The sequence below is a fragment of the Wolffia australiana genome, chromosome 7 (assembly GCF_029677425.1).
Source record: "Wolffia australiana isolate 7733 chromosome 7, ASM2967742v1".
NCBI lineage: Eukaryota > Viridiplantae > Streptophyta > Magnoliopsida > Alismatales > Araceae > Wolffia > Wolffia australiana.
Window position 1 is genome coordinate 14,146,364 of NC_135841.1, and position 72,089 is coordinate 14,218,452.

The 72,089-nt window shown below is 40.4% G+C and overlaps 2 protein-coding genes and 3 long non-coding RNA genes across 6 annotated transcripts; 2 read left to right on the plus strand and 3 right to left on the minus strand.

The window, feature by feature from the left end:
- Window positions 1–23,134: 23,134 nt before the first annotated feature.
- LOC144706132 (uncharacterized) lies at window positions 23,135–24,490 on the minus strand. Its single transcript, XR_013582179.1, has 2 exons — window positions 24,230–24,490; window positions 23,135–23,393 (listed from the first exon to the last, which is right to left on the minus strand). It is a non-coding gene; the product is annotated as an uncharacterized LOC144706132 (long non-coding RNA).
- Window positions 24,491–39,958: 15,468 nt separating this feature from the next.
- LOC144706053 (uncharacterized) lies at window positions 39,959–41,492 on the plus strand. Its single transcript, XR_013582165.1, has 2 exons — window positions 39,959–40,415; window positions 41,100–41,492. It is a non-coding gene; the product is annotated as an uncharacterized LOC144706053 (long non-coding RNA).
- A 4,595-nt stretch (window positions 41,493–46,087) lies between these two features.
- LOC144705637 (uncharacterized) lies at window positions 46,088–46,909 on the minus strand. The gene is made up of 2 exons (XR_013582069.1): window positions 46,396–46,909; window positions 46,088–46,319 (listed from the first exon to the last, which is right to left on the minus strand). It is a non-coding gene; the product is annotated as an uncharacterized LOC144705637 (long non-coding RNA).
- Window positions 46,910–60,754: 13,845 nt separating this feature from the next.
- LOC144706189 (Basic-leucine zipper (bZIP) transcription factor family protein) lies at window positions 60,755–64,478 on the plus strand. Its single transcript, XM_078579113.1, has 4 exons — window positions 60,755–61,741; window positions 63,600–63,732; window positions 63,840–63,924; window positions 64,009–64,478. The coding sequence occupies exons 1-4, from the start codon at window positions 61,074–61,076 to the stop codon at window positions 64,320–64,322; spliced, it is 1,200 nt and encodes a 399-aa protein (XP_078435239.1). The 5' UTR covers window positions 60,755–61,073; the 3' UTR covers window positions 64,323–64,478.
- Window positions 64,479–65,016: 538 nt separating this feature from the next.
- On the minus strand, window positions 65,017–70,444 carry LOC144706187 (GPI-anchored protein). 2 transcript variants are annotated; one of them, XM_078579111.1, is made up of 8 exons: window positions 70,233–70,444; window positions 68,329–68,502; window positions 67,300–68,154; window positions 66,319–66,564; window positions 66,207–66,221; window positions 65,979–66,119; window positions 65,774–65,821; window positions 65,017–65,688 (listed from the first exon to the last, which is right to left on the minus strand). In XM_078579111.1, the coding sequence occupies exons 2-8, from the start codon at window positions 68,360–68,362 to the stop codon at window positions 65,612–65,614; spliced, it is 1,416 nt and encodes a 471-aa protein (XP_078435237.1). In that variant the 5' UTR covers window positions 68,363–68,502; window positions 70,233–70,444; the 3' UTR covers window positions 65,017–65,611. The 2 variants fall into 2 exon arrangements, with proteins under 2 accessions (XP_078435237.1, XP_078435238.1); XM_078579112.1 differs by lacking the exon at window positions 70,233–70,444 and adding an exon at window positions 68,871–69,177.
- Window positions 70,445–72,089: the final 1,645 nt, after the last annotated feature.

Below are 72,089 nucleotides of genomic sequence, written 5' to 3' on the forward strand. Positions count from 1 at the left end.
AACCACTGGACACGAGAAAACAATATATACACCAGACAGCACCCTTACAAGACCAAGTTCTCAGTAACTTACACTCACCTGACATATAGTTCCAACATCATGTAATAATATGGAAAGTTGCTTTTATCCCAACAGTACATGAGGGTGAATGGATCTTTTTCCAACCACTTTTGCATGTAAGAAGCATGACCTGAAGCGTCTTCAAGAATATTATAATTTTTTGATGGGATAAATATTATCAACAAAGGAACCTAAGCTTTTTAGCTTTATTCAAGGACAATCTTGGATTTGATGGAATTTGGGATTTTGGTATTTACCTGTAGTAAATTAAACAAAATATGACAGCCTACATGGTTATATTATGACATATTTATATATGTTCACATCTATCTATTGAGGGACCTAATCATTACCTCATCTCAATATTGGATCAGATACCACATAAAGCGCTTTATAGCAGAGTGTAGAATTTTTGCCCCTCCACAAAAGTGCAAAAAATGCTAAAGTTTCAAAAATAAAAACAATGCATTTGATATGATCCCAGAGAAGAGGAATTCTGGTTAGATACCATGTGGCATACTTACCAGTGAAAATTATGCATTGGTGTGTTGTTAGCAGCATTTGACTATCAATGTATCTATCTTATAATGGTTCTAATGACAGTACATGGAACATCAATATAAATAAACATGAATACGGTATGGAATACAACTCACTTTAAATTCTAGGTGCGCTAGTCTATACTCAGCACACACTTTAGAATCACTTAAAGTGAGGTGTTCATCTCGTCACCCTATGGAGCTTTAATACACAACTATCTTAGTGCCACCTATGAAGACTATTTGTTCTTTATGGATTATCATTGCTACCAGAGTAGCCAAGATGTAATGAGGGGTAGCTAGTGATAACACTGATTCCTAGCATGGATTTTAAACATATTTTTGGTAATTATGTCCATGTGCGTGATTAAAAATTTTACGTTAAGCTATATTATATATACATACTGCATTTTTCATGTGTATAGATTGTATTTTGTATTTTTTATGTGATTTGAAAATAAATAGTAAATATTATGCATGAATTGAGTTTCAAAATGGCTGTGGATTTCCCCTGATTTATATATATCTAGATATATAATGGATAAATTTAAATTATTAATTTTATCTTAAGTTATAACTGATAAGGTTCTTGTTATGTCAGGTTCTGGGGGTTACCAAATCTGCATTTGTGATCATGTAGTATGTTTCATGGGTTTGCCAGTTTTATGGCGTCATAAAGTGGGTTGTGTGAGCCATTTTTTCGGATGAAGTGGGCCAAACACGGTAGATAAATGTGTGACCAAGATGTGAATGCTCCAGTTTCACTTAATGCACACTAACTGCATACTGGTTTCTTTCCAGCTCAGAATGGAACATAGTAAGTGCATGACATCACTGTTGAGCTCTCCAGAACATGAGATGCATTTTAGTACGATTATGTCCTCAAGTTAATTCATACATGAAAAAAAAATTATTTTCACTCTTCTTTCACGAATGATATATTTTAAACAATTGGAAATATGTGAAACATTATGAATTTAGAAAGCATGGTTTCAAAGTCACGCTAAGAATGAAATATGGGAACCTCTTCAGATGAGGACAATAGTAAAATTCATGAATGAGTAAAATGTTTTCCAACATGAAATTCATGACATGAAGCCAAAAATCAAGTTCACATAAGACCATTTATTTTTTTATTTCTATCTCACTTGAAATCAAATTAAAATGATATGTGAAGATTAAGCTTTAAGGACATTTTAGCACAATGGTTTAATGTGTGTTTTGATGAATGTTCAAAGTAATGCATGCCTCAATAAGATTTTGATCAAAGCACAATAGGTCCTCGGTGAACTAGTTGACTGATTTTAAGTGAAGATAAAATAGGAGACATAGTTACTAAAAGGCTACTTAGTTTGTCCATACGCTGAACAAGTCAAATCATGTATTTTGGACTTATATTTTCTATGACATGAAGACAAACATATTTTCTAACACTGGTCAGGTATTTCTGTGAACTTTTCTTCATTTAATTTATTGAATAAGTTATTAAAAATCCTATGTATTACCTTTGAGTATTTAAGGATAAATTTACGGATAAATTTTAATGAAAATTAATGAAATTAACATATTAGTATCCAATGGTGATATCTTTATGAAAATGATGTGGAAATATATCTAAAAGTTTAAGATTATTTTAATGCTCATAACAACTAGTTTGTGCTTTTAACTTTTGAAAGGTATTTTGAACTTATAAATATAAAATAATAAAAATTATAATTACTAATTTTTTATATTGCTTAATCATAGTAAATAGATGTTTATGTTGGACTTATAAAAATTACTTTAATGCCCTTTGGGATTTCTAAGTCCATATATACAGTTTTGGGTGCTAATTTCCAACTCTATTCTCCTTGCCTTTTGAAAATCACAGTCCAAAAGCTAGAGAGATCTCTTAATCCCTAGAACAACTTTCAAGCAGTTTACAAGAAATCTTTGAAGAGTTTGTTTGTGGCTAACATCAATTCAAGTCCATAAAACTTGGACTCATGGTTTTTGGTGCAGGTTGTTTGAAGATTTAAAGAAAATAAGGCTGGCCTCCAAACTTCACACATCCTCAACCTTGTGATAAGTTTACAATCTTTAGCATAACCTTTCTACTGATATTGAGCTTTTATTCAACATATGAATTATTTCAAACATCCACACAAAAACCAAAGAACATAGAATCACATGATTTTTTTACTTTTGAAAGATTTACAGGGGTTTACAGTTTGATATTGAGGAATTAGGTTGTAACTAAGGACATGGAAATATTGATCTCTAGAGATTTATCTAATTTGGTTTTGACCACTTTGTATGAGATAGGGGTTGTGAAAAATTGTGTTAAAAAATGTTTCCGGTTGGAATCATTGAATTTGGTGCAGGATTGAAAAATAAATTTGAGTTTTAAACACACACAAATCAAGGATTTCATCAAGGAAAAACATGGGGGCGAAGAGGAATGGAGAAAGAATGACAACAAACACAGAAGTATTACACAAGGGACGTCATAGTTATATTTATGAATTTTTGTCTCTAGACTAATAAAACTTTGAGTTAAAAGTGTTCTGTTGAAAACATAATACTGGTCATCGTTTTCCATACTACTTAAGTAATTGTCACTCTATGTCATGTTGAGGAGAAGACAATATTCAGAAATATACTGTTATAGCTAGATCTTTGTGATCACTCAGGTTAAGGCTTTGGGGGCCCTAAAAAGAAAGCTTTTGGGGATGATAACATGATTACAGCATGTATATTTCAATATATTTTAGATTTATTCATTTAGAATTCATCATGTTAGTATTTCACTTAAACAAGTATTTACGCATTAGTTAGAAATTCTAATTATTTCACATTATGGTTATTCTTCACTAACTTCCTTGACTTCTCTTAAGTCAAGAAGTTTGATTACTGATGAGTATTTTATAGTTCCAAATGTGCACAAATCTACAAGAATGAGAAGATACAATTCTTAGGAACTGGAGAATTTTGGGAGCTTAGTGATTCTGAAAGGGGCTTCAATGAATCAAGTGGAGTTTTGGACCTTGAATAGAGAAATCTGAGGAAGACGGACCACTACCTAAGCTTCCCATTGGGCTCTCAAAATTCTTACAAAAAAGAAGCTGAAGATCACAAGGGGAAACTCTCAGCCCATGGAGAAAAAGAGGAAAAATAAAAAAAATACAATAGAAAATGCCCAAATGGACATTTTAGTAATCCTTTCTATGTTTAAATACTCTTTTCTCCCTCATTTCCCCTCATTCTAGATGTGCTATATCAAGTGGCTAGCCTTCAGGACAAGGCATTTTTCATAATCCAGGCTGGTCAACCTGCTTAATGTAATTTTATTGAAGTTTTCTCGTAGTCCCATGTCTTGTTTGCATTGAAAAATGATTGATCCTAGGAAATATAACAATCCAGACTTAATAAGCATCTAGGGCTCAGTAAAATTGCATGGTGGGTTTAGGAACCTTTATTTACATTTTCTCCATCGTTATCCAACCATTTACCCTTAAAATCTGTCATTTTTCACTTTAAAAACTCGTTTTTCCTACATTCTCTCTATAATCGGTTCTTTCTCCTTCTAGTCGTTCATCAATATCCCTAGTTTATACACTAAAAAATCATAAAAAATCTCATTCCTTTGCACCTTCAAATTCAATCTCAAACACCTTCTACACTCTCTCTTCCTTTTCTTTCTATCTCTTCATTTTAATTATTTTTTCTCTCTATATCAATCTTATCTCTCTCCAAAATCTCTTCCTATCTCTTTTTAGATCCTCCCTCATTTACCTTCCCAAATCCCCAAAATAATTGCATTAAAAATCTATTTTGCCTTAAAAATGTTTGATATTCTGATGTCAGACATCGTCATTGGCATCGTCTGACGGGTGAATTCAGTAAGTGAAATGTAACTACGGGATGCGATAAGACCCTAGATGAGTGTACGTGCAGGCACCGACTCGAGGAGATTTGTCGAGCTCTAGGCGGGCAACCAATGACGATGATGGTGACCTTTTGAACCTCGTCGGACCGAGGACGGTGACTACGGCGCTGAGAAGAGTAATTACGTAGGGGCTTGCACGTAACGGACAGGCTCAACCCGTACCTAGGAATTTGCTCAAGCCGTAGTTTTCTCGATAATTTTATTTCACTAAACTAACCCGAGCGCGGTGGAGTGCAGTCAAAAATATACTATAGAAAGTAGTATACCAGACGAGCAAGAGGAACGACGTACCTCAGTGGTAGCGGTGTTTGTGTTCACAATCTTTGTCGGTGCACGGGCTGGTGCGGGCTGGTAGGCGGAGGAGAACTAGGGAAGGAACCGGAATAGCCTAACTGATGTAGAGGTGGTAGTGGACGGAGGTCCGAGGAGAAGAAATGAGTGTGGAGCGGCCGTGTGATAGCCGATGGTGCAGCTGCGTGGCACGAATGAGAGGCAACGAGGTCCTATCGGGACGTAGTGTGCAGCAAATCGACAACACGTCGGCTAGGCTTCAGCGGTTGAACGGTAGTGGCGAGTGACACACTAACAGGTGTGGTGGCTGATCGACATAGGGTACAGTGTGTCGAGCTAGACGGTTGCTCGCGTAGGTCATGGTTGCACAGTCAGTGACGGGGCGATGGTACGTAACGGGCAAGGGGCACAGGTGTACCACATGTTCAGGTTGACACAACGGTGCTTCGTAGGTCGGACATGTGGTACCCGAACAATCGAGTGGCAATTGTTGAGGCGATGCTGCACACTCGATCTGGTCCATGGAGAATGCGCTGGTTTATGGCCCGGGCTGAACTTTATAGCATCGGCACTATTGTTTGCTGTCACCAACGGCGTAGCGCACAGGGCAACGTCACCGCCAGCATGGACTAGTCGTCACGCAAGGGAACAATGCAAATGTTAACCGCCTGACCGGTTGTAGTTCTACTGTGACGCTACCCTGAAACTATGACTCAATGCGATCTCCCTTGCATTGACCGTCTGTAGAAGAAATCACGTGAGAGGGAGTGCAATCATCGAGCGCATAGGGGAGTGGTTCATCAGCTCTTGCTCGGTGGGTTCGTACCATGCCTGTTGACGGTCCAGGAGTCATCAAAGGTGTCACTATATTTCCCTAGCAAAGTGGCAAAGTGCGGGAGTGCCAGGCATTCATGGAGACGAACTGCGTTGTGCCAACGATGCAAGGCGGCCGTGAATGGGAAGAAACATTTGTAGCACGGCTGAGGCCAAGAGAACAGCGATGGCTGATCCTGGGATGCGCCCTTACTCTCCACCTTCTTCTTCTTATCTTCTCCTTCTTCCTCCTTTCTTCTTCTTGGTGAAACCTGGACGATGGTTACTGCCAAAACAAAAAAATGTAGATCTGAACAAGGACATGGCACATCATGGCTTTATATAGGGCCATGATGTAGCCAATACACAGTACACATAGGGGACCAATAAGGGACCCCTTTTACAACACTAAAAATGAAAAAGAAACATGGAGAAATATTAAAATGACTTGAAATAAAACGATGGGTGAAATGCAATGATACACACGCGTCAGGACGAGTACGTTGAGCTCTTCATGACAAACACGAACATGAAATCATACAAATAAAACAAGTAAATTTAAAATGCAAACGTGTGCACGGTCATTCTCTACCCAGGGTATTTAAACTCGGGCATCTTCACGGTGGCTTTGGCTTGCCGGTCTAGCAGGACACAGACTGGTGGTGATGCTGAGGATGGCCAAGATGGCTCTGATGATGATCTGTTGATGTCGTTCGGGTGCGCTCCATCATTTTCTCCCATCACCACTACTACAATGCAGTGGTGTGTGATGCATGGTAGTGCCAAGGGCGGCGAGAGTGCCCTCTGCTCGTTGGTCACGCACGTGCACAACACTGTTGATGGCGAGGATGCCAACATATCATCGACGAACGCGTCACCACGGTGAACCAGAGTCAACAGGCCTGCTATGGACCACGGTCAACTAGAGTCAACTGAAGTCAACCCGCCACGGTCAACCGGAGTCAACACTAAAGCCGACACACCACAACCGCCAACTAGCATGTCTCCACCCGCGCACGTCTCTACACGCGTCATGACACGACGCCAAAGGCAGATCCACAACTGCCCTTTGGCGTGACACGACGCACGTCTTTACTTTCTCGTCAATTTCTCTTTCCTCAAAGGCCTATATAAAGGCCATTGTTTTCAAGAAACTCTTAGATAGTCATAATTTCAAGAATTGAGTTTTGTTTAACTCTTCTTGGAGGACTGCCCAACCTCCCTACCCCTCTGAACCCTAGCCTTCACCGCTGCCGCCGCCTCGCGACGTCGGCCTCCCGTCCCCTCTCCTTCCTCTTTCGCCATCCTCTCTCCCTCTCCTATTCTCTTTCTTTCCCCTCTTTCTCTCTTTCCCAGGCCGCCCAGCCAAGCCGCCCCAACCGAGGCCGCCCCGTCAGGACACCCAGAAAGCCCCAACCGAGGCCACCCAGGCCGCCCCAGCCAAGGCCGCCCAGACCTCCCGTCGGGGATGCCCAGGCCGCCACAGCCCAGGCACCCTAGGCCGCCCCGCCAGGACGCCCAGGCCACCCCAGCCAAGGGTGCCCAGACCTCCCGCTAGGGACGCCCAGGCTGCCCCAGCCCAGGCCGCCCCAGCCAAGGCCGCCCAGGTAGCCCCGCCTGGACTTCCCAGAATGCCCCAGCCAAGGCCACCCAGGCCGCCCAGCCAGGACGCCCAGGCCGCCCCTGCCAGGGCCGCCCAGACCTCCCGCCAGGGACGCCCAGGCTGCCCCAGCCTAGGCTGCCCAGGCAGCCCTGCTAGGACGCCCAGGCCGCCCCAGCCAAGGCTGCCCAGGTAGCCCTGCTTGGACCGCCCAGAACGCCCCAGCCGAGGCCACCCAGGCCGCCCCGCCAGGACGCCCAGGCCGCTCCAGCCAGGGCTGCCCATACCTCCCGCCAGGGATGCCCAGACCGCCCCAGCCAAGGCCGCCCAGGCAACCCCGCCAGGACGCCTTGGCTGTTCTCCCGAAGGCCGTTCAAGCCACGTCCTAGGCCGCCACCCATAGCATCCCAGGCCGCCGGTCGTTGTCGACGCCATCCGACGCTCCAAGCCGCGCGCGCCCGAGTGCGCTCCCGCACGCGCCGCGCCGGCGCTCAAGACTCCCGCACTCCTATGCGCGCGCGCGGGTGTTCGCCTATGCTTGACTTTGCGACCACAACATCTGCACTCAGCTAGGGCCGTTCAATGCCTGGAACGCCCAGCATCATCCTCGTCCAGTGGGCCGCTCAACGCCCAGATTCGCCCAGCCTCGTCACGATCAGAATTTCTCGCATCCTCTTCATGCACTACGGTGCCGAGGTACGCCTGAACTCTTTGGTGTCAAAAGTGCTCTCCGTCCAGTGTTTTCTCGAGAAGTTTCCACCGCCATCAGAATTAGTTTTGGTTTGGATTTCCACCATTTCTCTCTCTCTTTCTCGAGTGTTTCTTCAAGAGGCGAATTTGGGTATTGATTTTGGTGCTTAGGCATCGTCGCGGTGGGGGAAGACAGTACTCCCGCCCTCGATAAGGGTCAGAGCTGCACCACCAGATCTTCATTGGTTTTAAAGTCTGAATCTGACCGTGCGAATTTCTGTGGATTGTTTTATCCCTCCCTACAGACCCATTTCCCATCATCAACCCATCCATCTCCTTAGTCGCCCTTTTCCTTTGTCGTCCTACGTCAACTGCAATCACTGGGCAGAAGGGGCGCTCCTTCAAGACTTGGCCAATTTTTTGGCTAAGTCTCGAATCACCCCGAACCGCCTTGACCCAGTTCGAACCGTGTCAAACCGGATTTATTAAAAATAATTTAATATATATTTTTGGTTGGTCCAGCCCAACCAAGATAGTGTCACTGACTTAAGCCATTTCACAGACTTGATTCAGGTCATCGACTTAGAGGCCTAGACAATACAGTGTCAATGCCACTGACTGTAGCGGCACAAGCCAGGGAAAGTAAGTTTTGTGTTTTTGGATTTTCAAAGTAATAAAAAATTTATAAGAAATCAGGAAAAATCAGCAAAAACTATTTTGGCGTTTAAAAACTCTCAAAAATCAGGAAACATCCCTAAAATTAATATAATCAACTTCTAGTGGTTTAAACATATTTATACTGGTTTCTTAATCTCATTTTTAATATTTATACTGGTTCTCGGTGTAAATTAAATTCCTAAAAATTCTTAAAAATATTTTTGTGATTTCTGGTGTTATTTAAAATTAGTAAAATTAGTTTAAAATATGTTTTTCTTTTTCTTGTATTATGGCTTCAAGTGAAATCATATGAAATCAAATAAATTATTTGAAAATCCCAAAAATCTCAGAAATTATATTGCTTACTTTAAACTCATTTTCTTCACTCCAAGCTTGAGTAAATTTCTGAAATTAAATTTCTTCATCTCTGTGGATCAACCTCTTTGTGTCACACCATTGGGAGTGGAGGGATGATTAGACATGCTACAACATAAGTTGATGTAGGCGTAATGCAACCAATGAAAATATATGTTAGAAGCCTCTGACCTAGGGTGCAAGGCTTGATAAACGACACAAGTAATCTAGGGTAGCGGATATGCTCCCAATGACCCTAGGACCAGCTCGATGGCCAAGGGTTGGAGGAAAATTAGTGTCTACAAGTGTCCACGATTGTTGCAGAGAGCGGCACAAATGCAACACCACAAATGAATTTCACTATCTCTCAATTCAGTGGCTAAACTACAACTCAAAAATTCTGGCAAAGAGCAAGCGAGGACGACACTAACGAAGGTAATAATACTGAAAATAAAGGTGAAGAAATCGATGTGACCTGGACACTTGAGGCAGTTTGTAACCGCCACAGGTGAAGTTAGTCGGCTGACGTCCCCAAAAGTGATCACAACACTACAAGCAGGGGCTGGCAACAGTGGACGACAGGTGGTCTCACACCACGAGGTCGAGAATCACGATGGTAACGGATGTAAGCGGTAGTTTGGGAGATGTCTGCACGAAATCGCGGGAGGAACCACGATCAACCCAGGTCAACCAACTGAGGTCAGCCAAGGGTTGGGCGGTAGTGGCCTAGAGCACCAACGATGGTTGACCTACGAAGGAGGCGCACGCCGTAGCGTGAGGGGCAACAGAGGCTGGACGTGGATGGCCATGTCAGCGACCAAAAATAACGGGGAAGGACTGGCCACAGTTGTCCACAAGGTGGGTGCCCCTCAATATCGTGCAGTCCATTCACGCAAGCTGCATAACGTAAAACAACAGTTGACTATAAGGAGACCGGAATTCCTTCTGAGGGAATCAGCCTTCTAAGTATGGCTGAATTGGGCATTGATAGAGTTGACCAGCTTTGGTTAGTTGACACAGCTTTATAACTTGATATCATGTGGACATTGCTCGATATTTATTATCACTAGATAATTGACAACCACCGAATCCGAACAAAAGAAACATCACCAGCAGTTCATGCTAGGAGGGAGAGAAGAGTACATGTGTGCTCCGAGGGAAGAGTCCTCACCAGTATGAATAGCGCTAACGAGTCCAAAAGGGGAAAAGGGAACCAGGGATGCTAGATTAAAAGAGAGAAGAATGCTAGAGAAGAAAACTAGAAATGTTCCACAAAAATTGTCCCCCTTCATGCCCGTTTCTGGGGCTATTAAAAGGAAACATATGGACACACTGAACAGTGTTTTTTAACATAAATAAGCATGGGTCTTACCTACTGGTTAGGCCCCACGTGGAAATTTACTCCATCCGGCGGCAAACATACGCAGTAAGTCAACTCCCACGGGGTTTAGAAGATTCAACTCCATTGAATCAAGGGAGAACTGCAGCGTTGTCTGTCCACTAAACCTTCTAAAGCATTCACTCCATGAGCCACCCGTTGCCACTGCCCTCAGCGGGGTGGGGGGGGGCTGTTCCTGGAATATTATTGACGACAGGATCATCTCTGAATGACTAAGCCGCATTCATGCGTACTTAGCCAATCATCCCCTTATGAGGAGTGTCTAGAACCCTAGAGAGGAATGGTTGTAAGTGTGTGAGTATACGGTGTGTACTTTCGTCAACTAGTGCTTGTTGGCGAGGCGTCCAAGTAGGAAGTTGGATGGTGCATGACCAAAGTAGAGGATCCGACTGAGCCCCGGGCTGTCGAAGTCCGAATCAGAACTAATGAGGAGAACATCGTCATTCGGATGTGGACTGGGACATGCCGGATGGTGGTGTTGGTGACTCCAGCGTACCTGCAAAATACTCTCCCCACAAGTAGGGAGCTAGCGTTAAAATATGGGTTAGGGAAATCCACGTGGCCTTTGAGGTGGGTAGATCCTGCCATCTCCGAGGAAATCCACTGGACCAACACATCGATGGAAGATCGTTCCTCAGATTTAAGTCTCGTTGCTAAAATCTTCATGGACTGATGAGTGTTTGTCATTGGGCTTGGTGGCAAGTCAGTGGCCGTCCTTGTGGGGTGCAAGAAAGGACCCTGATCCATTGGATCTAGTGGAATTGTTGGCTCGCCGTGATAACGGGTAAGGTCTGAGATGTTGAATGTGGAGCTAATATTCCACTATGAGGGTATATCTAGCACATAGATGTTAGGACCCAGCTTCTTGATAATTCTAAATGGCCCCGTGCTTCTTTTCTGTAATTTGTTGTGTGCCGAAGAAAGTCGAGCTGGGTGTGTACGGACCATAACTTGATCTCCTTCTTGGAATTCAATGGGACAACAATGGGCGTCATCCAGTGTCTTTTACATCTGATTGGACAGAGCAATCTTGCGTGCAACCTCGTTGTGGAGAGAATGGATGCTTGTTGGTAATGATTCTGCGGTAAATGATGACCTGTCAAGTTGTTCAAGAGTAGGTAAGTCATTAAGTTTGCAAGGTTGGTGACCATAGACTATCATGAATGTATGCCTACCGGTGGATCTATTTCTGGTGCTATTGAAAGAAAATTCTGCATGAGGTAATAAATTCTGCATGGGGACAAAAGCATCGATCACAAGACATCGTAATAAATTGCCTAGACTTCCGTTAACAACCTCAGTTTGTCCATCGGTCTGAGGATGAAATGCTGATGAAATTGTAATTTTCTGCCCATGTGATGTCGTCAAGTTTTCCAACAATAACTCATGAATTTTGGGTCCCGATCTGAGACAATTGTCTAAGGAACCCCGTGAAGTCTGGCGATTTTGCCAAAAAAGAGTTTGGCTATATGAGAAACATCTGATGTTTTCTGCCAAGCCAAGAAGTGCGCCATTTTTTAAAACCAATCCACGACTTGCAAATAGAATCTGATTTATTGCATGTTAGAGGAAGCCCCTGGACAAAGTCCATACTGACACCCTCCAACGGTCATGCAGGCATTGGCAATGGTTGGTACAGACCTTAATTAGTTCTGACAGATTTGCCTTCAACACAAGTGTGAGACCTTTCAAGAGTTTTGTTGATGTGGCTTCCCATTCCAGGTCAATAGAACCGCTCTAGGATAGCTTCATAAGTCTTGGTTCTCTTGGCATGTCTCGAGAATCCTCCTTGATGCACCTCCCAAATAATGAAATCTCGCACAGACATACATGGAATGCATAAATGCTGGTCTTTGAGGAGAAAACCTTTAGTAATGTTGAATGGGTCCGCATTATATGCTGGGTTTGCATAGAGATCTGCATAGATTTTAGAGAAATCTGGATTTTTGTGGTAGAGGGTGGGAATACCATCAAATCCCACAAGCTCGGTGAAGATCACACATAATAAATGTCAACAATGGCTGAGAGCGCCTACAACTCAATTTTTGAGCCCCGGCTTGTGTTTGAGACAGAATTGAAAGGATTGAAGGTATTCCACCCATTTAGCATGCTTCAAGTGAAGCTTGCATTGAGTGTGAAGATATTTCAAGGCTTCACGGTCAGAAAATAACAGAAATTCCCGCAAGATGAGATAATGTTGCCAATGTTTCAGGACTTGTACTACGGCATAGAGCTCCTTCTCGTAAGTAGAGTATTTTTGTCTGGATTTGTTAAGATTTTCAGTGTGGAAGGTGACACAATGTCCCCCTTGACTGAGGATGCCGCCAAGTCCAGTGCCTGACGCGTTACATGCAACCTCAAAGAGAACATCAAAGTCAAGGAGTCTTAAAATAGGAGCGCTGGCCATCGTCCTTTTAATCTGATTAGAAGCTGCTTGAGCCCCCGCATTCTAGGAGAACTCTCCTTTGCAGAGATAATTGGTGACAGGGGTCATGATAGTGCTGAAATTCTTGATGAAGCATGGTAAAATATGTCCAACCCATGAAAGCTACGAACATCATGAATATTCATAGGGACAGGCCAGTCGATGATGGCACGTACCTTTTTAGTGTCGATAGAGATCCCTTCTGCCAAAATGATGAATCGTAAGAAGAGAACTCGATCGTGAAAGAATCTGCACTTTTTAATGTTCGCCATAAATTGGTGTGCTTGTAAAATATGACAGATAATACGGAGATGCTCGAGACAATCATTGACAGTTGGACTATATATGAGGATGTCATCGAAGTAGACAACCACAAACTTTCCCAACTGCTCTCAGAATGTATGAGTCTTAATTGTCATGAAAGTGCTGGGTGCATTTGAGAGGCCAAAAGGCATCATGAAAGATGTCCTTCAAGGGCTACGTGGTGAATCTTCAACTTCTGATTTTTGGTACTTTCACACTAGTGCGACGTCTATCATTCCAGATAACAATTTTTTGTCGGTGATGTTGATTCTGCTAAAAATGGAATAGTGAGATTTGGAGATGGTTTAGTAATTTGATATAAGTTAAAGGAAAAATCAACTTACAATGTGCAAATGGAGATATATTTAGCCTAGAGAATGTGCTTTATACTTTGACGCTGAAAGTGAATATACTCAGTCTTGGGCAGTTTGATGACAATGGGTGTCAAGTGAGCATGAAGAATCGCACCCTTCTGGCTTGCAATGCCTCGAGAACACTCCTTACCAAGGTAAAAAAATCAGCAATGATGCTTTACATGATTAAATTGAATGTTGTCAAAACATGTTATTGGATTAGTGAACTTGACAAGTTAGCATGGATGTCGCATAAATGTTTCTGTCATCTAAGTTTTTATACTCTGAACTTGATGTCAGAAGATGAAAGGGTAGATGGATTGCATTTTATTTATGTGACTCATAACTCTTGCAATAGTTGCATCATGGGATAACAGATCAGAAAGTCATTTCTATCTCAGGCAATACAATCAAATGGAAGCCTTTTGAGTTCATTTATGTTGATCTATGTGGTTCAATATCTCCAACTTTTTTTGGAGATAATGAGTTTTTTCTGCTAATTTGTGATGATTTTTTAAAGCTCATGAGGGTTTCCATATTGAAAGCCAAGTCAGAAGCTTTTATTGCTTCAAAAGATTTGAAGTGTTAGAAGGAAATGAGAAAGACTTGAAAATAAAGTGTCTCAGAGCCAATAGAGGAGGAGAATGATTGTTAGAAGAATTCAAGTATTTCTGTGACACAAGTGGAATCAAGAGACAGTTAACTGCTTCATATACTCAGAACAATGGAGTAATACAAAGAAGAAATCAGGCTGTTATGTCTTTAGTGTGGAGCATCAAGAAGAAGATCTTGCACTGGGAATTATGGGCAGAAGCTATAAATACGTGTGAATTATACTGACTAAATCCTCTACTTTGAGTTTCAAAGGTATGCACCATATGAAAAACGGACAGTACGAAGGCCCAGCATAGAGCAGTTGAGTGTGTTCGGAGCACTCTGATATGTAAAGAATGTGAGTGGTCACCTAAAGAAGTGGGATGTCAGAAGTTATATCATGATGTTTATTGGATATGAAATTGGAAGCAAAGCATATGGATGCGATGATCCCATCACAAAGAGAATAATTTTGAGGAGGGATGTTGCATTTCAAGAAGAGATCACTCGGAACTGGAATAATAAGGATGCTATAGGGAAAAGTGATGAGTTGTTGCTGCCAAACTCATCAGAAATGGTTATCTTTAGAGAAGAATCTGAGTTTTCGGAGACACTTGAAGTTTTTCACAAAATTCTTTCAATATTGATCTTAGTCAACATTCTTTAGAGTCTATCTCTGAAAGACCTAAAAGAAGGAGATCTCGACAAGAATTTTATGACAAAACAAGTCATGTAATTGCATCAGCTGAATATTCTCTTTTGGTATGTGAAGATCCAGTTACATACAATGAAGCGCAAGATGAAGATGTTTAGATGAACTTCATGGTGGAATAAATGGATGCAAATGTAAAAAATGATACATGGGAGTTGGTAATCCCATGAAAACACTACAAACCCATTATGTTAAAATGGGTAAAGAAGATAAGCAGTGGAGAAGTCATAAGGCATAAAGCACGACTGGTGGTTAAGGGTTATTCTCAGAATGCTGGCATTAATTTTGATGAGATTTTTGCTCCAGTTTCACAACTTGAGGTGATTCAATTATTTATTGCTTTAGCTGCTGACGAAATTTAAAACATAAACTATCTAGGTGTAAATGATGTCTTCTTGAATGGAGAAATCAAGGAGGAGATCCATATGAAGCAACCTGAAGGTTTTGTCACAAGGATAAATTAAGATCATGTTCTAAAGTTAAAAAAGGCACAATATGGGCTTAATAAAGCTCCTTGAGCCTATACTTCAGGCTGGACATAGCTTAAAGTCATTTGGTTTTAATAAAAGCAAAATATAACCTGGAGTGTATCGAAGCATGAAAAAAAGTTCTATTTACTTGTGGGTGTACATGTGGATGATTTGATCATCACTAGGTAAGGTCAAGACAAAATGGAATTTTTTAAAGGCAAATGATGAAGGAATTTCAGAAGAGTGATCTGAGATTTTTGTCATCATATCTTGGTACTGAACTCACCGAACAACCCATCTGGATCACCTTAAAGCATATCAGGTATGCATTAGAAGCTCTTGAAATCTTCAATATGCAAGATTGTAATTCCTCAAAAACACCAATGAAAGGTTCTCCTTCAAGAATCATCAAGGATCAGAAGTAGACTCAACCAGATTCGGGAGAATCTTTGGAAGCTTGAGATAACACTCATACTCATCTTGATCTCATGAACAATGTGGGATATCTGAGCAGATTTATGGAAAAACTGACTACAAGTCACATGATGGCAGTAAAATGGATCATGAGGTATGTAAAAAGCTACCTTATGGTCTTATCCATGTTAGATGGCAAAAGTTAGTAAAACAGATTGGTTATAGTGATAGTGATTTTGATGCTGATGTCAACGATCAGAAAAGTACATCAGGTCAAATTTCTTTCTAGGTTCAATGGCTATTATCTAGGGAAGTTGTAAACATATGGTAGTGATGGAGCGCACCAGTTTGCTCCATCAGAGACGTCTTCAGAGCTGCCATACTCATCATCATTGGCCCCGCCATTTTGCGTCCAGACTGACCGGCACTCCAAGGTGCAACTGAAGACACCCAGGTTTAAATACCCCAGGTAAAGCACATCCCCCCAATTCTAACAATTTGCTTTTCGCGACCCGTGCTTTTCCTGTTTGTCATTCCATTGAATTTGCGATCGTCTTGTCTATGTTTGCATTTGTCGTGCATCGCGTCTTTTTTGTTCCGCGTCAAGTGTTTCTTTTTTCTTTTATTTTCTGTTCTATTTTCTTAAAAGGGGCCCCTATGTTTAAGGGGCCCATGTTGGACTCTCCCATGTTTGACCCCTTCATAAAGTTGGGATGGGAGCCCTCAGGAGACTAGCCTCGTCTTTTTTTATTGTGAAGCAGTTACATATTCTTGATCATGGTTCACCCTAGAAGGAGAGGAGAGGAGAAATAAGAGAGGGAGAGGAAGAAATAAGAGAAGAGGGAAGAAGACAACAGGAGGAAGGGAGAAGCCGATAGCGTCACCAGCCCAGTCATGTTATCATCGTTATGTCGCCAGGATGTGCAACCCGCCTGTCATCAATCAGTCCTCTGGTGTATCAGTCTCACCACGAGATGCCTGAAACTGTTGGTGTCGCCATCATCCCGTGGATAGAGCTGCACGGCGTGTGGAACTCCCTAAACACCGATCTGTCACCACTTTTGCATGCGTTCTTCCTTCCCACGGTGGATCCGCGATGGGAACGCTTTTGTTGACCATGGATCAGCGCAGGCCACAAAAGTCGACATCAGCTGCGGATCATAGAGTCGCCGTTTAACGCGTTACACCATCGTTGGTCAATGCAGTGACGGTTCACTCCGCACTATGCTTAAGCGTTCACGTGGGTGCCTCCGCGTGAAGAGTGAAGTCTGAGTGGTGTCTGAATACCCCGCATGCACCACCATAACGTGATCGCGAGGCTGTCTCCCAGCGCCGCCATCGACCTGCTGCTTAGCCATGGGACTGGAGACGAGCTGTATCCATCAATCTTCCTTCAACATGCTATCCAGGCCACCGTCAATCAAGCCACCTCACCAATGCTCGACACCGCGAGCATTGCCCACGCACAGAGATCTGCCACCCGATCTGTCGTGCAACTTCTTGACCGAACCACACCATGGCTGTTGCTTGTGACCGCAACAACTATTGTTGTCGCCCGCGCCCACGTCATTGCTGTACCTGGTGTTGTTGTCGACGTTGCTGTAGGCGTCCACAGCCAAACTTACGCGGCAATTTTACTCTCACCGTCAAGTTTTGGTGGATCTGGCACGTCCCGATTGCGCCGATCCACCGGTAGGGTCGCACCCGTCAAGTTTCGGTCATTCGCTTGCGCCTCTTCATCACTGCATCTCTCTCTTCAACTCTGACCTCCATCATTAGCGGTCCAACGCCATGACACCATCGCCAGTTGAGCCAAGTCATGTCCGTCAACAGCATGCCCCTTCCTACTAGCCCACACCGGTCTGTGGACAAATGGCTACATCAATGATGAATGCCGCCACCGACGAGATACGTCGTTCCCCTGAGCATCAGTCATATTACTTTTTAGAGTATATCTTTCGACTGCACTCCATCGCACATAGGTTAGTTTAGGTGAGAGATTATATCGATAAATCAACGAGTCAAATAATTTCTTAGGTCCGGGTCGAGCCCGTCCATCACGTGTGAGCGTCAATGGAATTACTCTGTTCAACACCGTAGTCACCGTCGTCACTCCAACAAGGGTCAGAAGGTCGTTGTCACCTTCTCCGGTCGTCTACCCAGGTCTCGGAGCTCGATGAATCCCCACGAGTCAATGCCTGCATGTACATCCGCCAAGGGTTCACGTCAACACGTAGTTACATATCCTTAGGGATTTACCCCTTCTAACAATGTCATTGACAATGTCCGACATCAGGTAGCCGCATTGTCTTTTTGTGAGGTTGAATACATTGTGCTTATGTCAGCCACATGTGAAGAAATGTGGTTGAGCATGTTGCTTGGGGAACTCATAGAATAATTTCCCAAATCGGTTTATATTTGTGTTGATAATAAATCAGCAACTGAATTAAACAGGAATGCAATACATGACAACCACACAGAACACATGACACAACATATCATTTTATTTGGAACTTTTCAGACGAAGGCATCATAGTATTGAAATATGTAAGAATAGAAAACCAAATTGTTGATGTGTTCACAAAAGGTCTTGGAAGACAAAATTTTAACTAGGCCTGTGAGAAGATGTGTCTTATAGATCTAGATAGGAATGATCAGAATCAAGGAGGAGACTGAAGGCGCCATTGATCCTGATGATCGGCAGATCAACCAAAAGAAAGATCATCAAAAATACCAAATTAAACGACTGCAGTTTTTAATTTCTTTTTTCAGGAATAAAATGGATCATTAGATCAAGGAGAACAGTTGTGAACTGCTTGATGGATGGAATTAGGTTCACCTCAATTTGGCCATGTGGAATGACAATCAAAGAAGGTTTTTCTTTGTAACAATCATATGGGTTCATAAATATGCCATAACTGTTTGTTGCAATGTATGTGAGAATGTAGAAATGTTCACGGAGGAGTTTAATTTTGTTCATTCAGTATTTGATCTCTCTATCTCTCTCTTTCTACTTGGGTAGTTTTAGAATCATCCATTGATTCTTGTGGACTCTTGTGGAGCTGACAACCAGAAGGATTGATGCATGTTTTATTCATATTAACTCTATATACTTTGCAACTTGATGATAGAAATTTAGATGAAATGTGGTGATTTTAGTTTGAAAGATAATGGATGATATCTTTGAGCTACTATGGATGAACAATTAACTTATATATTTTGACATTATTTAAATATGGGTTTATAAATTAAATTTATTTGATTGTGTTTTGAACATCAAGATAAATCTTTTGGCATTACTTCTGTCAAAATTTCAGATTCATGGTATTGTCAACTAGAAAACTCAAATATGTGGGAGGTATCGCCACATGATAAATTGGGAGGAAATCACTCAATTTTGTTTGCTCAGTGCTCATCCATTTTTAATGATGTACAATCAGGAAGCTTAGAATAAGGAGGATTTTAATTGCAGAGTATGAGGCTTTGGCAAGGAAATCTTCTTGGTCCCTGTCTTTTTGAGCCAAAACCGCGTAGTTCTCTGGTTGGAGGAAGACTTCCATTACACTGATACTAAATCTTGCATCCCCTACCAGCCACTTACAAAATTACAAACTTCAAATCCAAAATGTGTGTATATATTTACACCTTCCCTGTGGTTATGTATTGTTCTCAAAAGGGCGCGAGTAGATGGATGCATTCCTGATTATTTGGATTTTTTGCCGCCATAATTTTAGCTTTTATGATATGGGGTATAATTTACTCTTGTGCAAGTTGTGGGACCTGTAGTGGATAGGTTGGTGTATGTGGTAGCGTGGTTGACAGTGGTGGTAGCGTTGGTGCTGGCTTATTATGTGGCTTTTGACTAAAGTAAACAATTCTTCATAATCCTAACTTGTGATTTTGTTAACTCTCTACCAGCGTGGGGGGAGATTGTTTTGCCAACGCTGGCATCGTTTGTCAATAAGTTTTTCATGTGAGATTGAGAAACCACAAATGTATTGGCATCAATCCTCAGCACCTTAGAGCATCAATATCTTTATACATAAAAGTTTATTGTTTTTTCGTGTTTACTATGATGAGGTTACCAATTAGAGATTAAAAAGTTCATTGGAAGACATAGAATTTGGTTGAATCGTATGTTTACATTCATAAAATGGTGGTTTTGTTTTCCTACTTGGAGAGTGTTTATGATGCAGGACAACAAGAGGAACGGGGAACAGACAACTAAGGAGATGGGATGGACGACGATGGGTGTGGAATGCTGGAATGGTTTAGGATAGGTGGGATAAAGCAGACGACAAAATCCACACGATCAGTTTCAAAAACTTAAAATCGATGAAATAATGGGGGTGCAGCCCCTTTCCTCGTCGAGGGCGGGAGTACTATCTTCGACCACCGCGACGATGCCAAAGCATCAAATTCAATACTTTCGACTTCGCGTTCACGGGAAAACTCACGAAAAGACCTAATCCACTAATCATTGAAATTCCAAGAAACTCAAAGCAAATCCGATGGCAGTGGAAGAATTCTCGTGGAGTACTGGATGGAGAACACACGACACCAAAGAGTTCAGGCGTACCTTGGCGCCTGAGTGCGTGATGAGGCTGCGGGAAATTCTGGTTGTAAAGTGGCTCGGCGATCCGGGCGTTGTATGGCCCACTAGACAATATAGCTGGACGTTTCGGGCATTGAGCGGCCCTGGCGAAGGATGAGGCTACCAAGCGAGGACAGTTACCAGACAAGTGATGAATGAGGTTGGTCTAGTGGCCTGCGCCGCCGAGGAGGGCACGGGCGCCAGTTAGGCTGGTTGCGCGGGTGGCCAAGGTGTGGGTGAGCGAAGTCGGTTGCTTGCACGGGCGGCCTTAGCGTGGGCGCCTGGCGGCAGCCTGCGCGGCCGAGAGGGGCACGGGTGCTGGCTAGGCTGCCTGCGTGGGCACTCAAGGCGCGGGCGGCCAGGGTCGATTGCCCGTGCGGCGGCCTTAGCGTGGGCGGCTGGCCACAACCTGCACAACTGAGAGGAGTGCGGGTGGGCGGTCGGCGGTAGTCTACGCGGGCGCTGCTAGAGCGGGCGATTGGTTGGCTGCCTGCGCAGGTGGTGTGGGCACCTGCGCAAGCGGCCGGTTGGCTGTCTGTGCGTGTGGCCGTGGGCGCGGTCGGCCGACAGTGGCCTGCGCGGGCGCTGCGGCCAGCTAGCTGCTTGCGGGGGTGGCCAGCTGGCTGCTTGCGCACGTGGCCAGCTGGCTGCCTGCGCGAGCTGCGTGGGCCCATGTGCAAGCAGCTGGTTGGTGGCCTATGGGGGCGCCCCTGTGTGGACGGCCGGCGCTAGGGCTCCTGGTGGGGGCAGCCTTGGTGGGTGGCTGGCGCTAGGGCGCAAGATGGCTTGAAGCGTGGGCGAATGACAACTTGTAGAGGGAAGATGGAGAGGACAAGAGAGGATGGCGGTCGGCGGCGGTGGCAGCGTCGACGGCGGTGATCCAGAGAAGAAGGAGAGGGAGTTAGGGCAAGTCCTCCAAGAAGAGAAAAAAACTCAATTCTTGAAATAAACTTTGCCTAAAGGTTTCTTATAGCTTTGGCCTTCATATAGGCTTTGGAGGAAAGAGAAAATATGGGAAATCATGTAAAAATAAAATGCGGGAGACGTGTAATCATGTCACATCAATGGGAAGTTCTGGATCTATCATTGACGACGTGTCATGATGCGGGACGTCTCAAGAGGTGGTGGTGGCACGCCCGAAGAGTGGCGGTTATTTGGTTGATGTCGTTGACAATTCTGCCTGCCCGGCGTGTCGGATGATGTTGGTGGCGCGTTCGGTGTCGATGCGGTGACATCGTCACCACCAGTTTAGTATAGATTACCATTCACTGGAAATTGGGTGGAAATGTTGACTCGGCACCCGATATTAAAGAATAGAGATAAATAAGACACAATTTGGAAAAGGAGAATATTTAAATATATTAATGAGGATTCCCAAAAAACCCTCAAACTGTATTTCATGAAGTCCACATAAAATGAAAGAAAAATATTAACCAGTTGAAATTTTTTACTTGCATATTAGTAGGGTTCAACATTTTTGATCGAAGACCAGTTTGACCAGACTGAAATCGGATGGTAAGTCCTCCATTTGAGGGTGGGCCGGTTGATTTGGCAAGCTTAGATCAAAGGGCCAAACCAGACCGGAACCTGAATTAAATTATTCAAATTATATTTAATATTTTTAAAATTCTAAGAAATGTAAAATCCAACTCGTTGGAGAGGTTTCAATTGAGCTTAGTGTAGCTATCATATATTTGACCATATGTTGGCATCTACTAGATGTACACGAGTTCTTATTGGAAGACAAGGTACCAGATCCATTAAAATGAATTTCTCTATTGAATGCTTCTTCCATCAGTTCACCCCGATAGTTCTCAATGACGAAAAGGAGGTGTGGAGGGAGAAATATGATCAGAGAGAGATTGAGAGGGGGGAAATAACACAAGGGAGGAAAAGTGGCATTCATTATCAGCGATTCTAAAGCTTCTTATGTGGATATTCTACATAACCATCAAGATAATTTTTTTACTTTTTTGCATGGACTAGTCAACTGGACCAGACCGAGATCAGTCCAAATTGAACGAGGACCGAGCAAAATTGGACAACATAATCAAACTTTTAGTAAGTTTATTGTATGTGCTGCTTGTAGAGCACCCATGCAATAAGGAAGTTTGTGTATGATATAAATGGATAAAATATTTTATGCTTTATAAATTAAATAAATATTTATTATGTGTAGCAATTCTTACATCTTCGGCAAGAGGTGGGGTTACAACAAATTTTGGTTTGTTGCATTTGCAGGTAAAAGAGTAATTGAATGAACATTGAATAAGACAGTACCTGACGGTTCAATAGATGCTGAGTATTTATTTGAGAAGAGTTATATCATCTCCACAGTTTATTTCCCTCGATCATTTTTTTATTTGTTTTCATTCATTAATAAATGGTATTAGAGAAGCAATGCAAATCGTCTTTTGGATATCAAACTATATACCTATAGTTTAGGGCTTTTATGGCAAAATCCTAGTTAGTGTAAGTAGGGAAGGCCCTAGATAAAAAAATTTAAGGCCAGAATTTTTTAGGCACCACACCCTTCTTCTCTCTTCTACCATTGTTCCTCTTTATTGATGGGTCAACTTTCCAAGTGGCGAACTTTATATATTTGTATATCCACTACAGCTAACATTTCCATGATTACCTAAATCTCTTTATTTTAACAGATTTGATTATAAATAAATAATTTAAAGCTTGACATTGGTTTTCATTCACGAAAAATGGTCATAGCCTATCTGTAATTTTTTAACTGAGCTTTCAGTAAGCCATTCATGACACTTTTATATCAATGGCATTTTAAGGTCTCCAAAACAACATTTGGAATTAATATTTGTAAGAAATTCAATATGCAACAATATCACATAATGTAAGCTAAAGTAGCCTTCATACTGGTTGAATTTGTTGGGTCTTTTAGTCATCTTTTTCAAAAGGCTTCTAGAAGATCTGAAAAACAAAACTAATTTTCATCCATATAGACCCTCCGATCCACAATAAACAAAGTGATGTATTGAGTACACAAAGCTTTTTGAAGCATGGACCAAGACTATTATTCTCAGAACACTCGGTAACGGGTTATTGGGCCAGAAGTACAGGCTTGAAACGATGATAGAGTAACTTGCGAAACCCTGTGAGTTGGAACCTTGATTCCTTAACAACGCCCTCCAGAAACAAATGTGTCATATTTCTATGTAGGAATTATTTACCTGAGGGAAAAAAATGATGTTTCCTTTAACGGGTACATTTTATATCGAATGAACTTCATTTACTAAATCCAGTAATCAATAAACGAACAAAGAACATGCAATCAAAAACTAGAAACAAAAGACTCTTTCTGAGTTTTATACGCATGTAAAAAAAATGAACTGATCAACACTTTTCTTTCATTCCTCGTGCATTTCATAAATAAGATATCGGGATTTCTTAAGAGTCCTTATTAATATTTTTAAATCTTGAGTTTTCCCCGGCTCCACCTTATCTATTTCTATTCTCTCCTTTCTGACTACTTTCCTCTTGAATAAGCGAGACAGAGAGCAAGTGAAGGAGAACAAGAGAGACAGAGAGCAAGTAAGAGAGAACAAGAGAGATAGAGAACAATTGAGAGAGAACAAGAGCGACAGAGAGCAAGTGAGAGAGAACAAGAGCGAAAGAGAGCAAGTGAGAGAGAACAAGAGAGACGGAGAACAAGTGAGAGAGAACAAGAGAGACAGAGAGCAAGTGAGAGAGAACAAGAGCGACAGAGAGCGAGCAAAGAGAGTGACAGAGACAGGAAGTGAGGGAGAAAGAAAGAGAGAGATAATGGGGGAGAACGAGTAAGAGAGAGAGAGAACGAATGAAATACAGAGAGCTAGGGAGCATGCGAGGGAGTTGTTCTTTTCTCCAACTGTTCGACTTCGTTTGAGCAGTCTGAAATTCGATCGAGTTCGATTTTCCAAATCGAATCTATGGGAAAATCTATATCAAACTCAACCGAAAACATTTTTCGACTGAAAGAACGACTCGATTACAACGCCCAATCCCTCCTAGTTCAGAAGCCACGTACCTAGCCACCGCCGCCGCCACCACAACCGCCACCACCGCCGCCACAACCGCCCCCGCCACCATCGCCGCCAATGTCACCGCCTCCGCCACCACCGCCACCAGATACACCGGCCCTTCCTCTGCCGGACCTACCATTCGCCCAAGAGTAGATTACACTCACGAAGGCTATCGCTACAGCAATGGAAACAAACGCGATCCAAATAATCAGGAACGTATCCATCTAGTTACACCCCTTTTGAGACCACTACACAAAGCCACAACGCCGGCGTACATATGCATACTTCTCCTCGGAAATATCTGAATCCGTAAGTGACCAGGGAACGCGGCGTCTGATCGCTGTCAGTGTAACGTAAGTCTTCCTCCTACCACATAGTACGCGCTTACGGCATACAGAGTCAACGGCAGAGTAGATTTCCTCTAGAACTCCCCGATCAAATCGTGCAGTCAATGAAACTATATTAGTCTCTTAAACCTCGTCATTTTAAGCTTCAAGAGCTTACATGGACTAAAAATGCATTAGGATTGACGGGGCGAACTCGAGTGATTTCCATACGGTTTTGCAACTTGACGACACCTTCCTTTGTTCGCACGGAATACGGAAATTTTGTGATTTCTAGTTGACCACCCAATCAATCTGAAATTTCGAAGCAAGTAATGCGAAAAGATTGATCTAAGATGTCGTAAAAGCAGGTAAATAAGAATTGTTATGACCCGAGTGAAAAAACCTCGTCAGATATTATATAATTGTACGTCCTTGGTAAGCACGAAAGTACGAATTATTGTCTTCCGTCTACGGCCACCCTACTTAACGTAATTTTATCTGAGATTGTGCGTCCTTGGTTTGACATTACACAAATTGTCACAGGTCACAGGCATCCACATATCTGAGATATGCAGCAGATTTCCATGCATATATTGCACAGGTTTTTTAGCACCATGTGATGTGCACAGTTCGAAACAAATTTTACATTATGGTGCACTACAAGAAACGACTCTCACATCCATGGCCCCAACCAACAATTGAACCAACTTTAGCCCAGCACAATTGCAACATTTGGCAAGTCAAAATTAGTACGAAATAAACTTCTTAAATTCTACAAAGGCCATTTAAAATCCATAAAACTATTTCTGAATAAAAAATATTTTCATGACGTGGATGATATTAAAATAACTATATCACTATAAAAATATATTAATTGTTGGAAGTTAAATATCATCGAATATATCTTTATGTTTTAAATCCAAAATTATTTGAAGTAAATGATATTTCAAAAAAATATGCATCTTATCACACCTCAATTTTATAGTCTCTTGGAAAAAAGATGGTCGTGATACTCAGGTTACATGAGAAAAAATAATTACATGCACAGAAAGATAAGATTTATAGGAACTAGTATGCTCTGAAGAATTAATATACCTATGATGTCCAAAAACCCTACCGAAGTTTGAGACAAGCATAAAAATATCTCGATTAGATACCCAATTACTAAAGAAAATAGTATATCAGTTTACCTATGATGTAAACAACCTTTCTGATTTCGAATTCCTATAAAGCACATTGAATACTCAAATAAGAGGTTAGATAACAGCTCCTCCTACATGCATAGAATGAAAATGTACCCTATCAGTTACAAAGGAGGCAAGAGGTCAGAGGGACTTTACCTAACAGAAAATACACATGGATTTTATCATCTCTCTTTTACTATTTATCAATTTTCCATGTATAATTTTATGATTTATATTCTCATTTCTTATGAATATATAACACTAAGATATTTCAATAAATTCTATTCAATAGTATATTAATTTAAAAAGATAAAAGGAATGGAAGACAGATGAAATTAAATTAAACAATTTTAAAAAATTTATGCCCAATGCACATATTTGTGTTGATTCTCAAGGATGGCAAACATACTGCTAACACTATAGATTGTGTATATGGAAGGACACGGTCTGAACTAAGTTGGGTCAGACAAAACCAAACTAGACCATTGGTCAGCCTTTTTAGGGTGAATAAAAGTTTCGGTTTATATCTGGCTCCCTCATCGAACTGGACCAAAGAATTTCCCTCTCCCTCTCCCCATCTATCCCTCTGTTTTTCTCTCCCTCTCACTCTCTCTTACGCTCTTACTCTCTCCCTCTCTCAATCTCTTCCTCTCTCTCTCTCACCCTCACTTACTCTCTTCCCCTTTCCCTCTCATTCTCTCCCTCTGCTCTCTCTCTCTCTCGCCCTTTCTTACGCTCTTCCTCTTTCCCTCTCGTTCCATCTCCCTCTGTCTCTCGCCCTCTTTCACTCTCTTTTTCTTTCCCTCTCGTTCTCTTCCCCTCCCCTCTCTCTCTCCCTCTTTCCCTCTATTTATCTCTCCCTCTCTATCTCTCACTCTCCCTCTCTCCTGTTCTCACTCTCTCTCTCTCTCTCTCTCTCTCTCTCTCTCTCTCTCTCTCTCTCTCTCTCTCTCTCTCTCTCTCTCTCTCTCTCTCTCTCTCTCTCTCTCTCTCTCTCTCCCTCTCTCTCTCTCTCTCTCTCCCTCTCTCTCTCTCCCTCTCTCTCCATCTCTCTCTCTCCATCTCTTTCTCTCCCTCTCTCCTATACTTAATTCCCTGGATGGCCTACGCATTAACGATTACTATTAAAGGAATATACCAAATGGACAGATAAGGATGCACCACATGCTTCGGTCGGTGTTAGGAGTCAAGAGTAGTTGAATGAGTAACGAACGTTGATTTTAAAAATATTGAATTCATCATCATTTCTCAAGGTTCATTTATTGTAAACAAGGACATTTTTTTCATTGGCCCAGGTAGGCCCTAGTGCTTTTTGGTTTAAATATAATCGAATGAGTTGTTCTCCCCCCACTGTGTACCCTGACAGAATAAAGAAAACCAGTCATTAATTTGATATTGATCATCACGATCTCGCAACTCACAAGGAAGAAAATGTGTCTCTCTACGATTGGAAGAACTTGTCATTGGATAAAAATTTTGGTAATTCACTATCATACATGGTATTTATGTTCATTAACTAATCACCATACATTAAATGACACATAACTGAACGTTTAATTCAGGAAAATAGAAAGAAAGCATTTAATATATTTTTTTGACTAAAATATCTTTTTTATTGAATCTCTATTTGAAAAGCTTCCGACATTCAGTAAAAGCTTTAGTGATTCAAAATGTTTTCTGGCTTGTAAAATAAGTATCAAGATGAATCAATCATTACCAAATTCATTAAAAATACCAAACATTGGTTATAAAACATAAAATCACTCAGAAGTATATATTAACTGATTTAAACCATAATCACATGCAACAATGGACATTTTGATGAAGAAATTTCTTTCATATGCATTATATTATTGTACTAATGTGATTGTTTGTAGTTCTTTAGTTGGTCTATAAAGGATATTTTATACATACCAGTGGGATCAAACTATAGATGCAAATTAGTCGTCTGATATAGGAAAGATAATGATGCAACACTTTAATTTGGTCTTCCAACTTGTTCAGATTGTTAGATTTTAAACTTGGAAATGAAACAAATCAAGACCATTGATATGAATGTCTTATAAATCCATGTCTATTGTATTATATTATTTAACTTATGGAACTGACATTTTTATTTTGGCTCTCCCGCTTCTTAAATTTTATTATTGGAAATTGTGGTTTCATTTCAACCCAATGTTTCTATTGCTTCACCTTAGGCATTGGCATATGCATTTGAAATTTCAGAACCAATTCATCTCAGTTACAGCTCAAGTTATTGGCACTCCAATGACACCCTAATTGATTCATGAAAAAAATTTCTTTGCTAATTTAATGCCATAACTTCTTGGTACAACCACCAAAAATGTAAAATTTTAGTTTATAAGTTTAAAGGTTATGTCATTATTAAATGTTCAATTATGATGCATATCTCTTGTTATTTGATTAATAATTCATTTTCCTGAAATAATTTACGTAGTATATGAATTTATAAGTTTTTCCTGATTTTTTGAAGAATTATGCATGAAGGATATATTTACTACAACCTCAATCTTTCAAGTGGATTATAAATGGAACCATTTCTTATTTAAAAAAAATTGTTTTTTTTGTTTTATATGAACTTTAGTTTACAAGTATTAATAGAGAATAAGACTATAAAAAAAGGTTTTTGAAGTAGCCACGCAAGCCGAAGAGAAGCTGCACAGGCTGCATCTCAAGGGTAGCTGCAGTCACCCTCCCCCAGGAACATTGCAGCCATAACTGCACGCCACATTTACTCCTAAAGTCGTAGGACAGCCGCAGTGATGCAAAATACAACTTCATAATTTGAGGATGCAATGTGATGTAGCAGCAGCATCACAGTGCAGCCAAAGGCGTGCATCATAGCCTAAAGAGGTCAACATAGTGCCAAGGGTTTGTCTTTTTGAATTCAAAAGATTTGCCATTTGTCTTCTTCAGCCAAAATGTGGGTCACAAGGAAGACACAAAGGAAAGCTAATAATGGCACACAGGACATGGTGTGAGCAGAAAAAAAAGAACCTAATATGTGGGGTTCTACCAAAACTGTTTCAAAGCCCACATTCAAGCGGGATTTTGTTAAAAACCTTGATTTAATCTTGACATTCCAATCATTTAAAGAATATTGGATGGCCAATATCAGAGCCTTTCTCGAGTAGTATTTTTCTTAATGTTTTAGGCGCATAATTGGTGATGAAACCTTCCCAATAGACAAATTAAAATACAAGATCAGACAATGGGGGCTCATGGAACAATACTGTTGAGGATTGCGGACCATTGTTACTTAAGAGGGTTCATGATTGAAATATAATAACAATTGTTGAATCCTCTTAAATGGAAATCTCATGGCCAGAGGAGAAGGCATCTCTTTCTCCTCGTGGCCATCATCTCTATTGCCAGAGAGCCATTTCTGAACGTGGAAAGGCAGAACTCCACCTCGTGGACACCAAAAGAACCTCCAGAATGAATCAACTCAAAGGTTGTCCCCATATTTACTATCTATAATCTTAGGTTGACCCCATATTGTTAAACTCAAAGGTTGTCATCTCATTAAGGGGATCTTGATTGCCATAAACTAAACATTTTCTTGAACCTTGAACAAAGGGAGACCTTCCTCTTATTTTTTGTTCAATTTTAACCATTTGTTTGATGGCGTAACAACTCCTAGCTCCTAAACAAAGGCCAAGGAACAAGTGAGACAGGTGAGAGACTGGAATATGAATCTGAAGGAGGATGTGCACGAATTTAACATATGATGTTGCTGTTGGCTTCGGACCTCCCTTGTTAAATATAAAGCTATTATCTAAACATAATATCACAATTATTGTTTATCTTTCAGGCATTTCATTTGAACAGTTTGATATTCCTTTCTGGTTATTTGTCAATATTTTCGTTGCATTTCTATCTCAACATCTTAATCATTATATGTGTAATTTAATCAACTTAATACCTCATGTTTTTCATCGTTAGTCCATGATTGAATATTAAAAATTCAATATTGGCATTACAATAAAACTAAAGGGGTGGTAAGAGAAATATACGAGACCTGAAAGAATTTAATGTCACGCAAAATCATGTGACAATGAGAAATGGATCAAAAAGTACAGAACTTGGGAGTATGGTATCTGATAATGTGTTATCATGACTCGTATTAATGGCATATTATAACCAATTTTAATTTTTAATTCACACGAGTTTGACCCAGGTTAACATATATTTTGATCATTTCAGCAATCATCTCAGTTCCTCACTCGTTTGCTCTTTTGTGTGAATATAACCTTAATATGATGTGATTTACATGTTTGGCCATTCTCAAAGTGAAACCTTGGTGAATTAATCATTTCTTTTGAGTTCTATGATGTATAGAAGCAAGGTTAATAGAATTCAGGGCTATCAGCTGTTGCACGTCAAGCGCAGGCAGCATTTCACAACCAGGACACCTACTTTGGTACCGTCTATGAATGTTTGAATCTCTTTTAATTGAAATGCAAGATGGATGAATTTAAAGCTCTCTAAAGATAGAAGAGTTGGGTGAATATTTACCCAATTCAGAACAGCCAATAGATAGATGTGATTACACAAAATCATGCAAAGAACTAATATTAGGTCTATTTCCTTATGTATTTTTTAGGCCTTTGTCTTGTGATTTATTGATGATTTTAATAAATCGTGAAAAAAGAAAAATATAAAAAACTTGTTATTTTTGGTGCCACGTGGTAGGTACGACCGTACATGTTGCACCCGCATGTTGAGCTGATGTAGAGTCAGGTCTGCCACGCAGGGGCCTACATAGCACTAAGGGACACCTAGGTGTCCCACACATGGTCCCCGCATGGGCGCCTGTAGTGTGCCCACATGGCGCACGTGTAGCACGTATGACAGAGGAGTAAGATTTTTTGAATGACTTGGTTATTAGAGCCTTTTATAGACAATTTTCTTCCTAATATTTTCCATGTTGGTCTAATTAACCTTTTTTTTCAGATGATGTAGCTACTTCTTTGGGCAATGATTAAGGCAAATGATTATGATCATTGGATTGGATGGCCTCGGTCCACCCGATGACTTATGTGAAGTGGGTACATGGCGCTCAATGATTGGATGGCGACTAGAGATGTTTGCGGTGTGGCGCGCAATGTGCAGTAAGCGTACATGGCACCATCCGATCTTCACAGAGATGATCTGATGGAGCAGGGCATTGGACAATGTGTGCGCTGCAATGCACACAGGCGAGGAGGGATTTTCAATCTTTTTTTGCACCTTTTCTTCTCACTCCTCTCTTGGGATCGCGATCATCCATACGGTGTATCTCCCCTATCTCACGCCCACTATATGGCCAATTTTATGGGCCAAGTGTGTTCTCTCTCCTCTCTTTCTCATGGAGTGACAATGACTCATCCTGGTCAAATGCCCATTTAAGGGCGATTGGACAGCCAAGAGAGGGCTGACAATCTCAATTATGGGTTGTAACTTCTCATTTGTAATTGAGATTATTTAAAATATATAAACCAGTACTTATTTAGAATAGTTAGCTAGTGATGAGTAGGGATCGTCTCCATAGGGAATGATGATTAAGGATTAACATTCTTACGATAGTGATAATCGATATGAGAAAAACAATGACTAGAAAATAATAGGCGAGATAGTGATATCCAGTCAAAGGTTGTAGATAGTCATAATTCAAACATGAAATTAGTAAAGAAAAGACAAAATGATAAAGAATGATGTGAAATGTACGTGAGTGAGGTAGAGAATGTGTCAGTTATGATAATGATCGAGTGCATGAATGATATAATGATAGAGAGATGAGATTATGGGGTCAGAAAGAGGTATTGTGACAATGAAAAGATGATAGTAGAACTAAATTATGCTATCTACAGTCTCGAGAAAGAACAACATAAGGTGAAGATGCTTGCCATAAATTCTTGTATTCCGCCATGATCACAGTGATTTACAAGTGCCAGTAAGCTCCCCCTTTTCTCTAATGCTTCTTTCCCCCTCATCTCTAAGGCACCAAGAACACTCTTGATGGATCTCAAAAACTCACTAAATTTCATTCAGCCCACATGAGTAGGAAGAAATTGGAATGATGAATTTCACAATGATCCAGGCCTCTATTTATAAATAAGATGGTATCGATGAAAAGAGAATGGGGCAACGAAACAACCCTGAAAATTTCAGCTCAATCATACCTGTGGATCGTCAAATATCTCGATTTGAATGTGGAGCAATCCTAGCCCTTCATTTTTTCTCTGTCCTTGTCATCGGCGGTGATGCTTCTTCTTCTCGCATTTCCGTTGAACTGACAATTCATTGACCTGGTTTATCTTACGTGCTCACGCCTTTCAAAGCCACGATGTGTACCTACAAAGGAAAAAGATAAAAGTCACTTGTTATTTCCTAATTAATTATTCCATGATGTGTCATCGTTTTGTCGCACCACGTCACGGAGTATTCACTTTTTTTTGTTTTAAGTGAATGGTGCACTAGCGTACACCATTCACGTTAGAAAAAAATGTGAAGATTTCCTATCGGTCTCTGACATGGCACGTATTTCCGCGTGCCGCGTCAGTATTTATTTAGTCTTTTTCCTCTTTTTTTAATGACATGCAGTGGTACACATGCGTGCCACATGTACCACCGCACTATTTGATTTGTCTTTTATCATTATTTATATTTTAGTTTTCTCAACTCTCATCAGTATTTATTGCAAAAAATAGCTCCTTTTTTCATTGGTGCACATCGCCCCCTTACGAAAAAAACATGTCATCTTGTCAATTGATATTGGCACATTATGGCATTGCGATCCACGATGCCACAATTGTGCCATTCGTAACAAATAGTGTAGCTAATCATTGCGGAAGGGTATGACAGGCCGCCATTCGACGAATCAAATGGCAACACATGGCTGTCGTGTTTTAAATCAGAAAAAAATCAATAAATTATTTTTAAACAAACTCTAAGTCACAAAAATATAATTAATATGTATTTTAAACTATAAAAATTTTATCTCTCTGAATATACAACCAAAACATTATTAAAAATATATTCTGCATCATTAAATAAAATTCTTTCAGAAAATGATGTCGGAAAAATCATAAACAAATTCACTTAAATCCACAAAAATCTGAATATCAATCTTAAATTAGATTTAAGTCTCTTAAGCTTGATAACACAAAGACTTAATTATTTTAGTGCATGAAAACATGTAAATATCATAGAATTACACTCGTAATTTGCGTGTCATGAAGGGGCCCTTACTGTGATGGGCCCAATACTTCAATCATTTGAAATTATCTTCCACTACTATGATGGGGGACCATCTCGCCAATACTGTGATGTCGACAAACGAACAGAAGGAAAATTGCATTTGCATTCATGTTCGGTTCATTTGTGTTCATTTGCAAATGAACACGAATGAGATGTGAATTTGGAAACTTAATTTTTTATGAAAATGACAAAAGAAACTTAGTATTTAAATGTAAATTTAAATTTGGTGTAACTGAATATCACTCTAAATTTGGTGGTCTATCTTAGTAGTATATTTTAGGCTAGAGGACCAAAGTTAATGAGACACCAAATTTGAAATAAAGTTGTCACTTTAAATTTGGTGATCTAACTGAATATTACATCTCATTACAGGAATATCAATAATGTAGCTGAACTTTAGTCTCAATAATCTAGTTCACGATAATAATCAGTATGTTTCAAATTTTTTTAAGCTTGTGTATGATTTTATCATTTTTAATGGCAGGTTTTTTTTCGACATTAGTCAATAGATGATTATTTCAGGGAAATATTTAGTGGATGTGAAATCACTAGATGCCTTGTAATTATCTTTCTTGGAAGTAATAGATATGTAGAAAACATTTTCAAAGTATTTATGTAATATGTAGATATATAATTAAATCTAAAGTTCACAAGCATTAATCTATACTTAATGATTCAATCATTACAAAGATTCTTAGAGTACAAACTATGTAACATGTGTTTATTGGCTAAATTTCAAAGCCCAGTGCATTAAAAAGTAAATAGACTGTTTTGACAACGGAGTTTCAAAAACATCAAAAGAGTGGATTACTCGATGAGCCATATGTTGCCGCCCCTACAGATTAATTTGACAAGTTCTGGAGAGGCGACGTGATTGACATTATGCTGCACAGAAGGAACCATTGCTGGAGTGAAGTTGTTATGCTCCCAAAATATGTTGTCATTCCATTGAGTGTTGACTACTTCTCTTCCACGTCTTGTGAGGTTGTGGGGCTCAAACATGACGTATGTTGGCATGAGAGAAAGGATCTCTGTAAGGATGAGTTTGGTACTTAGCCCAATTAATATGTTTTGGACTACAAAGAATGGCTCTACATCTCCTCTAGTGGCATCGTTCATGTCTTTGACACTTTCATCACCGTCTGATTCATAGTCTGAGTTGACGATGATAACAATAGAGTCTCAGGGTTGCATTGCTAGTCTCTATTCGAGAAGTCATACACTCTGCCGTGGTATGCGCCTTTGTTCTGCTCCTACTTCCTCCACCATCTCGTTAAGGCCATCAACATTGAGCGAGTCTTGGAATCTGAGGGCATCATAATCCATGGTACCTATTTCTCCACGATTCACATACAAATGTCCAAGGCAGTAAAAAAATGTTCAGAATGAATTTTTTTTAAACCGATGACATCCAAATGTCGCGTATACCAAATTTTTTAACGCATCTTTTGATGATATTTATTCCACAACTAGCCCTTACAGTATTTGGGAAGACAATCAATAGTAAATAATCAATGTTTTCATTCTTGTACTGCAAAGAAATAAAAAAATGCATCATATAAATTACATATTCCTGGAGATTTCAGGCTACCATCATTCCCCTACAGTTTCTTCGTTGAAATCCCTTCCGCTAATTTGACCTCTTCAATCTCAGGCAATGACTCTGTTATGTTGCTTTCTGGATGTTGTTGCCTCAACCAACATTTTAGGTCACCAGTACTGACATGCTCTCCGCCGAAAGCCTTGAACATTTATACGTGCAAATTCCACAGCCAGTAGAGAAGAAGCATTTGACTCATGCACAAGAAGCACATACAGGAAGAAAATCTTGTGCCAAAACAGATAGCTTAGGGAATCTCGTGTAACCGTCGCCTTGCCACCATAAGAGAGCATTAGTCGACACATGGGACATTTGTAGGTAACTCTGTAACTTGTCGTCCATTGATGGGGTCACATATTCTTGTCATGGGAACACATGTGCAAGCCTCGTCTTGATGGATGATATGTAGCTCTCATCCATCCCGGCTTCGTCGTCATCATTCATACATTGTTGTTGACTCACTCTATCGCCTCCAATGTTGTGGTCATTTGTCAAATTTGGGACTTCCTCCTCGCTAACGTCGTTCAGGAGCCTTTGCATATATGCCACCAAGGTGTCACAATCCTCTAGAGCGATGGAGTCTAATTTAATATGTGGGTCTGCAACTGATGCAGCCAAGAAGGCAGCATTTCCCCAAACGTGAACCTCGTAATTGGACAGTTTTTTCTCTCATGGCTCTACATATGCTTTAGAAGGAGACTCGTTGTTCCACTATGAGGACAACACTGTTTGGGAAAAGGCGTCCTTGGTCTATGGCATCAATCTATTCATGAAGGTGTTCATCAAGGACTTGGAGCAATGATATAATTGTTGCAACCTTTTCCCAAACATTTAAAGCTGCAAACAATATGTGATGCTTCACGGAAAGGCTTTAAAATTTGAGCAAAATATGCCACCATTTGCCACTCATGGTCATCAATCACAAAGTTTTTCCCCGATGTACAACACCTTTCTCTTCTGGTATGCTACCTGCAACATTTCATGAGTGGAGTTCCATCTAGTCTTCACATCCAACACCAATTTACTGTTATTAGGCATCTTTAATTGAATACACCATTGAACTTAGCTCCTCCTTCTATCATCCGAATAACGAATGGCTGCAACGATTTGACGCACTCATGTAACCAAGTCTCCCAATGAGGTAGATCACCTTTGTGCTTCTTCGGACTCCCCATTCACTAGCACCGTGCCTCGTCGGGTGTAAGTGGCGGTGGAATTCCCAGTGCCTTCAACTCATCCTGCACTGCAAGGTTTATGACATGCACAATACAAGGCATGCGTCAATTTCGATCGAAGTTGGGGTTCACTTTTCTTACTGCATTTGTCAATGATGTAATGATCGATCTTTTGTTACTTGTGTAGTCTGTCTTAATAGCGGTTACTTTTCTCCCTAGGCCAATGTCGAACAACACCTCTAGGAGAAGTTGGCCGATATAACTCCCACTATGTGGTCCATCAATTTTCTCTACCGCCAAGGCACGTTCTCAAAGTCTCCATTCTTTTGTGCCCCAAGGCACAGTGATTCCCAATAAGGAATCATATTTTCACTTGTCCATGCATCAACTATTAGGCAAACACTTCTGACATTTGATAGTGAGTGTACCGGCTTTTGCTTCTCTCGCCTGAAGAAGGCATTTGCATATTCATGAATAGTCTTTGAGCATTGTATTCTAATCTTATCTTGTGCACAATAAAGCAATACCTCTATGAAACTTTTGTCATGAACGATGGTCCACACTTGGTCAATGAGACATATAAAATTGGTGAATCTCCTTTGGTCTCTCAAATGTGATATCCAATAAGAAGGTATTCTGCCCTATTGGCAAACCCAACATTCCAACAATAAATTATTGACCACCAGAACTCGGCTCCTCCTCTAACCCTTGGACTTGTTTACCTTTCATCCGATCATGCAGCTCCTTATGGCTCTTCTACAAGTGACTCGAAAACATAGTTGTCGTCCCGTCTTTGTTTCTCTCAATAGTTTTAATTCTTTAAGGGTTTTTCTCCTTGCACACAATACATTCAGACTGGTTTGGGTCAAACTCTTCAAAATATTACATGGCCTCCGATTCTCTCCCATGACGCTTTCTCTTCGAGGTTACCATAGTAGTCATGCATGTTTCTCATCTGCGGGTACAGTCTTGTGCCATTTCAACATTTTCATCCATCTGATTTGAATTTCTGCCCATCTGAGCTTTGTCAATGCTCAAAGATCATAAGCCTTTCCAAGACGTCTCCTTTCAGAATTAATAAGAATGCAACTATTCATGTGTTGTATCACTTCTCATTATCAATATGCAACTAGTCATAGATACATAAATTGATATATATAGACATACCTAAAAGCAATTTTAGATATGACCATTCGTTACACGCACACCTGAAAGATCAAACATGTTGATGTTGCTTCATATGACCATTCATTACAATCAACCAATCAAGAATTGAGTGTTTCATTCGGAATATGCACTAAAATCAAAACAAAAACACATAGCAAAACAAAGAAATACATAACTCATACAGTAAATTAGAATCAAAACATGTGTGCAATCTAGTACCTCCGTGTCATTAGCCAGATGGGATGTCTTGCCAAAGGGTGTGAATGTAGACGATGAGCTGTCGATAGGAGCTTGTCGGAGGCAAGAATGATAGAACGAGAGATGGAGGGGATGCCTTGCCGGAGTTGGGGACGATGCTGGCAGAGTTGTCGGAGTTGCAAGCGGCAGTCTGACGTGGGAGGGATAAGGGGAGAAAGGAGAGGCAAGAGTTGGGGATGATGCAACGAGAGAAGAGAGCTGGCGGGAGAGCGAGAAAGGCATGCAGGTTTGCATATTCGTGAATGAATGAAATGTTTCTTCCCAACCCAAGTAAAGCTTTGTCATTCTCTACCCTCGAACTCTTCCACAGAGCGACCATGCCTGACCTTCATTGACTCGGCCTCCAAAAGTATTATCTTCTTCATCCCCTTAAGCCTACACCTAACTGACCCCCAAAGTCTTCCATGCCGTAACAATGCTTGATCTTCTTCAACTCTCCCCCCCCCCCAAAGCCTTCTAGTCTTCAGCCCCAAAGCCATCACCCAATTCACCCCAAAGTCAACTAACATACACATAAAGCTTTTATATTTGGTTAATTCATATCCTCATAAAAATACAGATAATTTCAATCAAATAATTTTCCAAATATATTCAATAAGATATTTTCACTGAGTGTATTTCAATTGTAAATATTTTGAATGTTCAAGATGGTTTAATTTACCTTGCATTTGCCTATCTCGTGCCTCTCTTCATCTATTCTCATTGTCTCTATCTTCTCTTTCATGTTTATGCATTTCAATCTAAGCCTTCTAAGGATAACACTCACCATTAGTAAAAGGTAAATGGAAATCAATATTCGTCATTTGAAATCTCATTAAAGCACTTGTAGATGTTTCCTTGCCTGGTCGGTAAAGTTCAGAATACTGCATAGACAACTATGAATAAACAATCAACAAAATAAGGAGAACCTAAAGAATAATTATGAGTTGATTTCATGATCATACTATGAGTGAATCTTCCATAAAGTGATGGAGGACCATCCAGTCGCCACATCCAGACTCTTCATCAGCCACATTGTGGAGCCCGAGCCGACGTGAGGGACCTCATTCACGTCATTTTGTTACGTGTCGTGTCTTCTTTTGGTTTTATGGAGGCCCTCCGTGTGCACAGGCCCCATCCTCGCGTCATTTTGGTTGTATTTTCTTGTTCCTTCTGACTGTAGGGAGGTCCCTCCTACGCGTGTATGGACCTCCCCATTTATGTTTTTGTGTTTCATGTTGTTTTGTTCATACCTTTAGGGGGGAAAGTCTATGCCTGGCTTCTTCCTCCTAAAGGGATCCTTTAGGGGAGAAGCCCACTTAGCCTCTCCCCCTAAGGGGGAACATTAGGGCACCCACAAGGCCCCCCCCCCTTTTTATTTTTACTATAAAAGGAAACGGGGAGGGCTAACATCGGTTAGAGCCTTTTTAAGAAGAAAAAAACCAACTGTCTTTTAATGATGAAGAATAGAGGTAGTGTTTCTTACTTTCCATCATAGGGTTTCCTCTCCACCTTCCCCTCGTCACGTCACGTGTGGGCACGCCCTTGCGTAGTTTCTTTGTTTGGTGCCATAGGCGTCCTCATCTCTCCGGACGAGGCTCGAGAGGTCTACCCTTCCACCACTGGGTGACTCCGTCAAGCCCGGAGGTCGGTATTCCTTGTTAGTCGGCACTTGCATGTACCAAACTCATCGCATCTTGCATTGCATCGTAGCCTGTCTTCCGTTTATGATTCCCGGTCGGACGACGTCACCGTCATAGTCCGATACCATTATCATTCATCGGCGACAACGTCCCCGACAACATCCAGCATCACCCCCCTCCTTTTTCCCTCGTAAACGAGCTGCCCCTAACGCACCAGGCTAGTCAACGAACCCCAGTAGTATTCGCCCATCCTTGTACCCGTGGAGACACCACCCCAGCCACTCGACTCCCGCTGGTTCCCCCACCGATGGCTACATCCCTTGCTCGCCTCCAGGCTGTCAGTACATCTCGATCGATTGATGGTGGCGGACCTCACGCCAACCAATGGCGGGTTGACATTGTGTCCGTTCGAGGCCGACCATGTCATCATCCAATGGGCGCACTCACGCAGGTCTACACTCGGGTTCCCATCATGATTCGTGAAAGTGCCCTGCAGCCTTGTCATACATCTTTCGACACGGGCATCTTAGACCACTCTTGGCGATTTACCATCAAACGTTGTTGGTATATGATAACACCCTAATTTTGGTCTATATTTCATGTTATTAGCATGATTTATGCATTTAAAAGGCTTAAATTTGGGTTGTTATCATATATTTACACAAAAATAATGCTTCCAAGTAATTTCTGATTTTTCCCTAATTTTCTGTTAATTATATGAATTTTTAAGGATTTATTGAAGCTCGAAATAATTATTTTTGGATGAAAACGGAACATTAAAAAGTTTATTTTGACATTTATCAACATGGGATTTAATCAGGGAATTTTCTAGAATTTTCTAGAATTTTCTAGAATTTTTTACAAATTTTTAGGAATTTTCTGGGATTTATTTCAAGAAGAAATGCATTTATTCTATGAAAAAAGGGCATATTTATAAGAGAAAAAATGTATTTATGCAATTTCTAGACTTTTCGGGGCCTTTTTGCAACGTTTCGTTGCAAAAAGACCCTGAAAACAGCTCTCAGTCGCCACGGCAGGCGTAAAGATCCTATTTAAAATCATTCAGGGTTTTATTGCAATTTTTAATATATATTTTTAATGTTTTAGGAGAAATCGGAGGAGAGAGAGTGCGCCAAGGGCATATACGCAATTACTTTTGGGCGGCGTCCAAAAGCAATTCCAGGCTTTTTAAGGCCTTTTCTGCAAAAAGGAGGATTCAAAATGCGCCAGCCAATGAGAGAGCGACACGTCATTGCGTGTTTAAAAACGAAACTAATAAATAAATCAATTTTAAATCCAATGGATTAAATTGGTTTAAAATTGATTTATTAATAACTTTTGATCCTGAAGTCCGATTGAGATGATTTTTTATGGATTTGTTCGTCTTGATCCCCTCTTTCTATCTGTACGGTTAGATCATTCAGATCTAGCCTACATTGATAGATAAATATTAAGTACTAAACGGGGGTAAAATGGTGATTTTTACCCTATAACCTAAGTATAAAAGCTAAATTTCGAGAGGGGGAGCTCATTCTGGAGGGTGCTTCATCACAGCTGCAAGACAGAGAGGAGTCCCAGCCTGGATCAACAGTTTTGGTATTTTTTTCTTTCATTGTATTCAAACTTTTGTGCATTTTGAATGAAATAGGTTAAGCTGTTTGTTTCTTCATCTCCATTCTAGTCTGAACTTCTAAATCGCTTGGCTTGAGCGGCATGTACAAGCCCTGATTAGGATTGAGAGGAGAAATTGAGGAATTTTACCTGGGCATTCAATTGCATTACAAAAGAAAATTATAAAAAAATTTAGTTTTAATTTTTAGAAGTCTCAGTTTACCCCATTTTAGTTCTGACTTATCAATCTGAAAAATCAACCCAACTCATTTTAAGAACCCTCTTTCAACCTCTCTAAATGATTTCTTGGATCCTTTAATTAGGATCAAAGAAGGAAATTTAGAGCTCTTAATTCTTCTAATCTTCCCATCTCTCCTACCCCCCTCTCTAAATTCTCACCTAATTAGGGTGACTTGATCCTCATTGAAGATCAAATTCACTCTAATTAGGATCTAAAACACCAAAAATTAAATCAAATTGAAATTCCTACTTGCCTCCCTTGGACGACACTCATACTTATCACTATACATATTAAGTAGAGTTTTATAAATTTTATTGCATAAGCCAAAAATTCACAACGACAAGGGGTAAAAATTTGCGTAATTTTCACCCCTATTTTCGGCTTATCAGTATACAGGTTTTCCAACAAAAATCTGACAAGTCCTGCAGAATGCAGTCATTGTGATGGGGGACCATCCCGGAGATCAAGCCGAAGCACGAGACGAGCCCAGAGCCATACATGAACAGCCACGTCGGGGAGCTAGAGCCGACAAGAAGGACCCAGAATGCAAGTATACGGCTTGAAGGCGATCCCCCCGAAGACTTTTCCCTTTATCACATTTTTGTTTCGTGCATGAAGCTATGTTTGTGTTTATTTAGGGAGGGCCTCCATGTTTTTCGGGCCCCTCCCATCTGTTTTGGACCTTATTTAGGCCTGATTAGAGGAAGACACCCTTAATCCGGTGAAATCCCCTAATTAAGGGCCTGCCACTAGGGCAACCCCTCTCCCTCTATGAAAGGGGGAGAGATGCCCAATGATGAGTAGTGAAGTTAATTTGAAAATTTACCTTGTTCTCGTGAGACTGTTTCTAGGTCGTGTGCCTCACCTTCGGAGTTTGATTGCCACCGCCCCACCGTCGGAAGAAGCACCCCAGCATCAATGCTGCTACGTCGAGCGGCCGCCGAAGAACCGCCATCCTGAGCCGATGCCCCGCCACGTCGGACGCCGCTGGATTGCTGCCGCCTACACGCCGCCGCCGCCAAGACTCATGCTGGGCCGGCCAGTCGCTGCCCCTAGGCCGCCGCCACCTTCACACCACAGACGCTAGAGAACCGCCCACTTCGCGCCGTCGACAGGCTAAATTGGGCGCCCACCGTCGACAACCGGTGCTGTCAGCACTGCTTGGTCAATCGCTGCCCCTTCCGACGACACCAACCGTCACTGGTCGTTCGGGCGTTACTGCGAAGCCCGTCACCTGTTGCGTCCTTGGAATCGCACCGCCCTTCCTCAATCGTCGGCAAGCCGACATGCTGAGTCGACTCAACGCAGCCCCAGCGCCACCCACCGACGGACCGGATCGGAGCCTGACCGGACCGATCTGACCGAGCCGATAGTCCTGATCGACCGGACGGTCCCGGCCTCTGATCCGACCCCGACCGTCCAGAACAGTCCCAACAAGCCCAGGTCGGCACAGACCCGGCCCCAAAGCGCCCAGAACCAGTCCATACCGCAAAGGCCTGCCCCGAGACGTGCCACACTGACCTAGGATATCCCAAGTCGATCCTCTCAACGATGGGAAGGCTACGGTTCACTGCGACTTTCTGGGTCCAGGACCCATAGGTCACCTCGCGTCCCTCTTTGAGTATTATCATCTCTTTCAGTACCTTCGTCGCTTGTTCCACCGCCGAGGACTAGATTTTGTAGGACTTACTCTTGCTGGGATTTGGGAGGGTGATCATCTGCATACCATCCGAGTGCCGTTTTCGTTATACCTGTGTGGACCACTTCAGTCGTGGACTCCTGCCTTAGTCATTTTCGTCGATCTATCGGGTCATTGGGAGTTGATCCATATGAGCCGTGCTCGGGATACTTCTAGGTCGTTACCCTAGATAAGCAGCAGATTGGAACTATTTCTGATTATTATTGAAAACCCACATCATGATACCACTTTCCGAGATGCATCGGTAGAGTATCTGAGAGCATACTATGATGTAACATGAGCCGTCAATCCTGGCAGCGTCGTGTTACATCACATTGTTCCTCACAGTCGACATCTCTCGACCGTGTCCATGCGGTGGCCAGAGTTATCTGTGCTTCCTCCACCGACCACTGCGCATGTGCGATTACTACGACCCCGACAACAACTAACTGTCACTTTCACGAGTCCACGGCCACTAACTTGGCTATGTGTCTTAGAGTAAAGAACAAAAAAAGCAAGAAACAGCTTAATGTAACGCCCTCTCCCAATCTCTACAGTCACTACCTTGGAACAACCTTCTCCGCGACACCATTTGACGGGTGTCAACTCCTTCTTGGGTCTGTACCTTGTAGAACACGTCACACTCCTTCTACGTCCAGTCGCTATGGTTGCCGCTGTCAAGACGCCAGGTCCAAGTTACAGGTTACGCTCTCGGCCCTACTTTTATAGTATGATTACGTCTTCTAGTGATGTCCTCATATGTTCCACTTCCTCGAGACTCTTTTTAGGGTTAGCCACTGTACTTGTGTTAGGGAATCTTCTTTGATAGTGTTGGATCTGCTCGTTCACGCCGACGGCACAGACGCTCTTGGACGAAGTTTGTCCCCCACTCTGTCAGCCCTCAAGCTGATTACGTGGATCATTGGGAGCTTGGTCGTGCCACAACCCCCTCCCGTGTCATCATCTGGGTTATGCCTCGGAACATCTGGATTCCGACGTAATTTCTCGTTGAATTTTCAATCGTGCGCATCATTTCACCTCGTTGCATCGCATTTTGCATTCATTCCCCTGTGGTGTAGCACAAACCGCTCGATCCCCGCACATCTTGTTACATCATAAAGAGTCCCAACAGTTAATTATTTCATGCCTTGCACAATTTTTCAATGGTCCATTTTCTTTCATTTACATTCTTCAATTCTGCATTAAACAGCGCAGCTCTTGATGATATGGATCAAATGGATTTAAATCTTATTTTCAATAAAACAACAAAAAATGTAAGAAGTCACCAAATAATGATCTTCAAATCAAGATCACATATGATGTAAATCTTGGGTCACAACATGGTCATCCTTGTATTTCTTCAATTGTGGATGAAACAGTACAATTGTAGAGCCTGTATATTTTTCTAGATGCTAAAGTTTACCTTTAGGTTTAAGAAAGTTTCAAAAAAACATAGTATAAATATTGAAATGGTGATTAGTACTAGTTAAGATTTTAGATAGTAGATAGTAATAATTAAGATTTAGAAAATCAAGCAAAAACAAGGATGGGGTGATGGTAATAAGAAGAATACACGAGAGCAAGGTAAAGAGCAAATCATTTAAGGTGAATGATGAGTAAGATTATAACAATCAATAGACATGAATGTGATAGGATGTGATTGGAGAGTGTACAGGTGCGATGGAAAATGGGATGTGATGGTAAAAATCATCTATTATGAGGTTGAGAGCAAAGGGAAAATATAAGTCGAGGATACTTCCTGTAAATCGTTATGTTCCATCAGGATCATGGCATTTTGCGAGTACATGTAAACCCCCCCTCTTCTCTGATGCATCTTCCCACACACCCATGAGACCAAGAACAAACTCGATGGATCTCAGAAACTCACTAGGTTTGAATCAGCCCACATGAGTCAGAAGCAAGTTTAAGGATGACTTTTACGAATATACATACCTCTATTTATAGATCAGATGGCATGAATGGAAAGAGTTCTTAAAGGCGAAGCATCCCTCAAAACAACCCAAGCATTATGAAATAACCCAATAATTTGTGAGTTATCAACTTGGTGTTGCCAAACCTTATCTTTATATACATGATGGTAGTCATCCAAATGTTAGTGTGCATATGTACTCCTATTGATATTAGATATATCTGATATGTAAATTCATAATGGCCTAAAAGATTTATAACTCTTCAAAATGGGAGATAACAAAGACAGTTATTCAGACATATCCTCAAAAACTAAAGAAACTCAATAAAATTAAGTTTTGCCATGATGAACAAAACAAGATGAGATTCACAAAGATAAAAAATGGGAATCCAACTGGATATTTCAATCAAGACAATTAATATAATTTCACAGAAAAATATAACTATATTTGAATCCTAAACTGATTCATCTCAAGCCCCACAACCATTCAGTCTTGAAAGGTATTAATGGGTCCATATGACATCATATCTCCTTGTTTCTTCAAGTCACAACAGCTGGGAAGGCAACTCTGGAGGATAAGAGAAGATGGAAAGGGTGACAGGGGAGAAACTTGTATCTGTCCTACTCCATTGAATACTTTTATAATGAGCAGAATATTCAAAAAAAATCATTCTTTCACTAGACCCAGAAACTTCTAATAAAACTTATGCTACTGATCATGTTGGCCCACGAGCCAGCCTATTTAGTGACAACGTTGTCCCCATTAAATACTATGGACAGAGTTAACCCAATTGTGTGTTCCTCCCCCTTCATGGGCAAACGCTCAGGGTGGCAAACTCTATAGATCCATGTATATCCACTGCGACTAACCCTGCACTGATTATCTACATATCTGAATTATGAGAGAATTGGTTATAAATAAAATTTTACAGCGTGATCTTGGTTCTCTTTCAAGAAGAATAGTCACTGCCTATTTGTAATTTTCATTGGAGGTTTCAATAAGTCATTCATGACGCTTTTCTATTGATGGCATTTTAGGGTCTCCAATACTACATTTGGGATTATGCATTTAATAATATTTTTAATAAATGCTATATTCGACAATGTCACAAAATGTAATCTAAAATAGCCTTCAAACTGGTTAAATTTCTTGGGTCTTTTAATCATCTTTCTCAAAAAGCCTACTACAAGATCTGAAAATAAAACTAATTTTCATCCATATATACCCTTTGATTGACAGTAAAAATATTGATGCAGTGAGTACACAAGTCAGCTTTTTAACAACGGAGCAAGACTTTAATTCTCAAAACATTCATCAGAGAGTTACTGAGCCAGAAGTGCTGGCTTGAAACGATGATAGAGTAACTTACAAAACCCTGTGAATTGGAACCTTGATTCCTGAACAAAGCTCTCCAAAGACAAATGTGTCATATTTCAAGGTAAGAATTATTTACCTGATAAGAAAAAGTGATGTATTCTATAGCGGATACAATAAATATCCAAATAATTCCATTTATTAAACCCAGTAATCAGTACCCGAACAAAGCGCACGCAATCAACAACCAGGGACAAAAGACTCTTGCTGGGGTTTATACGCGCATCGAACTGATTACCATTTTTCTTCCATTCCTAATTGATTTCATAAATAAGGTTTGGGTGTTTCTTTGGAGTCCCGTATAAATATTTTTAAAACCTTCCATACTGTCCCGCTCCACCTTATCTCTTTCTGTTATTTCCTTTCTGACAACTTTCCATTTCGACCTAAATTTCATTCATCGAGAGCCTCACGCATACAAAACAATATCCAATGAGGAAAAAAAGGAAAACCTGTCGGTTTTGAACGTAGCTCACTATTCGGCCAACCCACAATTCTTAGACTAAACTTATTTACTAGTATTTGGCAATCGCATCAAAGCACAATATACAAATTACACCAAATCCATTTATTTATAACTAGGTTGAAGTGCCAAGGGAGAGGCTGCCGAGGACTAATGCATGCACACTTATGGCTTCCCATCTCCCGCCACAGCAATGTCCGTGCTGCAGTTGCAGAGCTCACATAAGTCAAAACTGAGGGATAGGATGACTGTTTTTATCTTATTCAGAAGCCACGTACCTAACCACCGCAGCCACCACAACCGCCCCCCCCACCACCATCGCCGCCACATACACAGCTGGACCTACCATTTTTGCAAGCGCAGAATAGAATCAGGAGGGCTACAGCTCCAATTATGGATGCGAACACGATCCAAACAATCAGTTGCACGTCCATCTATTCACACCCCTTTTGAGACCTCTACACAAAGTCGCAGGGCAGGCGTAGATATATACACACATTTCTCCTTGGAAATTTTCGATTCCGCAAGTGGCCCGGGAACGCGGCGGCAGATTCGCTGTCAGTGTAAGGTAAGTCTTCCTCCTACCAGAGAGTACGCGCTTACCGCTCATATAGTTATCCGTCGAGCAGATTTCCTTGCCAGAATTCTACGATTTTGTCGTGTATTCGATGAAACTATAATAGTCACTTAAACCTCGTCAGACTAAGCTTCATGATCTTTAGTTAGTAAAAATGATCCACTGACCGGCTGAACGCTAGTGACTTCCTTCCGGTATCGCAAGTTGACGATACTTCTTTGTTCTCACGGAACTGTAAAGAATTGCGATTGTTGGGAAATTTCTAGTTTCCAGCTTGACCACGATATAAATTGAAATTTCGACGCAAGTGATGCCAAAAGATTTATCTAAGATGTCGTAAAACATCTATTCGATGAAACTATACGAGTCACGTAGACCTTGTTAGTGTAAGCTTCATGATCTTTCTGTATTAAAATTTCTTGAGAACTGACCGAGTGATTTCCTCCCGGTTTCGCAAGTCCACGACACTTTCTTTGTTCGCACGGAACTGTAAAGAATTGCGATTGTTGGGCAATATCTAGTTTCCAGTTGACCACGATATGAACTTGAAATTTCGACGCAATTGATGCCAAAAAAATTATCAGAGATATTGTAAAAGACACTTAAATAAGAATTGTTATGACCCCTTTTGAAAAACGTCAACAGATATCAGTTAATTTGACGTCCGTGGTAGTGGGAAAGTATTATCCATTCTCTTTGGGCCTACGACCACGACACCTAACCTGGTTTTCACCCCTCAAGTGCCAATGGTGAATGGCAATCAAATGTGCATTAAGCGTTACGGTGATTGGAATCATGTAATCGGAATGTAACTTGTTATTCCACATGGAAGCAGGATCCATTCATTAGATATATGTGCAACGGCGGAACTCAAAACATCGCCTATCCCCGATTCCCAGTGGGGCAGGACATTAATGTTAAACAACTGAGTTTGAGAGAATAATGGTGGGACGCACAAGAGGTTCCCAACGAGGAGCCCATGCTCGCCTCTGCGAGAAAATCATCAGATGAAAACAACCCAAATAGATGGTCTAACATGCCTGCCGCAAGAATACAACCAACAAATGGGACGATTTTATTTACTGTCATAGTTTTCTATTCTTTTTCTTAGATTTTCCCCCTCTGAGTCTATTTTAGTGCTATCCTTGCTGCAAGTCCTTCACAACCCTCCATCAACGTACCATATGATAGAAAAATTGAAACGGAGTTCGAGGTTAAGTATGAAGAAATACGATCTTGGCAAACCAACTGTCTTGTGTGCCTCTTTCTCTGTTTCTAGTTCTTTCTTTCTTCTTCTTCCTCTTCTGGGATTTCTTGAATATTTTCATGGTATAAGCGAATTCAGCCAATCAAGCAGTAACGTCAATCGCGGAACATGTTCCAATAATTGCTTACACCAGAACCGTGATGCCACCGAAACTGAAAAATGAGATTTATCCTAGCATTAGCAAGGCTAAGTCGAATAAAGAAGCCTGGGAGACACTTAAAAATGCATTCTCTAGCCAAAATCAATCAAGAATTTGGAATTGCACCATCAATTGGATAAGAAGAACAGAGGAAAATTATCTACAGATGAGTACATAGCATATTTCAGTTCTACAGTCGAACCTATTGAATGAGCACGAGAGAAAATTGGGGAAGCATCAACGATTTTAAACAGAATAGGCACAATTTATGTAGTCAGCATCAACGCAAACACAAATCATCCATGATTCGAAAACATCGTGCTCAATCTCAAAGCTCGTAACGCATGTCTGACCCATCAACATGGATTACATCCTAACAACTTCCCCCATAGGCAAATTATGTTCAAGCACAACGATCACAGACCCAAAATCAGCTAACGGCAAGATGGGTATTATAATCGAGGACATTATCAAAGTCATGGACGATGGATAGGGAGATACAGCATGTATCATCTGATGTTGGAACCTAGCTCTCTCGCTTCAACAACTCACTCAGAGAAGAGAAGCACAGGCACTCACTCTTTTGATCTCACACAGAGAAAAAAAGGTTTTAAGCCCTCACTCTCTTGATCTCATTCAGAGAAACAAGATGCAAGAACACTTTGAGAGAGGAAGGAACCTTGATGCACACAGCATACTACACCAATGAAAACTCTTACATATTTATAGGCACTCCTCCATAACTGCCTATGGATCTAAACTTAGCATGGCCACACACCTGTCCATGTACTTGGTCTTCCAAGAAACCCAGTCCTTAGCTCCTCAAAATAAGCTGCTGCCTCCACATCTCCTTATGCCATGCTGACTTGGTCATTCTTGACTTATTCAAAAACTACCGACTCCTAAAAGAACCGACTCAAGATTAACTCTCCAACACTCCCCCTTAATCTTGACACTCTTCATGCTCATAGCCACCTTGAGTGATCTTCTCTGATGGCCTACAAGAGAGCGGATACATGCTCCTGTCCTGTATCCATCAGATTGGCCTGTTCGTTCTCCTTATCTTCGTCATCATCACTTAGACAGTCTGCTGCATAATGTCCATATCTATGACAATTATAACACTTTACCTTTGACTTATGACGGGGCTTGTAGTCATCATCTTTGCCTCGCCCATTGCTTCCACGACCTCGACCTCTTCCTCGACTTCGTCTTCCATCATGCCTTGCAAGAAGTGCTTGCTCCTCATCCACTTCATCTCGTTCTCGAAGCTTGTCTCCTAAAATAACTGAGTCAAGATTAACTGTCCAACAACTGAGATGTCAAAACTGCTCTCAGTTTGGACATCAGCCTAGACAACGTCATGAAAGATTTAACAAAAATTACCCAAATTGGCAGCACTCTGCACAGGATTAATGTCTACTAGCTCATCATCCTCAACCAAATCCTTACTGGTTAATTCACAGATCCGTCATCGCATCCCGTAAGTGTCCAGACAGTGGTGAGATGCAGCATATTACTATGGACTAGCACATGATAAGTCAGCTGGAAAACTACAGAAGAAATGAGCCGCTGCAATTAGGTAGTGAAAGATTTTTTTAACTTTAATTCATTGGTTCATCCAAAATTACTTCTTTTGACAAATCTCTATTTAAAATATACACTTCAAGTGTCAGACTTATTAAAATTCTACAGTCTCTTTAGAACTGAACTGTTGATAATGATGGATTTGTTCTCATTAAATTGTGAAGGATAAAGGCAACAACAAAATCCTGCTCCTAGGATGAATTAGAGATGTTCTCTACTACCTAGAGCCTCAGTCATTAAATCCAACTACTTATGTTGGGGAGAAAATATCTTCTGCGATGTGCACTCATGTATCGGACATCCTCAACTTTGAGTCCTACAGCATGTGATAAAGAAAATCGGTCTTCTCACACCTGAAAAAACATTATAACTGAATTTCTGCAACACTTTGAAATCTCAAAAACTACTGTTTTCTGCTACCAATCATTGTTCTCTAAAACCACTTACATTTTCGCTTAGATACATGGAAAACATGACCTTTTATTTCACATTATGGTTTCTCATTCAAAAAACTTGTGTCTACAGTAAATATGCCGAGCTTATCTGTTCAAAAAGAAAAGTGTTGTGTTATCACTGTTTATAGATTTTGAAAAACGATTGGAAAATCAAGTATATTCAATCAGATGAAGGTGGAGAATCAAAATCTCACACCAATTTCTGAATACAAAAGGCATTGATCATTGAGTGTCTTGTCCTCACACCTGAAAAAAATGGAACTGAAGAACAAAAACACAGTTTAACAGGAACTGAAGTTACTTAACCACAACATGCTTGTATGCCAAAAACATAACAGCATGGGCTGTGGCAACTGCTGCATTTCATGAAGATGATATGATAATTCATATTCACATATTTTATTAATACCCAAAAATCCATAATTTTGGGAATAATATGAGTTATGACATCTAGATTTATAAACTAATTCTAGAAAATAACACTAGGAAAATATGAGAGAAGTAAAAATATCAAATCTATCTATAAAATCAAAGAGTTCGAGTATTTCATATAAAATAGTTTATGGATCAGAGCATTCATACTGGAATGACATTAATGAATGAAGTCATGTCTTTCCGCTTAAGCATGCCAAGTTCTGTGATGTTTTATTTTTCCAAACGATTCAGTTTGATTTAAAAAATTGATATCCATAGAAATTAGATTTTCTCTCACATTAAAGTTATGGCCGCATACATCAATCTGAACCCAGAAAATGTATTTTCTAGGAGCAAACTTCCTATGATAAGATGTTATGAGAACTGATGGAAATAAAATATGAGACTTTGTCAAGGATTTTATTCTAAGAAACAATCCCCTTATTATCATATTTGATTTGTCTGTCATTTCTTTAACTTCTACTTCCTTGTATAGAAGATACTTAGAAGAATGAGTAACAGCATGAGTGAAAACATATTTCTGTACCATGTTTGAATAAGTGAATTTATGAAAATATGATCAGGTGTCTTCGTATATAATTAACACTATTAAAGAAAGAAGACAGTTCTTCTTAATACACAAAAAATGACCAGTCTTATTCATATTATTTAGTGAATATATTTCTTGAGTTTAATATCACTAAAACTAATTTTAATTACAAGATAAATAAAATAGATATCATTAATTTCGTCATAGTGAGAATCAACAAGTGCACAGCATACTGATGTATGTATAAATGCAGACATAAATAAGTGATTTGGAACATACGGTGCATCTCCTTGTATATGATCATTTATGATTCTTAGCATATGCAAATCAATTTACATAACCTCCTTATTTATACACATCTTCCTTCTACCTCAATTATCACAAAAATTTTATATCTCTCATGTTTTCCACCTTCTTGAATGGTTATAATATTTCACACATTTTCATTACCCTAAAACTTGTAACCAAAACCCCCTAACATTTTCATGTTCTCTCTGAAGTTAATACAACTTTACCATATCCGTAATAACTACTCCACTATCCTAATTCATGCTCTCTCTTTTCCCTCTTCAAATAAATAATCGGATAAATTTCTTCCTCTTTATGAAATGATTCTGAATTTTCATGTATTAAATTTACTGTATTTAAGATAACATCTACCCTAAACTGGAGTGATAATGTTTCAACTTCAGCCATCACTCAATATTTTAACACAAATATGTCTTCATGGATCCTAAAATCGACCAGGATGTTTCTTACAATATCAGGGATCCAGTTATATTTTTAATGTCATCGATGATAAATTAAAGTGCCAAAATCCACCAGTCCAAATTTATCTTCAAATGAACCCTAAACGTTTTCCAAAACTTAGATAATTACAAGTATATATTATTTTCTCTGCATATGTAAGTCTGTGAACACAACAGAACACGGTGATTGCCGATGTGTCCTATTCTTAAGATCGCATCCTCCAACTTTCTGATAATTCCACACCATTTTACATATTACATCTTCCTCTCTTTCTTGTGTTTTACATTACACAAATCACATTGAGTCTCCGCCATCCATGTGTCTGATTAATGCAGCCAATTTCCATGCATTTATTGTACTGTTAGGGAATTTCAGGCCACCATTTGATGTGCACAGTAAATATAAATCTTCAATTATGGTGAATGGTAATTATGTACTAGAAGAAACAATTCTCATAATCATGCACCCAACCAATAACTTCACCAACTTTAGACGAGAAATTGCAACACTTGGAAACTCAAAATTATTTTGAACTAAATTTGTTAAATTCTAAAAATACCATGTAAAAATCCATAAAACAGTTCCTGCATGAAAAATATTTTCATGATGTGGATGTTGTAAAAACCATAAGTATCCCTTAAATTTTATTAAAATAAGTATATCACAATTAAAATACATTTAATCATTCGGAGTTTAATATTATTGAAATATATTCATCTAAATCCTAAAAATATTTCAAATCATTGATGTTGAGAAAAAATATGCATCTTATCACACCCCCCAATTTAATAGTCTCTTGTAAAGAAGATGGACGAGATTTTCGGATTACATGTAAAATATAATTAAATGCACATAAAGATAAGACTACTAACAACTAGTATGCTCCTAACAATGAATATACCTATAATGTGTAAGGGACCATCTGTTCCTTATAATGAATAAGCTAGTAAGGTTCTTTCTTTTCAATCCAAAAATCCTACCAGAATTTCAAAGAAGCATCAAATATCTCAATATGATGTCCAATGAGCAAATCAAAGGTTATACCCTTTTCCCTATTTTATAACCACCCTCTCGGCTTTTTTTCAAGTCCCTATCAATCACATTAAATACTCAAGTAAGAGGATAGATACCAGATAATCATGTATGCATAGGATGAAAATGTATCATATTACTGACAAAGGAGGAACGAGGTCAGACCTAGTAGAAGATGCACATTAATTTTATCATCTCTCTTCAATTTTTTACCCAATTTCCACTTATACTTTTATGCATTCTCTTTTCACTTATTATTAATATAAAATCATGGAACATTCAAATTAATTCCATTCAATAATATAGGAAAAAAGATAAATGGAATGGAAGGAACTGGAAATTAAATTAAACGAGTTTTAAAAAATTGTGCCCTACACACGTACTTGTGTTAATTGATAATTAAGTTACTATTACATCATATTGGATTTAGAATTTTCCCATCATTATGATCACCGCTGCCAACAATGAGGGGGCTTGAATCTCTATCGTTCCATTTTCCCTTTTAATATGACTTCAACCTGCTCTCTCATTTTTAAACCTGATTTTTTTCCCATCCAGTTTTTTTGCCTTACAGTCATAACTCGTACCAGTTAAGGATATAAATGTGTGATGAAAACTAAGATTTATATTCATCCAATAGCTATTTCATAGATGTCATTATATTTTTTAAATGATATTATGAAAAAAATATATACTCATTCCCAACTGAATTATGACATCCCCTAGCATAAAACTTTTCTTGCCCCTATGAAACAAAATAAATTCGTGTGAGTCAAGTACGTAAACCATGGGTTTGAGGATGATGATTTCTCATTTTAGGGGTGTATATTTTCCCACAAATATCATGTTTTGTAAAATAAATGGACTGGAAGAAGCGTAATGAGATTATATATTCTACTTTGGTGATATTTCTTGAAATAAAATAAACTCCCAATAAGCATAACTAATCAAATATGAAAGACATATATGAAAGTAAATGAAAGCGGTGAAAATCATATATCCAAAACAAATATGAGGACCACATGTATTCCATGTGATAAAATAATTCTCTTTAGTTTCATGATTAATTAAAAAAAAATTTAAAGCCATTCATCATTTACCAGTTTAGACAATATTCTAAGAAGATAGCCCAAATTTCACACATATTTTTACATAAAGTTCAATACTGTGGCATTTAATATTGTCTTTCAACCTTGCCTTATTCATGTCAAGACTTGTAGACATTAACTTATCATGTGACCATATTTGACCAAACAAATTGTGTTCATTGAGTTCAGGGTATATATTTTTCTAAATATAATAAAAAATTCATTATTTTCAAATTTTAAACCACTTTAAAAGATTGCACCTTTATTTTTCCAATGACACTGATAACTGAAATTTTCACATTCAAATCATTATTAAATCAAATAATAAGAAATTAATCAATTAAATACTATCTGACAACTAAAAACAATAAATATATTAGAAAATGGAATTTTATCTACTAATTTTTTGAATTTTATTTCAACTAACCTTGGATCACTTTGTAACATGTTCGACTAGTATAATATTATTTAGCTACATATTTATTTAATTTTTATTTCAAGTACCTTAGCATCAATATCTAGATGCTAAAATTTTCTTTTATGAAGTGGATTTAAGGCTTTATGTAATGAGTTCCAAGTGGGAAAACAAGTATACATACCTTAATCTTGAAACAATTGGGACACATCATTTTGTTTTACATGGTTAATATTTCTGTGTAGAAACTTTTCGGGGAAGTATAGGATGGAAAAAGTATGTGGCCAGCAAGCTAATCGCACATTCCATATCTCATTCATTGTTCATTAATACAATGTATTCATTATAATGTATGTGTGATGCTTATTACGAAGTCCATGAATGCACAATCATTGATTGTTTATTATGATGAGATGTTAATACAAAGATCATATTCACAGGATACTCAAGAAGGACATCAAAGTATCCAAATAGAATAGCACTATCTAGCCTCACTTGTATGGTGAGTATTGTTGGTCCATTGCCATTAATGTGGAGACACTAAGGATAGATAGTGGGTGCTGTTTAGCGGAAAGAGTTCATTAAATTGATCCATACAAATCCCTGAATGGTATTATTCCCAAGTGTCCTGATTGATTCTTTTCACGGTTGTGTAAGTGGTCTTTAGACCTGATACACTAAAGGTGTCTTGTGGACAAATGCTCTTTTGAGTGCATCAAGAAGTTTACAAAGACAATTGAGTGATCAAGATGGGCTCATCTGCCCTTAGTATAAGAGGAGACAAATCAAGGGAGATTCTTTAATGAAGTATTTGGCCAACGCAATTAAATATCAGAGAAGAGTTCTATGATGAGTTTTGAATGCATCAGTGCTAACTTGAATGACCTGTTAGGGTTTGACAATTGACCATAAACAAAGTCATCTCAAGAGCACCGACCACAAGAGGGACTATACATACAAGGTCATCTATGACAGAAAGGTTTCGGGAGCAATTTGATACACACTCCTTTGTATCTTCTAGAACACATTTTCAGTTGTTTTGAGTGAAAAAACAAAATGGTGTAATTTTTTTTGATGGTGACATCGATCCTTTACTAGAAACATCTGGTATGATTCATCTATAACAATAATTTATGTTAAACCTATGGATCGTCCAATGATTATTATCAACTTTAGATGTCACGATGGCTTCCGAATGATGGGCCAACAGCATAGTTTGTGAAGCCTCGTGTTGGAGAAGCAATACCAGTCCAAATTATGATTTTGATTGCATAAAATGTTCTATTTGATTCATTGATTGGTTCCACAATATTAGCAAATTATTTGCTATCATTTAGGTATGTGATTTTTTTAGCAAGAAAAAGAGTTTACATTTTCACTTCCTACCGTAGTTTCACGCCATATCTTATTTTTTCCATGGACTACATTACATGCACCATCCCATCACTTCAGGAAGCAAAAGCCCAACCTCGGCACATACCTTGCTAGAGTGAGCGACTACTCCTACAATGTCTCACAAAGCAACCAAGGCTCAAGTGTGCACATCATTAGATCTGATTCTAAATCTGACAACGTCAACAATGTCAGACCTGACTTAATTTATGAACACTCCACAAGTTTACATTCTCCCATTCTCATCAAAGAAAATCAAATTGATTTAAGCTATTTCAAAATGAGTCCTTGCGAGCCTTCATCTGACTCTAGTGGACCCCATAACCAAACTACACATCCCAGTTAGTCGTGATACATACTCTAACCTATTGATTGATTGTATCTACTAGAACTACCACAACTTTTCCCGAGTGATGATTAATTTTGTAAAATATCAAGTTGGTGGCGACGATGTCAACACACCTTCTGCGAACACGCCGTCACCGTCTCTCGAGACGTCTCGCATCATGACTTGTCGCTAGCATCAGCTACAGAACTGGCCTGACAACGACCAAGTTAACGCGCCGGCATCAGTCACGTCTCCTCCTACACACGCCCCATCACGCATCATGACACGTCGTCAATGCCAGATCCAGAACTACCCTTTGACGTGACACGATAACACGTCGTCCACTTTTATTTTATGTCATTTCTCATATTTTCTATTTCCTCCAAGGCCTATATGTAGGCCAATGTTGCAAAAGAACACTTGGCGAATTTATTTCAAGAATTGAAGTTTCTTTCTTCTTGGAGGATTTGCCCTAGCCTCTCTCCCTCTCTGATCGCCGTTGTTGTCACCGCCACCGCCGCCGGTCGTTCGCCTAGAGCTACACACTCCTTTGAATCTTATAGAATACGAGGTGTAGCTTGGCACCCCACGCATTGGAGACTCGACCTATCGATTGGCCTAGGTGAACAATTCTAGCCTAGGTGAATTTCCTTCAAGGCCTCCCCCTATTTATACTAAGTGGATATTTTTCATAAAACCCCCAAAACTTAAGTATATCTTCCTACGTCTAAAAGACCATTCGCGTGTGACCCTCTAGGCCCATGTATTAGTCTAGTGAATGACTCCAGCAGCCCAATAACATTTATTGGTCTTCCAAATTAATTAACTATATCATCGTATAGATTACTTAATGTCGGATCGATTTAACCCAATCGATCGGTCGAGTCTCCAACACGTGGGGTGCCAAGCTACACTTCATGTTCTAGAAGACGAAGGAGTGTGTATCGACTCACTCATGGAACATGTTCAACATCGGTTACTATGTACGTATAATCCCTCATCCACTTTACACCCCTTGGACGACTTAGGGTATGGTCAATTGTCAAACCCTAATCGGTCATCCGAGTTAGTATTGATGCATTCAGAAATCATTAGAGAACTCTTATCTGATATTTCCCTACCTTGGCCAAGGACTTCATCGCATCGTCTTCCTTGAGCTGCCACCTCTTATACCGAGGGTGGACGATCCCATCTTGACCACTCAATCTTCTTCGTGAACTTCTTGATGTACCCGAACTAAGACCATTTAGAATCCCATGATTAGAGACTTGTTGGCCATCGCCAAAGTACAACCGTCCGCCCACAAGACGTCTTTGGTGTCTCAAGTCTAAGGGTCACTTACACAACCGTGATGTGAATCAACCTGATTGACAGTTGGTATAATACCATTCAGGGATTCGTACGGATCAATTCAGTGAATTCTTTCCACTAAAGAGCACCCACTATCTATCCTTAGTGTCTCCACACTAATGGCTACGGGACCGACCATATAAATCATATGAGTGAGGCTAGATAGTGTTATTCTATCAGGATACTTCGATGTCCTTCTCACGTATCCTTTGAATAAGAATGTTTAGAACACATGCTTAAAGACTAGTGATCTCTGTATTATGATCTCATCATAATTCACTAAGTCCGATCATGTATTCATAGACTTCAATATACGCATCACATGTGCACTACAATCAATATGTTGTATTAATGAACATGGAACGAGATGTGGAATGTGTGATTGGCTTGTCCGCCACATATATTTCCATCAATGTGCTATTGACTGTGAAAATCATCTCCTCTAAAATTTGCAGCCTTGTTATTGGGAGATGATTCAAAGGCAGCTCAAACCCTTTTGCTTTCGTCTAAAATAACTGAAATGCTAAACGTATTTCATATAACTCAATGAGGCTAAAAAAAGAAGTCAATAAAATGATTGAACCGAGGACGCAATCATATGATGGGAGCTGAAATAGAAGGATCATCAATGTGTGAAAGCTAAACCATTTGTTCCTTAGTTATCAAAAAATGCAAATTTAACTTCATATACGGATGCCGATTCTTATAACATCATTATTGATATGTCTTTAAAATGCATGCAGATGGGTGATAAAAAAAACATGTATGAGTTTGAGTTGATCAGAAATCCCCAAGGTTTGAGTGAAAAAAACTTTTAGTGCTGATTTGGGATAACTCCTAGTTCATGATTGATAAGCCTAAAAATAGTTTGATTTAGTGTGAACTGAATGTGTAACTGGAGTTCAGACCTATACGACAATATTTGTCGATTTTCTTCTTTCAAATTATAAAAATAAAGGGTGAGAAAAGGGTTGATCCACAAGGAGGCAGTTATCCAACAAATATCTTAACTGATTTTTTAATAAAGATACTAAAGAAAATAAAGGGAAAGACAATATTTTATGACTTGTTGTAGGATTTTTAGAAATCAATTGGTTTTTTAGAATTTATTTCGTTGAAAAATTAGAAATGTGGTTTAAGCATTTCTTCTAATCTTTATTTAGAATTTTAATGTAATTGTATGCCAAAAGTTGGTTAAGTCCGGAGAGAAAGACAAAGTGGAATGTGTATGATGGAGTTGGAACAAATTTGAACGAGATTCATTCAAAATATGGAAGGAGAAAATTAGAATGCAAAATTGGAAGGGGAAATCAATGATTTTTTTATGTAATTTTAGGGAGAGATAAGATGAATAGGAATCATGGCATGGAAAAAATAAATCTAGTGACAGAAAATAGCGAAGTAGATCTAGAGAGGTAAGTGGAGAAAATTCAGTGATCCTTTTATCTTCCAACAATAATGTAAATAAAACATCCTAAAAAAATAATACCGTAAACCATGGGCTCATTAGGCTGATCCCCCCTCCCTAGGGTTGGACATTTAGCACCGAGAACTGGTTTGACTAGACCGAAGTGGAACCCGAGGTCCTCCATTTGAGGGTGGACCAGTTTGTCAAACAGGTTTAGGTCCAAGGGTCAAACTAGATCGGAACCGGAAGTATATTATTTGATATTTATTTAATATTTTTTATAAAATTCTAAAAATATCAAATCGAACCCGATGGAGAGGTTTCTTTTGAGCTCAGCATAGAGGTCATATATTTCACCATCTGTGGACCCCCACTTGATGTGGATGATATTTAACATTACTATGAACATAGATTTTCTATTTTGACTTTGTCATTGACTAGTCAACCTGACCAGACCGGCACTGGTCCGGACAGGACCGGGACGGGGACCAAACAAGAATGGACCAGAATCAGATAGAAGTATAGGCAAGGTTTAGGTCTTTGCTAAAAACCTGGACCGGATTGGGGCCGTCAAACCCTACCCCTCCCTCAGAAGTGGAAACTGTTCAAAGATTTGGGCCTGAAATTGTGCTGGATATTGCTCAAAGAAGTTTGCAGGCCAAACTAAATATGTTCCAATGATTTCCTATATCCAACTATATCTTTATTTTTAGGGTTAATAGCACAAAATATCTCAAACTTTTTCAAAAATCTGAGATATAACCTAAACTTTTTTTTTGGCACAGTATATCCCAAACTCTCTAAGTCGACGCCGACATATCCTGGTGATGACGTGGAATCCATCGTGGCTGCCTAGTGGATTTCAGGTCAGATTTTGACCTGGCGGAATCCACTTGGCAGCCACGATGGATTCCACGTCATAATGGGGATTCTACCTGCCAGGTGTTTTTCCGATGAGAGAGAGAAAGAGAGGCGTTCTAGAGAGAGAGGCATTCTAGAGAGAGAAAGAGAGGCATTCTAGAGAGAGAGACGTAATCGCCGACCCGTGCCCTTGAGCAAGCCAAGAATCATCATGTCGTCGAACTTGCCATCCTGCGGCCAAGCGGGACTCTTCCCCCCATCTCTCTCAGACGAGTCGCTCCGGGGCTACTGGACGACGTTCTATCCAACGGATGGCTCGACGCCATGGCCACGTCGTCCCCTCCAAGAAGAAGGCTTTGCAAGGACGCCTTCGCTGACTCTCTACAAGACGATCCAGAAACTGCCTACCGTCTTTGGATGGTAACTTCTCTCGATCCTCTTCAATCTCTGAAGAATCTCTCGTTTCTCGCGTCTTAATGGGGGTGATTCTCTTCGCAGCTCAAGTACCCTTCTGCATTGTCGGCACGCTCTCGCCCATCGTCGACGACCCCGACCACGCTTTCATGTCCGATTCTGTGAGTTTTCTCTCATTTCCCTGCTCGTTCCCTTCTTCTCTTCTCTCTCTCTCTAGAATGCCTCTCTTTCTCCCTCTAGAACACCTCTCTCTCCCTTTCTCTCTCTCTCTAGAATGCCTCTCTCTCTAGAACGCCTCTCTTTCTCTCTCTAGAATGCCTCTCTCTCTCTTATCGGAAAACACCTGGCAGGTGGAATCCCCGTTATGACGTGGAATCCATCATGGTTTCCAGGTGGATTCCGCCAGGTCAAAATCTGGCCGGAAATCCACCTGGCAGCCATGATGGATTCCACATCATCACCGGGATATGTCGGCGTCGACTTAGAGAGTTTGGGATATACCATGCCAAAAAAAAGTTTAGGTTATATCTCAGATTTTTGAAAAAGTTTGTGATATTTCGTGCTATTAACCCTTATTTTTATTATTTCTAGGATCAACTTGTTTACCCCTTGTTTCAGTCCCTGTTCCTCTCTCTCTGTGTGTGCCTGGTCACTTTCTTGTCTAGAACGCTAGCGAAGTTTTTCAGAAGATCCATATCTAGGGTTTTCGGGTGTGGGACGGAGAGTCTTGGATTCCCAGAAAGCTAATTTCTATTCCGAAATCAGCCAGCTGGTATCTGTTCTTGCTCTTCGTTGGCGACTTGATAATCCGACATTCGCAAGATTTGTTTTTTTTGGTCGTTTCGATTCCGTTCTTGGATCCGCCGGGTCGTGCTCTTGTTGTTCGTGTGGAATCGACATCGCTGTTGAATTGGGTAAGCAATTCATTTATGGAGAAGGAGAAATTACATGCTCAGGGGCCAGGCGGCGGCCTCCCCCCTCCTTCTCGGTATCCCTTTGCCGCCTCCCCGTCCAATAGTGGCGTCTCTGTGAAATCTGAGGCATCAGCTTCGTCTCCGGGGCCTTCCACGGAGATGGGTTCCTTCGGGCAAGTCGATGCCGGCCGCTTCAGCAACGATATCAGCCGGATGTCGGACTTTCCCCCGAGGAACATCGGTCATCGACGAGCTCACTCCGAGATTCTTAGTCTACCGGATGATATAAGTTTTGACAGTGATCTCGGGGTCGTTGGCTCTGTTGAAGGCCCGTCAATGTCTGATGAAACGGAAGAAGATTTACTGTCAATGTACATTGACATGGAGAAGTTTTGTTCATCGTCGGAGTTGTCTGGATCGATGGGCTTTCAGCTGGGCGAATCTTCGGGTGCTACGATTGATTCAGCTAGGCCTGGTGATCTGACTGATAATCTATGTTCTGGCGCTAATGATCGACCCCGGATCCGTCATCAGCACAGCCAATCTATGGATGGAACGACTTCTATTAAGCCTGAACTTCTCACGGCGGGCGCTGATGGGTATCAATCGGCGGATGCAAAGAAAGCTATGTCTGCTGCAAAGCTGGCTGATCTTGCTCTTATCGATCCTAAGCGTGCCAAAAGGTTTTTACTGCCCTTTTATTTCTTTTGTTAATTACTGTTGAGCAGCAGTCATCAAAGTCCTTACGATTACTCTTTTAGTTCATCAAAGGTTCATTGAATTTATATTTTATTATTACCATTTGACGCTGTGCTGGAGAATGTAAGAATTTCTAAAGCGGCCTCTTTGATTTGACCTTAAGATTCATGTCGGAAGAAATGTGGAGAAACTCAGATCACGTAATTCTTTGCTGTTTCGTATCTTTCATTTTCTGAAACAAGTTCTTGTGTTAAGAATCCCCTTTGTTTTTGTTTGATCCCATCGTCAAAAAGTTCTTTATGGCATGAACGATATGGTTTTTTTTCGCGACTTCTTTCAAAAAAATAGCTTTTTTTTTCGCGAGAAGTGGTAAATTTTAAAGACAATAGTTTATGAAACAAGTTTATGACTTTTCCTATGGTTTAAGTAATTTGACTTGGGAGAAGGGATATATCGAGAATTTGAGATGAACCGACGTGGTTTGCATAGTGAAACAAGTCAGTGGGAGAAACTCCAGCGTAATGGACGTCACCGAGGAGACTGAGAGACTTCGTCGTGGTCTCCAGAGGAGGGATCCAAAAGGGTGGATATTGTCAACAGCAATTGACGGGGTGGACTTTGTCATGCAAAATACCTTTAACCGAAAATTTTCTTGGCTCGCCCTCCAACAAGGAGGACTACATCCTTTTAATGGGAACAGGGTTAAGGGACAAAGAGACAAAAATACCCTTAGTTGGCTTAAGAGATGATGGAGATAGCATCAGATTATGATATTCCAACATGATCAATGTTCGTATAAACCATAGGCAAATCATAATTATTTGACCTGACAACCGAAATTGATTGTATTCTGGATGTTGCCTACCTTTCTTACTGTGTCCAACTTCTAGTTTGTTTTTGTTGCGAGTATCTCCCTTTGGAAGAGCATTAACTTGTTTTTATCGGAAGGACCGTCGGAGGCACCCTTTTCGCAGTTCCATACTGTGACCTGGCCAGATTGGGAAATATCCCGAAATTTGATCTGGCCCATAGTGTGACATACATCATGTTCGCCCACTTTTTTATTTTCTCCTTTGGTGTTCCATGGGTTTTAAATATCAGTTCTTGGGGGACATCATAAGATAATTACTTGCTAATGAGGATAAAGAGGGAGCTGGGTGAGTAATTGACGCCGCCATGGAGCACCAAAAAGTGCAAATTTCTGGCTCTGCTAGAGAAGACGCTTTCTGAATCCGTAGAAGAAGCTTCTTTAGGCCCTGAACTCACTTAAAAACTAGAGGTAGCTGGAGGCCCACTTAGAATGGTATGAAATGTTTTGAGCCAATCTGGTCATTTCTGTTCAGGCCCAACAAGCTTCAAATGAGGGTCAGCTGCTGCAGGTTCCTGGGCTACGTCAGAAATATAAGGAAGTTGATAGAGGCCCGTAGAGGGCAGGAAATGGACTAACCGTTTATTTGGTTGAATAAGGTTAAAATACCCTTGAATGTTCTTAATACGGGTCGATGATTTTCCCTCTCTTTCTCTCACATCTCCCCCATTTCTGTATCAGAAGCTTCAATTTTTAATGCAAACTATTAATTAGCCCGAATTAATCCTAATGGAGGGGTTAAATCTGTTCTAATTTGGGTACTGAAGTTTTCATGTTATTTTGGATATATTTGGTTTCAACGTACGGAATGTTGAAGATTCTAGGTGTCCAATAATCGCTTGGTTTACAAAGTTTTTCTTGATATTTTTTTCCTCGACATGTTCCATTTGTTTATCTCGCTGTGTTATTACTCTGACTCATTTGAAGTACCATCATTTGAAGTCTCTTTCTAACTGCCTCTTAAAATATGGCAGAATTTGGGCAAATCGTCAGTCTGCCGCCAGGTCAAAAGAGAGGAAAATGCGCTACATTGCTGAACTCGAGCGAAAAGTTCAAACCCTCCAAACTGAAGCCACTACTTTATCCGCGCAATTGACGATGCTTCAGGTTTTCCCGTTTCTTCTTCATCCTTGAAATTTTCATTTGTCTAGATCATCATCAGCCGCACAAATTCTTTTAATCACTGACTTTTCAATATTTGCTGATGAAATCAGCGGGACAACAGCAGCCTCAGCGCCGAAAACAACGAACTGAAGCTACGTTTGCAGACCATGGAGCAGCAAGTTCACTTACAAGACGGTACACTGATCCGAAATTTCCCTTTTTTTGTTAAATAAGTAAAATGCTCTTCTCATCAACTACGATTTCGTGTGCCTGCGGCAGCGTTGAACGACACGCTGAGAGACGAAGTCCAGAGGTTGAAGGTGATCACGGGGCAGTCTATGCCGAATGGCTCTCCGATGATGAATCTTGGGTCGTCTTCCTTTGGAGGGGGCCAGCAATTCTACCCCCATAATCATCACTCGGTCCAGTCGTTGCTGGCGGCGCAGCAGCTACAGCAGCTTCAGCTCCACTCTCAGCGCCAGCTGCCGCCCCACCCGGGTCAACACGGCACCCATCAAGAAAACAAAGTTAAAGTGAATTTGACTTCGCCTGGCCAGAATCGAGAAGGCGGGCCGGAAAGCAAAGACGCATAGGTTAATGTCTAGGTGAGCCAATTTCTTACTTTACTATGCCTGGAGTTCTCTGCTTTGGATGAGAATGTTATGAAATATTTACTCGGTTTGGCTAGGTTTCACATTCTTTTGTGAAATATTGCTTCAACCTCGATCTAGATTCATATTTTCCCATCATACCCATGTTACACATGTTTTGAGTTTCGGATGGTAGACTGAGATGGGCAACTAGTATTAATAAATATGAAGTCCTATTTTTATGGGCAAATTAACCATATTACAGACTTTGTCGGTGCCATTGACATCGTTAAGAAATTTGTTCTCAATGCGCGTCCGAACAAGAAACAGCTTCAAACTTTTTTCTCCATTTTTATTTTTCACAAATTGTGGCGGGACCCCAAAAAAGCAGTTTTTAGGAGGCATCAGTGCGAAGATCTACTCAACCATTTTCTCTGTGAGAACATCTTTTGAGCGAATTAAAAAGGTGGGGTGCTTTTAAGTTCGGTGAATAAGAATAATCTTACGGCCTGGATCAGGATTATAAATACCCCCAGTTTTCATCAATTAAAAAGATTATAATTGTCAATTGTTATTTCCCTTGTGATACTTCCCACAGCAATATGATTCTTTGGTTTCTACTGGTACCTAACTTCCCTCCCCCAATTGGTGGCTGGTTGCCACGCGGGTGCTGACCGTTGGGCATGACCGTTAGATCTTCTTTTCCACCGTGAAGATAAATCTCCACATCTGAGTAATGGAATGGAAGAAGAGATGAGTCGCAGTCCAGACTATCCAGAGCAGTGTTCGCCTCCGCCATCGCCGCTACCCATCAGCGTTGGTCCTGGCTGGCGGAAGTACACCTTCTCACCGCCGCCGAGCCGGCCCGAGTCGCCGCCTCTCGCACCACTGGGTCTCGAGTGTGCCCAGGACTGGGACCCTCAATGGGCCCTCAAAGACTGGTGAGCCCAAAATACGCAGTTTGAAGCCCAGCCCAAATTAGTCCTGACTAGTCATCCTCTCAACTCTACAGCTTGGCCTGGGTGCTGCTTCGGTGCTGCTGCTTTTGCTGCCCCTTGCTGCTCCAACAAGAGGGGGAATTCTGGAGGCGCCGATCGAGAGCCATCCCGCCGCCGTGGAGCTGACGCTGCCCGTCTGATCTCCTCTCAGTGTTGAGATCTGATTGTGTCTGTCCGAAAAGAGGGGAAAAAAAGAAATGCAGGGTACTTGGCGAGATCTGTACAGCAAAAATGGGGCGTCGGCCTCGTAAACCTCTAGTGGGCACACGTAGATACAAGCACTGAACTGTCTTATTATGGGATGGCACGTTGGGTGTAAGACAGCGATGATAGCACCAGGGTGAGAGCGAGGCCCAATCCTCGGCTGCCACCTGCCAGTAGAGAAGCATGGTTCAATGAAAATATCAAATTTAATGTTTAAACATTCAGAATATGATGAGGCTTCAGTAGGATTACCAGAAGCTCTGGAGTTCTGGGAAACCGGCAATGCGGGTAGCGACATCTCTGCAGGAAAAATAGGAATCAGTAAAAGTACTGAATCTAGTAAATGAAATGGAAATGAGGAAAAAAAAAGGTCCCCTTTGTCTAGATGTATATTAGACAAAGGGAAATTCAAGCCTTTAAGAATCAACCCATGAAGCTTTAGTAATTTGATTGATACCTGGGGCACAGAGGGATAGAGATGAGAGCGAAGATGACGACGGCCATGGCGCACCGATGTTATCACTCAAGTCGCATGTAAAACTATAGCCGGTATAATTATCGTAAAGAACGTCAGCCGGCAAACTCCGAAGCAAGCAGCCTGCAGCCAACCCAGGATTTATATAAAAAACATGATTTAAAACCATAAATTTAGTAAGGTATATTAATGAGTACGAGAAGGACAAACCTTGCTGCCGGTAAGCTGCTCCACGTCAATAAATAGATTTTACGAACAGAAGAAAAAAAAATTAGATCACGAGAAACAGGGAGAAATAAGAAAAAAGGGAAGAAATAAATACCCTGCAGGCTGAAGTCCTTCAGGTCAATGTTACAGAGGTCGTACACGTTTGTCACCACACCACCTTTCTGAAGCAGGGAACCGAAAAACATAGCACAGTTTATGGCCTGTCTGTTTGTAATTAGCATTTGCTTTTGCACGTCGGAGATGTAGATGTCTAAAGAATTACAACACGAGGAATTAGCAGACGGTGGATCGCGGCAATCTTTGATGACAGTCGAAGGGTCTTTAAACTGCAGAGGGCAAACTGCACAGAGCATAATACACATCGAAATATAAGATTTAGAATCCAGTGAAAATAATATCCCAAAACTAGTGCTCACTGCCCTTGACATTTGTCTGCCCAGGATGATGGCGCCTCTGTCATCATCATAGTCATCTGTCTGCAACTAGGATGATGTTGACGTCACCGCCATCATCTTAGTGATGGACGATGACGAGGACAAAGGGGCAGAGGGATGTAACCACTCCACCCTGCTGCAGCCGCGTCCGGCCATCAGCAGTCTTCTTCAAAATGAAGAGAGGACGATAACAAATGATGGTGACGAGATCAACATCGTCACCCATTGATGGAGAGGACAATGCCAATGACTTTGTCCTGGGATAAAGACAGGCCAAATTTTGGAAAGTTGACATGAACTAATTGAGAGGGCATTCAAGATGTTTGTATGAATGCCCAACTGAGAGTAGTTATATAAAATTTCTAATGCAGCACTTGAATTATTTGTATTTACTTATAAGCAGAAAAATAGAAGAATAGGAAGGGTAATGGTTTATGGCTGTTAGGTATTTATTATGATATTTTTATTTAATTAATAATGTGAAAAAATGAATAAAATCGGTTTGGAATAAAGGAGCAGCCCAGCTGTTCGATAAAATGCATAAAAGAGACATTTCTTAATATTTATGCAAAATTCCTGCTCTGATTCTATATGTTTACGGAAAGACAAATAAAATATATGGAACAGGCAATTCATCTAACCTTTGTTGACCTTGCAGCTGGACAGCATCCGAAAAGCGGCATTGGCATCATCTAGCGACAGTTTCTGAGAGAGCCAAGAATAAACGATGCCTTTACAATCACTCAAGACGTCAACTCCCACAGACTTACCTGGTATCTTAGCATTATCAAGAGGACTAGACTCCCTTTGCGAAAGGCGAACTGCAGCTTCCATAATAGCCGGCTGACAGATGGGTCTACAGCACTCCTTAAGGGGATCAACAGTGCTACATGAGTCTAGTAATAGACTAGTATTCACCGTTTTCTCAAAGGTCTCTACGTCCTGAACAGGACAAGAACCACCCGTCAAAGGGGCGGAGTCAATGGAGCAGATGCCGGGTATTGTGTCATTAGCCCCTCTGCTAGCTAATATACTCATGATATCTGAAAAACAATCTTCCGCGGCTGCTTGCTGAAGCACAAGACTGCCTGAGTTTTTGCCGTAAGTTCCTTGCAAAATGTGCACCAGACTATTGACTTGAGGACAGCAAATGACGTTTCCAACTAGAGAGGCTAATGGCGCCGAGCAATCTGATGCTGTTTTGTCTATTATGCTTGCCATGTTGGAGAAGTTTAATTGGCATCTCCCAGTCAGTATCGGATCATAAGTGCTGGGAAATGAAGGGTACATTGGGGATTGCGGCTCGATGGGATATTGATCATGTGGAATAACTGCAGGTGAAATATCAATGGGCCCAAGTAAACCTTTGGGCAGTAAAGAGGCTTTTACACTTACAACAGCATGGGAATCAGTTTTTATCGTCGTCTCCTGAGGCAAAACGTCTCGAATACCAAAAATAGATATGAAAAATATAATTAACCAATTGAAAAGTGCACCTGCAACAATAAAGAAGATAGTTACAGATTTTCAAGACAGTGAAAATCCAAAATTTTGGAAAACCTAAAAATGACTGCAAGATTCAAAACCTCGTTCAATAAGAACTGCTGAGCATTTTTAGCATAAAATACACGTTAAGTTGGCACATTAACACGATTGCCACTCATACTCACTTTGAGAAATGTGGATGCCAATTGAATTCTCCATAATGCTTCTAACCGTCCGGAGACATAGATATTGTCTGGAAGAATACGACTGGCCTTCCTAAGCATCTAAAGTGCAAAAGTTGAAACAGCAATAGCTTCCCTCTGATATTACAAGCTCTGGCTCCATTAACGTAATACTATCTGAAAAATAAAGAGATAGCGAAAGTGTTACAACAATTTAACAGATATTTTCTTTTATTTCATAGGGAGAACCATAGGAAGGAGTCAGCTCATGCTAGCTCAATTACCGTCACACAGGACACTACGACTAAACCCCATTACTCACCAGAAATATTCATATCGCAAAAAATACAAAACAAATCCTTACAGTTAATGTTTATGATACAACTCCCACCATACCTAGGATTCTACTCTAATTTTTCCCTCTAGGGGCATTCCAAAGTTAGGGCTTTTTTCTTTAAATAAGTGGCAAACAAGAAGTTTTTTTTTATTTTGGCTCTAGTAAAGAAGGTCATGTGCTGCCATGCCCGACAAGGCAGGAGACCCACCACGGTGTGCGGTCAGCCATCATCTCCTCCCATGAACCTACTCGTCATGGTGACGGTCGTGGTGGTGGTGGCTTGCTCTGATACCAGTGATAAGAACCTGAGAGATCTTATCAGGGAAGATGTGGAGAACCGACGTTAAGATTGTCACTCGTAACACAGAGGGAGGGGAGAATGCTGGAAATATAGTCGGCTGGAGGAGGAGAGATACAAGCGGAATGGACGTTGCACCGCGGAGTAGATACGAGAGCCAAAATAAAACTCCTAGATTATTTCTTGGCTGCCAACTGGAGCGCTACACTTATTTAAAGAAAAAAAACCATAAATTATTAAATGAAGAAATTGTTCCTGGAGGAAGAAATTACAAGAATAATCCCAGATACCATGAGGATCATATCAATCAGTTAACCTAAAATATTCCTAGGTAACCACTCATCTTGCGGATGGAAACGGAATTTACAAATTTTAAGACAAGATTCCTGATTAAAAGTGCCGCATCAAGGCCATAAGTATTACGATTCCAAATGACGCAACTATCCAGGGAAAGAGCATGGATCGTGAGGAATTTTACTTGAAAACAGAAATAATGCAGAGGACAGGAAATAGATAAAGCGTCTACATCTTCATCAACAAGTCTCGCGAACACAACATGGGTCTTCGTATGTACAGTAAACCCCAAATGCATCATGCATTTGAGCTTAATCTGCATTAAACTTTGAAAATTGTTTTCAAACGAAACAAACACGAAGAAATAAATATTTACATCAAATAGAAATCAAATCTACGTCGCATTTCATAAGAATGACAGAGGACGATCAACTTTAAAACTTCGAATCAATGAAGAGAGGATGCAAGAAGGCAAAACTTCAAATGGTAACTATTGCTACCACTTGGATAATTGTTTTGTTGAAAACAAAGCTTCCAAGACTCCTTCCACTTAAACTATTACTGGAGAAAAAATCCAGAAAACCAAGAAGACAGGCCACAAAAAATGAGAACTGCGTCTAAAGTGAGAATCAAATAACCGTGGCGAGAGTTGTCACGGGCGGCCAAAGATGGATATCAGAAATGCCAACCTCAATTGACGCAATGGAGAGATAAGAAAATCGATCAACGAAATCAGTTCAAAGGTTTGCAATTCTAAAGACCGAGACCTCAGAGCCCAAGCAACAGCTAAAAGAGGATCAACACGGAACACCCATTATCAACGAAAATTCCGGATGGTGCGCCAAAAACAATGAAAACCCATCTTGGGTTGATAGGACCGTCATCTGGGTTCATCCTTACAAAACCGCTATTCATCACGGAATTCGCAGAAAGGAGGAAATAAACATCAGAAAATCACAATCTTTCCAGAGAACGAACCATTTTTCTTCTAGGGACGACGAAACTGATGCTGTTTTCGCAGAGTAGGAGGGAGATCGAGCTTGGTAGATGAAAAGATTCGGAATCTACCACGCTTTGCCTAGAATTATCTCCACCCCATCGCCAACTTTCCCGTGTGCTCCCCCTTTCACCACTCCCGGGACCAGTCCCCAATTTCAAGCCGACTTTTCCACTCTGCGCTGTCGGACTCGGCGCGGACTCCAGCCAAGAATTTATTCCAGTTCATACTGTGGCCAGCAAATTCCCAAAATAACCCTAATTTTTTAAGAAAACCTCAGATTGGCCTTGTCTTCCTCTTCATAGTCCCCAAAATATTAGCTGTTTGCTCCATGGAATTGAGGGTCCACCAATCCTTATTGTCCTTCCAGTGGATAGCCTATTTCCCAAGCCTAGACACCCACTTGAACTTGTAAATTGTGGTTTGAACATAATACAGTTGTCCTTGGTTACACAACTAAACCTCCTCAGCACTGCCATGGATGTATTATCCATTACTCATTTAAGAACATATACTTAATTTTTTGTTAGCCTTTCTTAGACACCATAAATCTAAACATCTTTTGGGATGTCTTGCCTGAAAGATCATGAATTCATCACTTAGATGTTATTGATTATATTATAATGGAGAACGTTTGATGCGTTTTAGCGGCAGATATGTTAAAGCAAAGCTGATTTATTAGTTGATGTTTGATGATCCTATTGTGTTCACCACTGATAATGGAATGTAGGATCATTCCCTTGGCTGTATTAACTATAATTACATACAATTTCCCTAATTAGTAGTTCTACCTTGAAAACTCAGTTGGAAAATGTTTGAGACATAGTGTCTTATTATGAGAAATTCATTTGAAATTTTGTTCAGCACATAGTTCTCCTAATGGCAAAATTTTTGGCATGAAACTTGTAAAATGTGGTTTGAAAATAATACATTTGACCTTGTTGACACAACTAAACCTCCTCAGCACTGCCAGGGATGTATTAGCCATTATTCATTTAAGAATATATGCTTAATTTTTGGTATGCCTTTCTTAAGCATCATAAATTTAAATATCTTTGACATGTCTCGTCTGAAAGATCATGAATTCATCAATTAGATATTATTGATTATATCATAATGGAGAACTTTTATGCCTTTTTAGTGGCAGAGATGTTAAAGCAAAGGGATGTATTAGTTGATGTTTGATGATTACATTGTGTTCACCACCGATCATGGAATGTATGATCATTCCCTTCGCTGTATTAACTATATTATATACAATGTTCCAAATAAGTAGTTCTACTTTAAAATCTCGGCTGAAAAATGTTTGACATATAGTGTAAGAAATTCATTTGAGAAATTGTTCAGCATATAGTGCCTCTTTATGGAAAAAATTTCAGCACGTAACCTTCGTGTCAAACAAAACTATATATGCATCATTTCTTCCTAAGAAATGGTGACATTATAGTGTACAAGGCATTGATATTCATATCATTCTGATATGACAAATTATTTCAAGACGGACTAACTTCGTATGATCTCAACATAGGCTTAAGCCTATAGGTAGCAGAGCTGCTGCTTGATTAGAAGGGAGGGACACATGTATGGGGGAGAAATTGTTTTGATATTTATTTATGGTTGTCTCAAGAATACCAGTATCATTCCACATAATAAACTTGATGGTAATTATTAAAAGTTTCCACTATTGAACGAATTTTATTGGTAACCTTGGCTACTAGTCAAACGACATTTTGTCTCAAGATAACAAACATGTTAGTGCATTATGGTCATATTTCATTTCTATCATGGGAAAGATCATGCGATATTGCTCCATGTGTTCCCAAGTTTGATGACATGCG

Bases quoted from the DNA above. Each gene is read 5' to 3' on its own strand.
- LOC144706189 (XM_078579113.1), top strand. From the start codon at position 61,074: ATGGAGAAGGAGAAATTACATGCTCAGGGGCCAGGCGGCGGCCTCCCC. The intron at 63,733-63,839 runs GTTTTCCCGTTT...TGATGAAATCAG, and splicing joins CGCAATTGACGATGCTTCAG to CGGGACAACAGCAGCCTCAG. The intron at 63,925-64,008 runs GTACACTGATCC...TGCCTGCGGCAG, and splicing joins GCAAGTTCACTTACAAGACG to CGTTGAACGACACGCTGAGA.
- LOC144706187 (XM_078579111.1), bottom strand. From the start codon at position 68,362: ATGGAGAATTCAATTGGCATCCACATTTCTCAAA. The intron at 68,155-68,328 runs GTGAGTATGAGT...TTATTGTTGCAG, and splicing joins TGGCATCCACATTTCTCAAA to GTGCACTTTTCAATTGGTTA. The intron at 65,689-65,773 runs GTAATCCTACTG...CTCTACTGGCAG, and splicing joins CCAGAACTCCAGAGCTTCTG to GTGGCAGCCGAGGATTGGGC.